Raw genomic sequence first — 70,667 nt, 5'->3', positions numbered from 1 at the left:
CCTCGTGCCCAGGACACATAGGGGCATGCTCTGTGGCTGCCTACATACACACACCACCCCCCTGACATATGGTCACCCACAGATCATCTCTGCTGGCACAGGCCTGCACGCACACACAGCCCTGTTGGTAGCCCCACGGAGCGCACCCAGCTGCGTGAGGAGGAGGATGGCACGTGTGCGCAAACCCAGGCACCGCCAGCAGCTACTGACCGCACACTGATGCTGGTCACTGTCCCCCCATATGTGCCATGTACCCCCATAGTACCCAGGCTGCTGTGGACATCCCTTCACCCCAGGACAGGGGAAGGATGAAGGCGCTTGGAAAAAGGTTTGCCCTTAAGGTATTTGTTTTGCCGTTAGCAAATTTGTTTTGCCGTTAACAGGGTTAGCAGGCAAGACCCAGCTGTGCAGACCAGGATGCAGGACCCCACAAATCCTGTCCCCCTGGGTTCAACACTGTCTTTCCCTTCAGGGGATTTACACATGCCACCTGGTCTCTGCCCATCCCTGCAGCAGGTATATACACCGGCTGGTCCTGACATTGCTCCTCTGTTTCTTTTACAACTTGAGATGCTGAGCGAGTATGGGCATGCCCTTTCTGCTCCTTCCTCTTCACAGCCAGCCTCCTTAGGCTTCCCTCCATCCCAGCCCTTGCTTGGACACCCTTCCTGCCCCAGTGAGGCTATGGGCCAGGGCAAGAGATCTGCTCTGGCTACCCCTCCCCATGCACAGTGCCAGGCTACAGACAGCTATCCCAAAAATGACTGTGCACCATGTTTGCTGGTGGGGCAGGCTTAGCCTCCCACTCCTTTGCTGTCCCCACTCAGCCTTGCAGGCTGCTAGGTTAAACGAGAGCTGACAGGGTAAGCAGCAGATTGCTCCCAGAGCAATGCCTTGTCTGTATCGATCCCCCCCTACCACCACTGACCTCTGTCCCTGGAAAACTCCCAGAGAATGTCCAGCTCCAGATGAGGCAGGAGTTGATTAACTGAGTCCATCTCTGGAGCATGTGGGAGCTCTGTTGTCTGTCGTTTTAGCTTGGGGAGGTGGGATGCTGGCTGACTGAGAAAAGTCTTGTGCTGTAGAACAGGAATGAGGAAGAGCAGACCTCAGACTGGCCAGACTCAGTCTGGTGACTCATTCTAGGTCACCAGCACTGGGGACATGCTGCCAAGGTGACCGGGACCTCTCTCCAGGCACAAGGCAGGCTCCGAGGATCCTCAAGGACTGGTGCTGGACTGTCCTGGAGGAAGAGGATGGGAGGAAAAACATGAGGGATGAAGAAAGACAGGAGAGAAAGCTGGTTGAGACAGCCCACAGTTTCAGCGTGAAAACTGTGGTATTTGGTGTTTCCTGGTAGCTCCCAGGCAGGGTGAGGATCTCACAGAGCAAGTGCCCAGTTTTGCCAGGCATGGGGAGAACCAACTCCCAGAAGGCTCAGCTGTGGCTGATTTTATTTCATGTACGTGACCCATTTGGGATCTCACTGTGTCCCAAAGGCTGTTTGATGGGCCACATCTATGAAGGGTTCAAGCGTTGCCTCCGATGTGCTGCCATGCTCAGCTGTTGCTGGTAGTTGTGCTGTTGGAGCATACGCCAGCATCGCATTAGGCTGGCAGCAGAGCCTTCGAACAGCAAGTAGGATTTTATCATCTCTTCATCTCCTGCAAATTAGATCCATGAGCATAATTCAGCAGGTTTCAGGCTACGAAGAGCTACACAAGGCAGGGCAAAACAGCCTTTCCTTTGCTTTTTGCTTTTTGGAAATGGCCAGTCCTTCTCCATCTGCCTTACCTTCAGCAAAGCATTTTGGGGTGCAGGTGATGTCGTCAGCATTTCAGATGAGGTTCTCCACATGGTGAGGGAGCTGTGCCATGACAAACCCACTTGGGCAGTTGGAGAGGCCCTGGGAAAGATGCCATCCTTTCCAGCAAGCTTGGAAAGGGGTGGGATGAACACAGCTTATCCCGGGAAAGGAATGTCATGCCCTCGCAGCCGTGCTTGGGAGGTGGCTGCTGGGCTGTGATATAAATAACACAGGGGATGTGATGCCGCCGGACCTCCTACACGTGAGTGGTGGGTCTGCTTGCAGTGAGCAAGCATAGTGTGTGGGAGCTGCTCAATCTGTGCACTGAGTGTACACGGAGGAGTCTGACCTGCTTGGGCCAGGGAAGGTCCCCTGCAAACCTGGAAACAGCAGGAACACTGACTAGAACCCAAGCAGGGCAGTGAGTGGGATGGGATGGAGAGCATGGGGGAAGGCTTTAGACCAAGGTAAGATAAGGTAGGGAAAGAAGGTTCCATCCCTCCTGACACCTTCCCGCTCTCTTCACTGTTCTGCATCTCCCTCCTGCCTCATTGCTTCCCCTGGTTTTCTCTCCCCTGCACACAAGCTCAGCCACAGCGTTTTGCATGTCCAGCTGTGGCCAGCACCTTCCCCACTGTCCTGCCATGGCTTGGTGCAGTTAGAGCCAAGCACTGCTGGCACACCGCCAGCACACCGCTGTTTGCTTCCTTCAAGGCTTTCCTGCTGGCTTCAATTTCTGTTGCAGCAAGGCAGTACACGTGTGGGGGCAAGTGGAAGTGGTTTGTCAGTGGAACACATGGGGTGCACAGTCAGGGTGATGTGTTTAGTGTGTGGGCAAGGCAAGATGGCCCTTATTATCCATTCCCTAATGACAGGCATCCTCCATTTGCAAACTTCCACAGTGCTTGGGTAGAAAGCACTGAGCTTTGGGGGTTTCCCCAGCTTTGCAACTGGTTTATGTTTGAGTCTGCCTGAGTGAAGGATGTGATGTTGGGCTGTGATCCTGCCATGCAGGCAACAAATTGGGAGTGGGCAGAGCAGCCTGCTTCAGTGGTTTCAGATCCATGTATTCACAGGGAAACTGAGGCCTGATTCACCCCAGCTGACTTGAGAGATGTTGCCCAAAGGCCACACAAAGTGCTGGGAGAGCTTCACCTGCTGGACCTGCTGGACCTGCAATGAAGGACTATTCCAAATCTGTAGGGTCTTTGGAAAAGACATTTAAGACATTCACTCCCTGCTACCTTTCTGAGTCTGGAAAGCAGTCTGTGCAGTCCTTTCCCGAGATCTGGAATTATTTCATAGAGCAAGAGAGGAAGCAAAATTCAGCTAAGGACAGCACTGGGAGACACAGCTGCAAAAGATCCATGAATTTCCCTTGCTGACTGCAAAGACACTCAAAGCTTCTCTCCGATGGGTGCGGAGATGCTGCTCTAGATCTTGCCATGCAGCTGCCCTCAGACACCTTCTCCTGTGTGGTGGGAGACCCAGGAGCAGTTTCTGCAGCAGCAGCCATCCCTCCGTCCTTTCCAAGCGGCAGCAGCCAGGAGAGGGTGGCTGGCACCATGCCGCCAGAACACCACCCTGCCCATGATGGCCTTGTGTGACAGCCACCATCAACTTTGCCTAACTACAGTCCCCTCCAGCTGACAGCTATCTTTGGGCCATCTCCAAGGGTTCATCTCAGCTGTAGAGTTACAATCGTTGATGCTCAGGTTCAGTCTACATGTGCAGCTACCTGCTGGCAGGCAGCTGAGCTTCCCAGGTAGGGTAGCTGGTGGGAAAGGTGTCTGCTTGGGGTTGTGTTTGCATGGGTTGGTTGTCTGCCCACAGTCCGGCATAAGCATGTCATAAATCCTATCAGTGTGGCAACACCAAAGAAGAAAATATCCCTGGTCCATATTTGCATGGTGCCATGTGTAACAGTGCAGTGGTTTATGGTGGGATCCTTGGTGTTATTGCAATGCCAACTAATCAACAGTGGGTGCTCATGGTCCTCCAGACCCTTCCCACACTGCCTGGAGAGACAAGCACAGCATCATGGGGCTCCAGAGCACCCTGGCTCCCTGCAGCACTGGAGCTGGGACAAGGCTGCTGCAGAGGGAGAACTGAGGAAGGGTTTGGTCTCCACCTTGACATCGCAAACCTCCATTTCAAAGCCTTTCGAAAAACTTCTCTCTCTGGAGTAAAATCTGGTAACTTTGCAATGTAGGGTTTTTTCACAAGTGAAAGTGGGACTCAGCTGGGTTCCACAACAGAGGCTGGCTGTCCATAATGAGATCAGGGTGGAAAAATGGGCTCAGGGAGCTAAGGTATCTGATACATCACATCTGTTGATTTGAAGGAGCCCAGGACAGCAAGTTTTAGAAAGCTGCCGTTTCTGAGAACATGGATGCTGAAATATCTGTTGATTGGCACCCTGCTCAGCATTGATGGACAAGTGGGGAGGGGAAGGTGAGCTCAGGGAGGGAGGGCAGGCGCACTTCCCTCTCCGCTGGAACAGAGCGTGGCTCCCATTTGCACTAATCCCATTAGGTCTGTTTGCACTAAGCCCCCACGAGCTCTCCCTTGTGAGAGAGTGTCTGCTTTTGTGTGGGCCAGGCTCAGCTCCACGACAGCCAAGAGCAGATGGGGAAGAAGAGCACAGTCCAACCAACTGTTCCTCCTTGTGTGATTAAGACATGATGCCAGGCCATCCTGGCGTGGGAGCTCGGAGGTTCATGCCAGGCTAAAGGGTGCTTGCAGTACCGCAGGGGGGCTGGGGCTGGGATCAGCTCAAGAAAGGAATGGGAACAGCAATGTGGGGTGAAAGCTGCAGGGGGCTGATCATCTGGCTGTGGAAGAAGCTGATAGACTTTCCCTGTCTTGGATGATGCCAATTCTCTGCTAGCAAAGGGGGAAAAGCTCCTGCTCTTAGATTAGCTGCTGTTAGCAGCACCCCAGCCTTCTCTCCATCAATCTGCCTATGGGAATAAACTGAGATACATATTCTGCTGGGGCTTTAGTTCGAGAGCCCCCCGGAGAGGGGGCTGGGCTTGCTCTAAATCTCCTAATCCCCTTCATCATACTGCCAGACAACCAGAGACACCGAAGCAAACCGCCTGGGGCTGGGCCCCCCTGCCTCCCCTGAGCTGTTTGCAAATCCCAGTCATCCTGTGGGTGATTACAGGGGCTTCTCCTGTAGCACAATATCCAATCTCCCCCAGAGGCCACCGCAGCATATGCAGGTCTGGGCTCCATGGCCACGCCAGCAGAGGCAACGCCGCTCATCCTATTAAGAGCTGTACGCAGGAGGGATGAGCAAGGCAGAGACAACATCCCCGCATCATAGAGCCAGCTGGGGAAGGAGGGCTCTGCAGTTTTCCCGTACCGTGGTCCTGCTCCTCCTGCTCCTCACAGAGAAGGTAGGCTCTGCTCCTCACAGACTCTCACTGGGGGGTTCAGTTGTTGAAGCCCATCACTGCTTGATCCATACCCAGCCCTGCTCTGGCTCCATTGCTGTCCACAGCTGCCTGTGGGTATCATGGCATAAAACATATTCCCTCCCAGAAGAGATGGTGCCAACTCTTAAACCGCTTTCAGCTTTTTTGAACCTCTACCCAAGCACCGGGCTGGCACAGCAGTGGCTCAGCGCCATGCTGCCATGCCAGGAGTACATCTGTGTGCACCACCACAGCATAGGTAGGCAGCAGAGGCTGTGCCAGGTAGGCAGCAGAGGATGTGCCATCCTGTTGCTCACCCAAGCAAGAAAACCACTCAGGCTAGGAACGATTCTTGTGGAGCCCCAGGCTGTGCAAAGCTCCAAGGACCAGTGGACTCAGCAGGAGCACATCACTCAACTCCATTTTGTCGCTCATTTTGGCCCAGCCCACTGGGACCATCCTGGACAGGAGGACACTCCTTCCACATCCACCTGCGGGGCTCACTGGTCACTGAAATCTATCCCAAGGGCAGTACTGGCTGGGGAGCCTTGTGCCCAAATCCCAAGACATGCCAGGCAGCCGCAGCATCCATGAGACCCCTTCCCACCCCAGTAATCAATGTGTGCTGCCATGGAAACCAAACGGTTTCCAGACCAGCACATAGCTGTCTGGATGTGATGCTCAGGGCTGTGCCAGAGGACTGGGAAGGCTTGCTGCACTGGGGTGGGCTGAGGAGAGGGCAGCGGGTGCCGGTGGGGGGGAGCACAGTGGAGTAGGGGAGGAGAGGCAAAGAGGGAACAGACAAGGTGAGGGAGTGGGTGGAATGGGGCATGCTGGGGGGGCAGAGGAGGATAGAGCAGAGGAGGGGAAGGAGGCACAAAAAGGGGGCACAGGGGGCCTGCACAGCCTGGATTGACTCGGGAGGAGGAGGGAGCATGAGGAGCAACTGTAGGGCATGGCACAAAGCCAGCCATATTCAGGAGGGACATAGAGGTCCTGAGACTGTGTCTTGACTTAGGAAGATGCTCTTCGGTGGTCCTTGGGACAGGCAGGTTCTGACAGCTCTGTGTGGGTGCTACCTGCCCCCCTCTGCCAGCTGTGGGAACCTGGCACCATCCTCAACATCTGGATCCTCTTTCCTTGGGATAGGGCATCAGCAGGCAGCAAGGCCACTTGGTTCCCCATGATCCCTGGGGATACAACCCTTTTGCCCAGCTGGCATGTACCTACACAGAGGGGAAACTGAGAGCCCCCTCACCCCTCATCCATGAGGATGTGATCCCTTGGGAGTGGGGAGCATCAGTTCCCCTTTGCATGGCCCAGAGGAGAGCCCAGGGAGAAGGGGGTGGTAGAAAAGGAGTCTCTACAAAACCCCACTGAGGGAACAGTGGTCTACATCTTCACCTGGAAATTTTTCCTTCCCAGGGGCACTTGCTAGTGGCTTCCAAGCAGGGGCTGAGTCTTGCCTTTGCCCAGTGCTAAGATGACTGCAAACCCAGTGCCTGCAGCTCAGCAAAGGGAGAGGCGCAGTGCTGTGTGTCAGCCCAGCACAGTCAAGACACATAGCACTCGTATGTGAGCCAACTAATGAGGGAAGCATCTCTGCTCTGAGCTAAGGAACTACCCTGCACAGCTATTGATCTTGCCTAGCACAGTCCTGCGCAAAGGCAAGCAGGAAAACACAACCACAGCTGAGCAAGCTCCCTGCATCTGTAGTAGGAAGCAGCCATAAATATGCCCTGGTTTGAAGTGGCCCAGCTGTTTTTGAAGGGTCTAAACTACCTAAAAAACCCAACAACAACTATGCTTGGCAAAAGAGATGGTGAAATGGTGGGAAATGTCATCAGGTCTCAAAGGAGCAGCGATGGAGGTGGGGGTAAGCCTGGAGCTCGCTGGTGGGATTTTCCCCGTTTCCCACTTTAGCTGGTGGCAGGCCCAAGTGCAGGCAGCCTTGAAGCTGAAGATGTCTTTTCACTGAACCATTTTGGTTTTAAATAAAGGAGACTGGTCTGTGGCAAACTGCTTTGTGGTGTTATCTGACTTGTACCTGCTGAAACATCCTTAAGCTGGAAAGCAGGAGCGGGGAGGACAAAAGCCAGGGCTCCTTGCACCTGGAGGAGGGCGACAGGGGCAGGTATCTCCCCACAGCCAAGACTCTTCACTGCCTCCATGTGCTTTCTTCCCTGAGGACGCTTCAGGCTGTCCCCAAGGATGTGACATGTGGGAAGAATCCGTCAGGCACAGGCACCCCGGTTTTCACACTTTTATTGTAAAGCTTTAGGAAGGGCTAATTACAATGGAGTTGGTCATCTGACAGCTCAGCAAACAAACAGAACAGGAGAGAACAGAAAGGGGATCACGACGGTGTCATGCTCACTGCTCTGAACAGAAAGAATTACAAGGGAATCAATTGTGCTCACAGCGCCCGAGGAAAACCAAGCCCAAGGCCCAAAGCCTTCCCCGCACAGGGAAATGCATCACACATTGAGAGCAATACAATCTTAGCAAGAGGCGTTGCCTTAGACATAGGTCACCATCTGAAAAATAGTTGGGTACTTTACTCTGCCATAGGATTTCTCCTTTAGAAAAGCTACACCTGCATGTACATAAAACTGTACAAAAAACAAGGCATCACAAGCAAGGAAATGAAATCTCGTATAAATAGAACCAACACTGAAGAGCTACAAAGGGGTCGCTTAGATCCTTCCCACGCAGCCCGCCTGCTCCCTGGCTCCCACCTTTGGTTTTACCCCTGGCTTGTCCTAGTGCAGTGTGAGATACAGTGAACCCCTCCGCAGAGGCGATGAACCCCCCTCCTTTTCCCTGTGCTTGTCTAGACTGGAGCCTGGGGGGAGCTTCCCCCCACACCCCCTACATGCACAGAGGCTTTATCCTTCTGGCTTATAATTGTGCAAATGAGCTTCTTTCCAACAGCACCTCTTCTTCACCCTCCCCCAGGACTGATCCCCAGTGACACTGTCAACTTCACCCCAGGACCGATGTCCAGCTCCTTCTCCTCCCAAGGGACCCATCCCCACTGCACCCCACATAGCCTCCCACCCCTTGGCACCCCACCAAGGACCCACTCCCACTGCCCCCTTTATTCTTCCCCACAGACCCACCCTTACCCCCCGCACACTCCCCCTAGACACCCATCCCCTCTCCGTCCCCCAGATACCCATGCCCTCTCCCCACTGTGCTCCCCTCCAAAGACCCACCATCCCTCTGTGCCCCACCCAAAACTCATCCCCCTACCCTCCCTCCCCATGGCAGACATGCCCAGCACCTATGCCTCCCAACCCCCAGGGACCCCCTCCGCACTCACCCCGCACTGCCTTGCACCATAGTCACACTGAGAACATCACCAGCTGCTCCAGGAGACAAGACAGCAACTCCAGCCACAGGGCTTTGAGCTTCAGGGTCCCTCTGGTGACCCTGAGCAGAAGGTAGGGAGCCCACCCGCAGGCAGGAGGCTGGGGTAAGCTGGTCTTGGACAAGCACCCCTCAGACGTGGCTACGTCACTCTCCTGGGGGGTCCCCATGCGGGGCACTGGACACTGCCGCTGCCTGAGCCCAGGGGAGGCATGAGCAGTCGAGTTGGCAGTGGAGTCAAAGATCCTGGCCAGCACGGCCAAATTGCACATTCTGCCCAGTTTGGCCCTGAAACTACAGAGCTACAATAAAAACAAGTTCAGGAGCGTGACTTGCTCAGGCAGCCAGACCAGAGGAACGTGGGCCCCGCCGGGCGGCCACTGTGGGCGAGGGTAGAGCAGGGATGCCCAGACAGGCAGGCAGGCGGACATCCACCGGGAGCATCACGCCTGCCTCAAGGGACTCCCAGCTGGTCGGCAGGGATCAGCAGCAGGAGACCAGGAGGAGGGTCCTGCCTCCTCCGGATGGCACCCCAAGGTGCCGGGGCTGCGGACCATGCAGTGTGGTGCGGTGCCACCCAGGGAAGGCAAGGAACAGGGCTGGGGCATGAGGGAGCAAGAGGGAGCAAGTGTGAGCAGGCGGCTTCTGCCGCCCTTCCCTTGTTACCTGGGCTCGGCTTGCACCGCATCCCCTCAGGTCAGCCGGGGCCGCACCAGGGAGCCGGCCACCTCTTGCCACTGCTGCTGAAGCAAAGGGAGAGGAGCTGCTCAGAGAGAGGGATGCTGGAGGGCGGGAGGAGGCTGGGCGGGGGGGGGCCCTGGTGCGCTGCACCCCAACAGGCACTACAGCTATGGCAGGGCAGTCTCTGACCCGCAGCGGCTGGGGTGCCCTGTCCCTGTGGTGTCCCCTATCCCTGTGGTGTCCCCCTGCTGATTAAGCCCGGCAGAGCCATCCACGAGCCCTGCAGTGATGGACCATGTGAACCAAAGATGAGCCACGGAGGGGAACCATCCTGCAGCTACTACTGGCCCCGCTCCCTAAGGAAGATCCCAGAGATGAAGACAATTGATGCGCGCACAAGAACGGGAAGAACAGTGGTGCAGCACAGTCCCTCCCCGTGTCCTGGCAGGGGAGGACAGGGAAGGGCTACCCAGGAATGAGGCGTGAGTGCCCCAGACCCCTCCTGCCAGGGGTGCACATGGACCCCCCAAAACAGGACTGTGCCCCAGCTGCCGAGGGAGCAGGGATGCTCAGGAAAGCGCCCAGGAATCCCCCTCTGGGGAGCCCCTTGAGGGGTGAGGGAGTCCTCTCCCCACCGCATGCACAGCGTAGCCCCACTTGGGTACCCTGCAAGGAAGCCAAGGATGCCAGGGCAGTGGGGACCTGCTGGGGAGACCGGTTGACCTTTGACAATGGAAGAGAAAGCTGGATCCCGTGAGAGTGGCCCTGTGGCCTAAGGGCAGCGGGAGTCCAGCGGGCAGGGGCTCGGTGGCCCCCGGTGTGACCCTGAGACAAAGCTCCTCCTCACAAAGGCAATGGTGGCTTAGAGGCGGATGGGACGGAGGTCGAAGGCATGGCACAGCCGGCCTCATGGGCATCCCCTGCCCTGGAGGAGGCACAAGGAGATGGGCTGAGACACCACAGCCGATGACGACCTCCCTGCCAGCAGAGTTGGACTGAGGGCTTCTCCGGACCCAGCCGGTCCCTTCACTGGGGCCTTCCCCGGACCATGCCAGTCCCTTGACTGGGGGCTTTCCCATCCCTCCTCCACCTGCCGGGCACAGGGCCACCACCAGGGAACCCCCTCCCCCCAAAGCAGACCCCACCTATGGCACCAGGCAGTCCCTAGGGACCCTGCAGCTTGTGGGCACAGTGACAACGTTCAGAAAGAGATCCAGGCTGAAAAATAGCAAAGTCCCTACAGTCCGGCTAGGATGCTGCCTCTCTCTTCCAGCTCCCCAGCTGCTGTTTCAGGGACTGGTCACATCTCTATTTACAATATAGAACATGAGTGTGGGCCGGACGCTGCGCTCCTGCGGGCTCTTCCACGCAGCAAACCATTCAAAGCTGGAACTTGCTCCCTGTGGTTTGTTTCTGTTTTCTTTTTTTTTTGTTTTGTTTGCTTTTCCTTTTTTTTTTTCCTTTTTTTTTTTTGTGTTTTTTGTTTTTGTTTAAACGTCTTTCGTTTCAAGGACAATAAAAAGTTTCGATCAGGCAGGACTTGAATGTCATTCCTAAGATTCGTATTTACAGGAGTCTACAGCAAAGAGACAGGCAGCTCGCTCCCCGTGCGTGGAGACACCCCTTGTCCTATGCCCCAGGAACTCCACCAGCTCTGCGTGGACCTTTGGTACGTAAGCCCTTCTCCCCAGCCATGCCCTCCACACCAGGAGCCTGCCCAGCCCTCCCCAGTAACGCAGCAGTTCGGAGACACGCACCCGCAAGTGCTCAGAAATAGGGGTTCGGATGCTTTCATCCTTCCCACCCACCCCCGGCCCCAGGAAACAATGGGTTAAAAAGACGCTCCTCTCATCCCTGCCTTGCCCTGCTCTGCTGTCCACAGAGCCCACTGCCTGGAGAACTGGCCGCAGGAGTGATAAAGCATTGAAGTTTAAAATGTTCCTCTGGACACTGGCCTCAGAAGCGCATCTGCTCCCTGTCCCTCACACCCAGCCTCACAAGTAAATCTCCCTCTTGGTGGTCTGGGACGAGGGGGTGGTGGCTGGCTGGAAGTCCGAGGTCTGGGTGAGAGGAATTTCCTCCATGGGAGAGTCCTTGCAGGGCTCATGGCTACTATTGGAGAAGGCACTGTACGTGGGGAGCAGGCGGAGGTTGGCCATTTTGGTGCTGCGCTCTTCTGAGAGTCTGGGGCTGCCATTCCCGACTTGCTCTTGACTCCCTCTGTCTTGGTAAGGCACAAAAGTGGAGAGTTTGAGGGCGTTCTTGGGCCTGCGGCTAGGGGAGGACTGGCCGGGCATCCAGCAGGTATCGGAGTGGCCGAACTCTGTGCACTCCCGGGTACAGGTCCCAGTCATGGCTACATCGGGCAGAGGCCGGAGATCTGCAGGGAACCAAGCAAGAGCATCGTTACACACACACAGATACCACCAGCTGGATGGAGCACAAGGACGAGCAGCAAAGCCTGGACACCTCTGTCCTACCCACACCCTCCCACAGTGGGAGGGCACAGCCAGACCCACAGCCACCCAGGGAGCGAAGGCAGATCTGGGAGGGGTACGCAAGGCTCCTGGCAACTGATGCCTCCTGTCCCAGGTCCCCCTGGACAAGCATCCTCCCTGAGGCAGGAGCATGCAGGGAAATGGAAGTCAGAACACAGGGCAGAGCTTGCTGAGCCCACCCCCCCTGGAGACAAGCATTGCACAGGAGGGGCTCCATAGCCTGGATTTGCACAGCAGAAAACAGGCTGTCGCTAGACGCATCAGCCCACAGCTATGGGCACCACCTGGACCCTGCTAGGCTCCATGAACTCCCTTTGTCCAATGCTTCTGGGCACCACTGACAGCTTCACCATGCAGAGATGGGGAAATGCCCTAAATACAGTCAGGTTCCTCACTGCCCTGAGGTACAACCATATTTCCGGAGCACCATCCTTGGGCAGTCCTGCCCTGCTCACCATCAGGCATGCCAGGCCACCTGCAAGCCTCCCCAAGCACCCCATCAGCAGGAACCCCAAAACCAGCCAGAAGTCCTCAGACATCAGCTAGTCTCCCACAGAGCCTGAAATCCCCAAGCGCAGCAAAACACACATGGGCAAAGCCACGTCTAGCCCCAGAGAGGCTGGACGTACCTGATGCTCACGAGTCCCTGCCCCAGGAGCGCCCAAGCCTCTCTGTGCACCAAACACCTGCCCCTGAGAGAACCAGGAATCTGAGGGCATCGATAGCTCCCTGCTCCTGGGGGAAACTGACCACCAGCTACACCAGTTCATGGTCTGGTGTCCTCACACACCAACCACCCTCTACCCTGGACACTACAAGGCCTTCTTGAACCTTGGCCATGTGTCCTTTACACAGGGAGTACCTGTCACAAGTCTTCAAGGGCCAAAATTTGGCATTTCCATGCAGAGGTGAGTGTCCCCCCAAAAGCCATCCCAGACACAAGCCACTCCTTGCCATCTACCCCAGCTTGGGGCACACCACAGCCCCTCCCCCCCCCCCCCCCCCCCCCCGCCTGGGATGTATCACTGCCCACTACCACAAGCACCTGCTGGCAGATCAAGCCTGGTGCTGATGCTGAGATGAAAGGAGGGACTGCTCATGACCTTGAGACTGTTCTGACTTGCAGACATCCCTTCTGGTTCACAGAAGTCCCCTCCATCACACAGAAGCTCATTCCACTGCACTGCTGACAAACTGCAGGCTAAAGGAGGGAGATACTGAGGACCTCTGGGCATCTGAGACTTACAGGGCTTTCACCAGCTCAGGGCTTGCCCCTTCCCACCAGATACACACTGGTGCACGTAATCCCTTCCTCCCAAAGGACAGACCCATTGGCAGTCCCTCAGCCCTGGGAAGAAGCAAAGCAGAGCCATTCACACCATGCTGGGGGCTCTGACCTCATCAGCACGACCCTCCTGCCACCACTTTGGGGCTCTCAGACACAGGCATCCCTGAGTCACCCTAGCACAGCTTTCACACACAGGTAAACCCAGGATGGGAGGAAGGTCTCTGCAGGAGAAGGCTCCATACAATGCCGGGAATGGCTAAAGAGACGGGCATGGAAGAAGGGGCAAAGTTAGCAGCAAACCAGTGTGTAAGCATATCTTGCCCTAAAACAGCCCCAGGGACTGTATCCCAAATTCTCAGCTCCTCCAGGTGCTGAGGCACCCTGGGTGTTCCCCGGGGTTCCTGCAGAGGCTCTGGCACCCACACTGCTCCCCATGCTGGGAGCTGCCTTCTGTGTCCCGTCCCCTGGCGCATATGTATGCTGTGATATCCTGGCAGAAGCCATAAGGACATACCTCAGCGCAGACCCCCTTCACAGCCTGCTCCGCTCAGGGGACTCTAATGAGGAGCAGAAAAAGGACGAGAGGGTCACATCATTGCACAGCCCCCAGCCTCCACACCCACCCTTAGGATCCTCCTGGACCCTTCAGCCTCTGCCAGCCCTCCCCATCGCATTGCACTGAGCCCCACAGCATCCCTCTGATACCCGCTCCCTTCAGGAGTCCCTTGGCCTCTCCTAGCTCTGCTCCAGCCTCCTTCAGGCTGCTTGGCCACCACTGCTGATCTCTCACTAGTTTCTCCAGCCTTAACAAAGCCTCACTGGAGCCTACTGGTCCTCACAGGACTCACAAGGGAACTAGAGGCAAAGCCTGAAGCCACCTGGCTTGTGGCACCCTGAGCCCCTCTGTGCAGAGGGGCTGGGGCTGTGCATCACAAGACAACGCGCGCACACACACACGGATACAGCCCGGCTGGATGCATCCTGACGTGCTCATGCACCACAAACGGGCACGCTCCAAGGAACCATGCGCAGGGGACAGCCATGCTCACGCTGCAGGGTGCAAAAGCAGGAGCCCAAGCATCACAGGGGACAAGATGCCCACATAGGCCAGTGTGAGAGCATAGCCTGCAGTGTGTGTCCTTGGGGTCATTCTCAGGGCTGGCCACAGACCAACTGTCCTATTTCCTGAGCACGTGGAAAGTCGCCTTGTTTCTTTCTCCTAGCTACAGATAGAAAGCAAGATACAAAACCAGAGGCAAGACAGTTCAGTTTCCATCTCTGCTCTGTGCAAGTCAAAGTAGAGACTGGAGCCTGTGTCCCAGATGATCCGCCAGGTCTTCCTCCGAGGACAACAGGATGCCCCGGTGGCCACCGGCTCAGTCAGTTTGAGATCGTGTTTCGCTTCATCTGTTCAAGAGCCTGTATTGCTGTCTGTCTCTCATCCACTTTCCTACTGGACAAACGGGACAGCTCATCATCGTTTCCACTTCCAGAAACGCCTTGGTGCTGTGCACTTCCAGGGTGGGGAGTGGATGAGTGCCATCACTTCTTGCTCTGGCAAAAGTGATGCTGAGTCTATGGAGAGTACTGGCAGGACTGAAATAAAAGCTACCTCTCCAGTAAAAAAAGCTATGGTGATTTCCTTGTGCCAATGGCAGCTTAGAAATCGCAGGATCAAGCAGGAACTCTGTGTTCAGGGTCTTTTATTCTGTTTTTCCCATTGTCTGTTTCTGGCACTAAAGTCTTTTTCCAGTGTTGTCCCTTCACTTGCAGTGAGATGCTGGCATCGGAGCTCTGCTGCTAAAGAGCGTATTATGTGCCATGAGCACAACCCACTCCGCTTTAAGAGCCCAGGAACGGGGCAGGGTGTAATTTGTGAATAGCTGTGATTTAGAGCAAACACAACCCTATGGCCTAATTCTCAGCACATGCCGGTGGTTCAGAGACTTCGATGTGCCACCACAGACAAGCAGAAATCTTTCTTTGGGGGTAAACACTGGTGGAAATTTTCCCCACAAAGTGCTGATCCTGAATGCCCTGCAGTGTGGGGAGGAGGCAGACTCCAAGCCTCACCTCAGGGTCACGGTGTCCACTTCACCTTACAAAGTATACTCAGGATTTTGGATCCCTCCTCCACCCCAGGAATGCAGTTTTGTGACTCTGAACCCCTGGAATCTGACAAAGTTCCCAGGTGATGAAGAGGATGGCCATGCCCTCTCCAGCACCTCATGCCTCCACAGCATCCTAGCTGTGCAAAGGAAAAGCGATGTCTGTGCAGCTGCCATGTTTTCCTGAGCTTTGCCCTCTCACTGCGTTCCTTTGGAGGGCTGGCCCATCCTCTTACCAGCATTCCCATGCCAGAAGGCTGTACTTCTCAGCCAGGAGGGTTGCTGTGGCTGTTTGGGCATTCACAGTCCTCACAGTCTTCTAGCTCTCTCCTTCCTACAGCTTTCCATTTCTCTGGCATCCTCTTGTTAGCTGCCTCCAGGCTGCTCTGCCTCAGCACATTGCATGGGAATGAATCCGGGGTAGTAAAAGTCACATCCCTTTGAATATTTCAGATCAAAAGGGGGCACAGCTGGGGCTTTACACCGAGATGCATTCAGAGGTGCATCCTGGGCCCTTGTTCTGGCTGGAGGAAGGGAGCTCTCTCGAGCCGTGGCTCTGTTCTCATGCTGGTGTGGCTGTTCTCATCTCCTGACATCCAGGGCACCTCTGCTCTTTGTGAAGGAGACTGTGCCAGGCCGTCTCCTCCGGGAAGAGGCACATATTGGTGCTGCTGCTAATTATTTCTCTCTATAGATCCCCATGCAGGGCAGAAACACATCCTGTTGCAGCCACTTACAAGGGCTCCTCTAATAGTATTATTGCTCTGAGTGGGGGATTTCAACAGTGCACTTGAGTACTGTTAGACAGGAGACAAAAGCAGGCAGCCTCATTCAGCAGACACTTCCATCTCCTGCAGGAGATGTGCAGAGGTTCGCTGCAAGCCAGGTAGCTTCAAGCAGAGGCTGAGAGCCAGCCTTAACCACTGGGTTTTTTTGCCACCATCTGCAACATCCACAGTTTGGTTTGGTTCTCTCCTGTCTTCCATTTGCATTAGGTATCAACACTGTATGTGTGGTGCCGGGTGAGCAGGGATGATGCAGCACAGGAGGCCAGATCTTGTGGGAGAGGGGATGTACTGGAGCAGCTCTGGGAGGAGAGACAGTGGGACTGTGGGGACGTGACACAGCAGAGCATGGCAGAGGATGCAGAGAAGCCTGGAAGGGAGGAAGGGGGAAGCACAGCATGCTAGGAGGGACTGGAGAGGTTCAGTGGTACAAAGAAATGGGGCATAAGATGGTGTGGGGAGAGCAGCTTGGAGGAAAAGCAGGATGCTTTCCCAAAGCATTAGATCAGAATGACTCATCTTTACCCGGTGAAAAAGAGAACATTGGGCACTAATTTCAATCAGCTACCCCCATTCAGAGCCCAAAAGCACTGTACCTCTTCTAGCCTCAGTCAGGGGGTACAAGGGTGGAACATGCCCCACACTGCAAACTGAGGGCTGGGGTACAAGGTATTTCTTTTAAAATGTCAGGCAAGGATGCGGTGTTTCCAGTACAGGCAGCTTCATCACCTCTGTTGTCCTGGTGTGGGCACCTGGAAGCACCCCTTCTCCCACACCGAGCCCTCAGGCTCTGCAGACCACCTCTTGGACATCCCTTATGGTGGTGACCTCCCATGACATCATATCCCAGCAGCAGCGTCCTCTCTGCCTGCCCCTACAGCATCTTTGCAATGGAAACAGCCTTCTCAGTGCTGCTCTTTCCAATGGCTGCCTTCCTGGGGCACAACTCCTGAAAGTAGGCACCATTGCCCCACTCCACCACAGCTTACTAGTGCTGTTCTCCTGCACCACCACCCCCTCCAGGTACCACTCCCCGGAGTGCTCACACCTACAGGTACCATTGCCTACAGCACTGTTCTCTACAGGCACCATTCCCCTACCGCGGTACTGCTGACAGGTACCATTCTCCCATGCCACTGTTCTCTATAGGTACCAGTCCCCTACAGCGCAACTACCTACAGGTATCATTTCCCTACAGCGCTGTTCCCTACAGGTACTGGCCCCCATGGCGCAGTTACCGAAGGTACCACTCTCTCACAGTGTTGCTCTTTATAGGTGCCATTCCCCCGCAGTGCCGTTCCCAGGAAGCACCAGTCCCTCGCAGCGCTGCTACCTACAGGTACTGGTCTCCCATGGTGCCATGTCCTCCAGGTGCCATGTTCTATGCTGCTGCTCCCTCCAGGTATTGCCTTCCCCCGCACCCCCCTCCCCCCCATTGTCTTCCCCCCAGGCACTGCTGCTCTAATGGTGCCATTTCCTCCAGGTACCATGCTTTACAGCACTGTTCCCTCCAGATACCACTCCCCTGCGGTGCTGCTTCCTCCAGGCACTGTTGTTTCATGGTCTGTTCCTTCTTCACTACCCCCTAACAGTACAGCTGTTTGGATAGCATGCCCCAGCATCCTGTTATACCAGCAGCCCCATGGCTATGCAATGCTATGCTGTACTATTCTTCTTTGCATCCTTTGCATCACCTTTGCATCCTGTCACTACTTGCATGAGCGCCTTGCACTATCCAACCCCCCAATTCACTCCTCTCCATGCCTTCCCTGCCCCACAGCAGCATGCCCGACCCAGTAGCCTGGAGAAGTCCCCCTACACTGGCAGCAAGAAATGCTCAACAGTCCATCCCCATGTGGCCAGCTCAGCATGAGGTTCCTTTGGTGGAGAGGAGCTCAGTGGCTCCTTCCCAACACATCATCCCCTTGCAAGGGCTTTTGGGAGAGGGCAGTTGTGCTGTAGGTAGCTGTGGAGCCATGATCTCCTTTGCAAAGCCCAGACACAAGGTCGCCCTTCAAGGTCCCCAGATGAGGTAGCCACGACCACCACATTATCCCCAGCAGGGAACGCCTACCCTCTGGACACTGGGGACCAGAGTGGCAAGCTTGCCTTCTGCACCTCTTCAGTCCATCTTTCCGGCCCCTTTCTTGAGCAGAGCCCTCTACCTCCAGAGCAGCACAAGCACAACACCAATTTAACTTTCCAGGCCTTGGGGAAGGCTGCTGGACTGTTGCCCATTTCCACAGTGATGCTCCAGCGATCAATGAGTACAGAAATACCAGGAGCTGAAAGCACAAGCAGAGAGCTCCCTGCAGTCCACGTCAGTCCCTATTTTTCCTAGACTGAGCTAACATCATCCCTACAACACCCAGGCAGACGGTTTGCAGGACCATTCCTAGCACTACAACACCCAGACAGACGGCTTTGGGGACCAATTCTAGCACTACAACACCCAGACAGATGGCTTTCCAAACTTAACACTGTCACTACAGCACGCAGACAGATGGCTTCTGGTATCTGAGACCAACCCAACACTGCCCATAAAGGTGGTTACTGCAGTTCAACGCCACACCTACAGCTCTCAGGGCAATAACGAGCAACACCCGCTCTTACAATAAATACTGAGAAAGATCCTCAGACTGATGCCAGCACACAGATGGATTTCTCCTAGGCACCAAAGTCAAGAGCTATAACATGCACAGCCTTCTCCCCCAGACCCTACAGCACTGAGCATCTCTCCCTTCATGCTAAACAATAGTATCTAAACACCAGTACAGACAGCTTGCTCCAAAGTTAATGGCCTGTCAGCCCCCAGATGCACACACGGATCAAACCATGGCCTCTGGAGTATATTACAACAGCACACACTAACTGCAGCACCAAAGCAAATGACTTCCCAGATCCTGCTAAGGGTATCACAGCAGAACCAGCACGTAATTAATGTGGACTGATGCACCCACCAGCCTCAGCCTCACCAGGACAGGTAGTGCTAAACCACTTTGTCGGCAGCGAGGGTCTGAGCCCAGGCTCCCAGAGGACATGTTCTTTCCTTGCTTGACATAGCTGGAGCTTGAGGGACCACTTCCCCACTGCCGTTCCTCCTGCAAAGTGCAGGCGGCTGTGCGACAGTGGCAGGCTGGCTGGGACAGTGGCAGGCTGGCTGGGAAGCGGCAGGCATTCCACCACCACATCACCAGAGTGACAGAAGGCAATCCATACTCCATGCCAGCGGCAGGAGCACCCAGACGGATGGCTCTGAACACTGACCGTGATCCTGCAGGGACCAGGCAGAGGTCACAGGGTTTAGCAACAGACAACAGCACCCACGGGACTCCCAAAACCACCATCTGCCCCCCAGCTTCTCAGCAATATCTGCAATACCCAGTGAAACAAATTCAATCCCTCTATAACAGACTTTGTGCTTGTGGTGCCACTTACATGACCTCCTACCCTGGCACAGTTACATTAAATTACTGAATAATTATGTTAAGAACTATCCTAATAGGATTACAGGGTTCAAAGGTTATGAAATGCCAAAATTAGGATTGCCCATGCAGTCTTAATTTGCTTCATGAAAGTCTGCTTCGTGATGCAGACCAGAATGACGGTCTGCTGTAAAACCTTTTCCTTGGGGTCCCTTTGTGCCTCTGGGGAAGAGGACAGAACCCCCTGGGAGATACATCAGGCTTTTGGGGAAGATGAAGCTTTGCCAGTGAGACTCTGCCCCACAGGCTACAGAAATTGGGAAGGTACAATGAAAGGGTCAAGAGATCACTGAAAATTACTTCTCTAAAGCTTAGGGCTGGAGGACAACAGGATTGCTTTACTACTGAGAAAAACTTAGCAATTTCCTTTCCTACCTCCTTTTGGAAGTGAAATACCTGGACACATTCCACTGCCACTTTTCAAAATATTTGGTAAGTGGCACGTCCAGTGTGAAAAACTGTGTGCTTGTGTTCAAGTTCACCAGAACTTCAAGCAACTGAAAACAAAGTCAGGTAATGAGCATTACTGGGCAATTCTCTTCACCCACGTTGTATAAAATACAGTAACAAGTCTAGCTCCAAAATGAAATCCCAGTTCCTATAATATCCAAACACTATCCTCTGGCCAACCAAGAACTTAAACAAATAACCACCAGAAAGTCACGCAATAACCAAACCAAACCATGCAATAACCCAATCACCTTCCCAGCCTCATTACTTGCTGCTGCAATATCAAGCCCCGGTGAGTAACAACTCGGCGGTACCTTCAGTAGCACACAAGAAACAGTGGGCAGCAGAGCTACTGCCCTACTACCTCCCCTGGCCAAGGAGGAGGGGCAGGGAGCACAGGGCTTTTCTGGCTTTGGAGTCCTCCTTTGCAAGGGCTAATGATGATTATGTAAATAGGCAGAGGAACACCACCTGCTATCCCCGGGGCTGTCAGCTCATGCATGCCTTGTATGCGCATTCCTGCTACCCAAATACCTACACAATTGCTCCTTCCACATTCCCACCTTGCCTTTGCTGATGCCCTCCTCCCTGCCCCCCCCCACCCCCCCCCACCCCACCCCCCACCCCCCCGTGCACAGGACTCCTCCCAGGCCCTCCCAGTGGGGGTCCCAGCCTGGCTCTCCCTGGGGACACATGCAGAGCCTCCTGCCATGTTCCGGCTACCGGTGTGCTGCCAGTAGATGGGAGGGGGTGACCAGAAGGCGCCAAGCCACCAAGGACCAGCAGTGCCACCCATGGCAGTGAGAGCTCCAGCTACCTCCCAACCTGGATACAGGGTGCCCACAGCCGAGGTGCCCTTGCCCGGCCCTCAGGTGCAATGCACCCTGCAGCCTGGGTCTGCTGCGTCTGGGTGAACAACAGCAGCAGAGCTAAGGTTGGGGCCCTTGTGGCACCAGGTCCTGAGGAGCTCCTGGTCTGTATTATTATGGGTTGCTGACATACAGTGGTCCTCTTACCCTATCTCCCTCCTCCCCTCACCAAGCATCACTGAGACAAATCATGGGTTCTGGAGGGGACTGGAGACCTGTCCCACGGACCCTGCACGAGGACTGTGCCCTGCACTCCTGCCACTGTTCCAGAGGCTGAGGACACTTGTCTACTTGCACTGAAAGCCTTGGGTCAGCAGTGGGGGCAAGTGCCCCAGGCCACCCCACAGCTGCCAGGCGATGTGTTAAAGAAGCAAGGCTTCTTACAGAAGGAACCAAAGCGGCTAATCCTTGAGCTTTACCTTGGCCTGAGCCTGTGGAAGGCAGGGCTCTAATCCTCTGACTCAGCCTCTCTGCCCAGGCCCAGGGAGTTGGGGGGAGCACACGGAGGGGTCCCCTCCAGCCCATGTCCCACACACACTTCTAGGCGAATTGCAGCGCCCCCCGCCCCCCCCCCCCCCCCCCCCCCGGGGCTGGCCTCAGCACTCTCCATCTGCTGCAGCCCACCACTCCAGTCAGCCTTCCTGCAAGGGTTAATCTTCCTCTCTAGAGCTTCCCAAAGCTAATTAGAAAGAGCCCGGGCAAGTGTGGTAGTGTGGTGGCAGACACCGCTGCACTTATCTCCCCACTTCTGGGGCTCTGCCCTTATCATTTAATTAAAGCTGCAGCCGTGCTTCCCACCCTGGCAGCAACTAATCAGGGAGGGCACTGGAGCTTGAGGCAGCCTTTGCCAGTTTGCCAGGGAAGAAGCAGGAGAAGGGCAGGGAACATGCCCCAGGAAGGACAGTAAAAGGGAGAAGAAGATAAAGAAAGAGCCCCTTTGTGCTGTCAGCCCGTGGATGGGAGGGCAGTGAGGGATGGAGCCCCAGCCCTAGTCTGCCAGCTGCAGTGCTGTGGGAGGGGGAGATGCAGGGTCCTCTCGTCTCTGGATGGACAACTGCCATGTCAGCCTGGGAGCAAGCCAAGAAAGTGACCTTCACCACAGGCTGGCTGGGAGACACTACAGGCTAGCTCCATCTCCCAGGAGGAACAGAACCCTGGATCCCCCACCCCGCCCCAAAGCAGCTCTCCCAGCAAGGCACGCTCAGAGGCACCTTGACACCAGAGCCCATGCATGCTACATGCCCCAGTGGCACAGAAAACCAGGCTCAGTCCTCCCACAGGCAAGGAACAACCTATGCCATGCAGTACCCAGCACACCAAAGAAAACTGGGGACCCCCAGAGTACTGGGGAAGGGGCATGTCCAGGAGGGATGACATCAAGCAACAGCAACTGCATCAAGCTCCTGCATCAGGTCTCTGCAGGAGGGCGAGGATGCATAAGCCCTAAGAAATGCTGCTGTTTGAAGGCCACACAACAGTGTGTGGGCACAGGTACACAGGGGTGCATGCTGTCATACGTTCAAAGAGAGACTCAGATATTTTGGGGCAAACAACCCCTAGCCAATGCTGACAGCTTCCGTGCCAAATTCCACACCTCTCTTGCAAAGCATAGTTAAGCTAATGGGTCTTGAAAAGAAACTCTTATAACCACTTTGTTTAGCAGGGCTGAGACAGCATGTCTTGTTCTCAAAAAACAGCTGGAGCACCTCTGCTAAAACTTAAGAAAAAAAGAAATCAACCTGAGGGAAACCCAGCATGGAAAATTTAAGCTTTAGTGTTGGAAATCTGCTGAAGTGATAAGCAATCGAAAATAAGTCTGTATAATACAAAATGTCAAGCAACCTGAGGCTGCGCAGTCTATATAACGATCCCCATTGCAGGTTCCAAAAGCTGCTCTGAAAGTGCAGCTCGGCTGGGAGATGTATGCAAGTGTTTGGCATGCTCCAAGCAGGAGGAATAGAGCAATTGTTTTAGCCTTATGCCATTGCTGTACAGACCTTCCACTGCTCCTGAGAAGGGTGGACCTCTCCCACCACCACTCACCTGCTAGTCACTCAAGTCTCCTAGCATCCTAACCACAGGAGCGAGAACTAATGCACGATACTTTAAATTTTTTAAAATTCATTTTCAGCAAGATCAGTTTTCTCACCTCACCCACAGGCTTGTGTTGGACAGGAGCGAATGGGCAGCCACAGGCGCAGCCTAGGAGTGCGTTGCAAGGTGCACCAGTTCATGTGCACAGGGACTTGGGGATACTGGTCTGGTTTTATGAGCACTCCCTGTGTTTGCTCCTTGGTGGCTGCCTTTCATTGTGTGCTTCTATTAAAGCTCTTGTGTCAAGGAGAAAAGAACTGGCATACGCATGTCTGCCTTTGAACAAAACCATTGTTAAGCTCCATCAACAATTTAATAATCTTTCACCAGCAGGACAATGAATCGGGGGAAATTACTCTTGCAGGGGGGGGCCGGTAGCCACACAGCAAAGCATTGTTCAAGGCCTTTGAAGCCACATAGGTGTTTAACTGACAAAAGAAATCACAACTTTATGAAAAGGGCTTGCCTCAACAAGGGGATCTGGAAACAAAGAAAACCAAGACCACTCAGAGAGAAGCAGAGCAGGGGAGACGGAAGAGCCTTTGGAAGAGAGTCAAGGCAGACCCCAAGGAAACTGGGAGAGGAAATGGCAGCATGGATGTGCATGCATACGCTTTGTTTTCTTTCCACAGATTTTTCCTGGGCTGTTTAAGAGTAACGTGAGCACATTCCATTGTCATTTCAAATTTTTTTCAGTCTGTTCTGACTGCAGAAACTTGCTGGTTGCCTGAACCATAGCATAGACACTGAGGAAGAAAAGGCCAGATCCTTGCCAGAATTTGTGGTGGATATTTGAAGAATCGGGGGGCCTGCACTAAACTCAGGGCTGATACACTTGGGCTGCCCTGAGGAGGAAAGGTTTGTCTGCTGATGGAGACAGACCACCACACACTGACCCGGCTGCCACACCCAGCCACGGAGAACCAAAGGCAGATGAAATCCAGCACACAGCAGTTTTGTGAGCATTAGACCAGGGGTACAGTCACGAAAATTTGGAGGAATGATCTGACACCAAATGAGGGTGCCTTGACTGCTGATTGCTTAAGATCAAGAGTAGCCCACGCAGGAGAACCTGAACTTCTGAACTACCCAGCCCATTTCTCTGCAGTGAAGAGACGTGCCATAAACACAGCTCCGAATGCATGTTATTGATGCCTCAAACTCCTACAGACTCAGAGGTTGAAAATCCACACTGGAAGCTAGATGGGGAGAGATTTTGTGGCTGGCACATGGCAGAAACAGCATACGCACTGGTCAAACCCTCCTGTGGTGCAGCCAAAACACACACGAAGAAATCAACCCAGGTGGCTAACATTTCTGAATTGAACCACTTGCCATCTTGCTGGCACACGATTCCCCACTGAGGCACTGAAAGGATTCGCAGTGTTGATAGCCACGGCTGGAGAGAAGTCACCTCCTCGTGTAAAAATAGGACATATCAACACCAATGCAGCTTGCTAAAGGTGCAGCTCTGAGCAAACAGGAGGATATCAGCATGCTGATGCAAATGAGGAGGTTTAGGAACGAGGCAAACTGGTTGTGGTTTGTTTGGGAAAACCCAGGGGAAAAAACCCAACCATATCCTGATGAACACTAATCTGCCCCATGTTTGTTATTAGGATGGCAGAAAGACAATCTTGTGGAAGAATAAGAGAAAGAAGGATAATCACTTCCGAGAGGGAATATCAACCTCCAGCTACCCCTGGGTGCTGCGGTTTACAGACTGCTGGAGGTTAGATGCAATAAAGTTTGCACCACTCGAGGGAAACCGGCCAGAGGCAGTCCTAAAGGCACAGAATGAATAAAACACACTTTTAAAAAGGAGTGAGGTTTAAACCTGCTGCCTAATGTCCTAGCAGGACAATGGGGATACATCATCACCTTGCATTAGAAGCAGATTGGCAAAGGGGATTTGCCAGCTCTGTCACCCCCAAAGCACAGCACAAGGGAACAGCAGGATGATCATGAGAAGATTTTGATTTCACGGTCCAACAGAGCTGTATGAAAAACTTCCAGATTCAGTCCAAGGGCATAATTTTTACAGATTGTTTTTCAAAAGGAAGAAGATGGTACTAGCAGGTCTGCTTCTTATGCATAGTCCATAGCAATAGAAAAAATGCGTGTGGCATTGAGCAAAGCAGCAGTGTACCTGTTTGAGAGAGCAGCCCAGAACTGTACAGGTAGAGAGCTCAAAAGAATCTGTGATTTGAGAGGTCTAGGATCAGCAATTGACCCTTTGAAGGAAGCCATTAATCATCATTAAGGAGGTTTATGTCCTAAGGGAACAAGAGGCGAAACAACAGGAGTCCTGTGTCTTATGGTGTGGGTTATCAAAGAGAGAAAACAGGGCTTGGAGAATGAAAAACAAAATGCATGTGGGCAGCAGGGTTTACCTGCGGCGGGGAGCTGCCTGAACATGGGAAATGTTTGGGATTTGGCTGCTGAGGGAAACTGATAGGGTGAACAATAACACCAAAGCAGCATTGTTTTCAGGAAAGACAAGATATTTGCCTTCTCTCACTGATTTATCTGCATCTCTGTGGGTGCCCCTTCCTGTGTGGCTAATAAGCAGCAAGATGCTAGACACAGAATACACAATTTATTTTGCTTTTACTCATTTGCTTTCCAGATATAATAAGTCTTGCTTTTGTCAAGATCCCTGTTGTCTGAGTAATTTCATCTAAAGATCCTTAAGGAACAGAGATCTCTATAGCCCTCAAAGTTTAATATCTTGATTTTAGCTGGCATATTTTCAAGCAATAACTTACACAGCCGAAGAAGAAGAAGAAGAAAAAGATTACTTCTGTCTAATTGGCATTATACTAATTACCAGCAAAATACATCAGGCAAATATCACATCTACTCGCTCTCTGTCATTTTACATTCCCTACTCCATCTTCTCTTTCCTCAGCAGCTATAAAACAACACAACACGCTGTTCTGACACATCCCTGAACAAAGATCATATCCTAACCCTCTCCTCCTCCCTCTTGCTGCCTCTTTGTTTTTTCACTTCCGAGTAAGATTGTTTAAACCAGACACAGACATATAACCGATCAGAACTGCTGGTTTTATGAACTCGTGCCCATGTACGCCAGCATCGTGCTCTTCACTGCCGGACCCCTTCCCCAGCCCCAGCCAGTGTTTCTTGTACAGAGGTTTTATGGCTGCCCATGTAAGAACATTTTACCTTTTATTCCCAAATAAGCATATGAACACAGGTAGACTAAAACAGTGGCACACATCCTCTCACACATGGGCCATCTGAGCTGATTTATTCCCAACTCTTGCCGGTTTACCCTAAATGATTTTTAAAGTTAAATCAGTTAAACCTGATAATGCCAGTCTTAGGCTGGAGTAAGGGTCCTGAGTGTAAATCTAAGCATCTCCAAAATCTGCCACAAGCACTGTCCTCATCGTCCAGCTCGTTTTGAGGTTAGCCTGCTTTCACCTGGTTCAGAGCAGTCCTCTGCCAGACAAGAGCCCTGGTGCAGTTTTGGTGGGGGTGAGTACTGTGGAGGAACCCTTCCCAATGGACAGGATGGATGAAGCAACACTGACTGAAACAGTTTAGCCTAGCAGACATGAGCTGTGCTGGGGCAGTTGGCCTCAAAGCCCAAGAACAAGATCTGGCTCTTATTTTCTAGTGATACAGCAGTGGAAGAAGCACCCATGCAGGACTCAGTATTCATCAGACCCTGGGTGGTCCTGTCCTTCCATCAGTGAGGTGCAGCCCTCCTTTCCCACGAGGAAATCATCCCACAGGGATGAAGCCCGTTGCAGGGATTATCTGGGAAGCCTTGTGCCCGGTGCAAAGGCACAGGCCCCTTCTCCTGTGGTCTGCAGCACCAACAAACATGGACAACTTCTCACTGCATGCCTCTGAGATCTGTCTAGATGTGCCTGTTGGGAAAACAGAGCCCTCCAGCCATGAAGTACTTATACTTCCCCCATTTCTGCTTGTTGAAATCTTCTTGTCCTGTTCAGACCTGATAGAGGGCTGAGGTGTTGGAAAAGGGAGCCCAGGTCCACCCACACTACCCAGGGAAGAGGGAGCTAACCACCACGTGGCTTCTCTACACCGCTGTTGTGTCAGCCCTGGCCCTGAGCAGACTGCATGGTTGCATCAGTTCACATGAAATGAGGCCTGGTTCCTGCTGGGGAACCTCAGCTTTCTGAAAGGCAAGGCAAACGCCGGGGCTGATACGGTTAGATAACCTCTGAGTCAAAGCAGCCTATCCTTGGTATCTCTCGCCAGATGCCATGACTAATGTTAGATTTATGGAGTGTCCTCTCTGCAAGTAAAGCAAAGAGCTAGCGTTACAACCACTTAATGGAGGTGACTTCAAATCAGGATGGATGAGAGCTTCTGGGAAGGAGACAGGAAGAGAGATTCATTAATAGTGAGAGCAGAAAGGATAAAATACTGGGGAAGAGCGAACATCTGAGACTGACATTTGACCTGTCTCAATAGCAAAGCCCGCATTGATTTCACTGGGGATAGGAATGAATCCCTTATCCTCTATCTCATGCCTGTGAGAGGGATTTTCCACCTGAGGGATCTACACCTGACCGATCCTTCAAACTCAGGCACATGCTATTTTTATGAGAAAGAAAATGCAGTGTGAAGTCCTCAAGAAGCTCAAATAGGAAACTTCATAAGCTTCTCTAGCATTAAGTTTAAATCCAACACTAAAGCAGTACCTTTACATGTGAAGATGTACTGCCAAGCAGGAAGTTTTATAGAGACATTCAGGAGCATTCAGAGGCAGATAAAGGGGAAATAACTGAGTTAGATCACACACGAGCTGGAAATGGCATGTCAAATTACTTCAAAAGAAGCTTTCTAAGGAAACAGGTCTTTGAAAACAACAAATTGTCTGGCACTGCTGAGGGATCTTAGTTGTCTACTGCTTTTACACTTGGTCGCTTTTTCTGGTTTAGATGTATTCTAAACCTGAATGCCGACCTCATCTGGCTGCTCACTGCCTTTCTGCAAAATCCCTGCTTTCAACAAGTTCAGCTCTTTGTGGAGCCACAGAGCAGCCAGGTTAGGAAAATTGCTCTGACTGAAGAGTAATATGGCCAAAAAAAGTGATCCAGCAAAACTTCAGCCTGATCAGCTCCCCAGTCCAGTTCATCATGCAGCCAGACAAACAGCTGCGTTGGCACAACAGAGCCTGTGGCACAGGACAAGGATGAGCCAACCAAGACAGAGAGGAGGGGAGTTGCTCATTTTGGCATTCTTGCTAGCAAAATACATGGGGTGCTGGCTGTGGTTAACAGGTTCATCAACAGAAATGCTCATCACTCAGCTGCTGGCTCTCCCCCATGGATGTCACATGGAGCACCTGCAACTGCTCCAGAGCACCTGTCCCAAAGGCAGGACACCAGCTTTCAAGCCCTGTTCAAATGCATATTTTGAATTGTTACAGAAAACACAAAAGAAGAATCCAAAGGAACTTCATCCAGCCCCTCATTCTGAGGAAATGCTCTCTCTGGAGAGCAACATGGTACAAAGAAGGGACCCACCCTCTTGTTCCTGTCGCAGATCTGATCCTGAAAGCTTCTTCCTGTAACACAGTATAGCAAACTTGAGTTGAACGCATGAATAGTTTGAGGATGACAAAAACTATTCTTTGGAAAATAGACTTTATACCAAAGAAGGGGTGTTTAGATTTGGTCCAGATAAGAATACCGTGCATGACCATTTACATGGGCATTTGCAACCATCACAGGCAAAAGCAAAAAAAACCTAAGTCCTGTGAAGACTGAGTGGCAGTAACCTGCACCTCACTTTGCAGCCACCCTATGAAGGTGAAGAGTTCCCTGTTTTAATGTCACTAGGGCTGCAGGAATGCATGTCCTGCCAGGTGAGAGCTATGGTATTGAGGTGAAATGGTGGTGGAAAGTGTTCCTACCCTGGACTGGAGGAGGTATCTGACATTGTTTGGTCTCCCTGGTCTGGGACACTGGGAAATCCTCCTTTCCCTGGGGCAGTAGAAGTCGCCTTCCCTGCATAAGCTCATTTATAGTTCTTAGATAAAAATTCTACTGTCCCATCTGTTTGCAGTTGGATCCTATAAAAGTCTCAAAGTTTGCTGTGGAGCTGACAAAGCCTAGTGAACAGGGAAGAGTGGTTCCAAAAAGCAAGGTGAGTTTTGGGCTAGCTTTCAGCACACTCTCCAAGCCTGGGGTCTCTGCAGTACTGCCCAGTAAATCAGCAAATTTAGAGCAGGGTCACTCCTGGAGATGTGCACTCACGATAGTGCAGGATGAGGATCAAGTTGGGTAGGGCTTTCAAAGGAAGAAAGAATAAAGATCAAGAAAAATGACAGGATTTTCTCCACCCAGTAGGTTCAGAGCAGGAAGAATGTGAAGGACGTAAAAGAAGGGAGATGACACTCGCTAATTTCCATCATCTTGCTACAGAGAGCAAGAGGGAATGGAAGACATCACAGCTCAGACCAGGATCACAAGGAATAGCAGAAAACTCCAAAATCCAATCTCAAATGCAGGAGGCACACATACAACCATAGGGACCTATATATTCTACAAGAGAAGGCACCTTCCTGCTGAAATATGAAGCCTTTTGTCTCTCGAGCATTGACTCAGAATGACTGCCCTGCCTAGATTTTTCATAATCACATAATGCAACCACAGTTCAGGGACAGAAAGAGTGAAAAAAGTAATCAGAATCCAACAGGGAAATCTGGTTCCTTCAAATAACTCCTCTAGAGATGTCCAGGATCTGCCACAGATCTTTGGAGAACTTGAGGACAGTCTTACATGTGCAAGACCACATAATCCTATGAGACAAGAAAGACACTGTCAAATAAGTTATTAAAGCTATTTTGGACAACATCTGAAGCAAGTAGCATCCTTCTTAGAAGGTCTTGAGAGGATTAAAGACATCTCTGTAGCTAGTAGTAATGTACTTGTTACTCAGTCTGGAAAAGAAAAAACAGCTGTACCCTGTTTACCCTGGGATCTTTGGTACAATTAAGGAAGGTGACCTGGTTGATGTGGCATGTCACAACTGCTCTGACCTGAATGGCTCTTTCGTAAGAGACAGTTTACCCAGACACGGGTGCTGGAAAATACGGAAAAGAAGAAATAGTGTGAGAACAAGTTTGAAATTACTGCTCAGGCAGAAATGGCATGTTGAAACCAAGATGGTGTAATCCATGAGCATTTGCAATCTGCTGGATGTTGTCTCTCACGATACAAATCTTTTCCCACATCTCTCTTCAGTAGTGATTAGGAAAATCAGAAGCTGTCTTTGGAGATGAACCAACATTAAGTGAAGAAAGTAGAGAAGCTTACAATTTATTATGAATAAATGCATGCCTGTAGAGCTGAAGACCACTGAGAAACCCAGATGTGATCTGTAGAACTAGATGAGATGCAGAAGATGGTCAGGGAGAGTATGCGTATGCTAAACAAGAGCAGGACTTGGAAACTACTAGTAATGACAAAACATCTGCAACAAGTAATTCCAGCCCTGATGTCAACAGTCATGTTAAAAAGAGAAAGGGTGGCAGATCAGCTAAAAAAAAACGCACAAGATCTCAGCTAGAGAGGAGTCCAGGCACCAGTCAGACCCAAGCCAATGGTCCTCAGCTGGTCAGATGTGTGACTTGCTTGTCCTCAGTCAGCAAAAAAAGGGGAGACTGTGCACAGCACCAGCCAGAGACCATATCTCTTTACTTCACAGGCAGCAGCATTTATCCTGTCCTATGCTATACCCTCCGTTTTCTCCTACAAGGTGTGAGATCTTTAAGCAACAGAAGAGGTCTGTGTACCAGACAACCTATCTGGGCTCACCGTGGTGTTTGAGCAGGAACGGCACAGAGCTAGTTCGAAACCCACATCCCAGACTGGAGCCCAGTAAAAAGCATTCCTCAGCGCTCTGCAACAAAGCAAAAATGCTGCAGGGTATGTTTGAAAAAAAAAAATCTGCAGACTGAACATGTGCCTGGAACACTTTCTGCAAGACAAAAGGGACATTTAAAGATAATGAAAAAAAAAACCCCAACAAAAAAAAACCAAAAAAGAAGAATAGGTTTTAAGATCTAGAGACTTCACTCTGCCAGAGAAAAGACACAAAGTAATTTTTTTTGTCCCATCTGCTGGCTGGAAGGAACTGAACAATAGCACTGAGAACCTTAAAAGGAAGCTAATGGTTGGACTGATACTAAACAGAAGACAGGAGCTAGTAGCTTCCCAGTGCTGCAAATCCATCTCATCACCACGAGTATGAGAAGGGACCGCTGGCTTGGGAGTCCCCTTCTGAGCCACTTGCCTTCTCAAGGTGCTGTGCTATTGCAGGGTGCACACACAGCCCAGTGCTAGCCGGAAGCACCTCTGTTTGCATACGACGGACACACATGCTTGTCATGAGACTATAAAGACAAATCCTAGCAGTCACGTTATCTCTGTGCCTGGTGCTGCTATGGATGCCACTGAGTGCTTCTGCAGAGCTGTGGGCTATCATCTGGACACATCCACACTGCTAAAAGCTTGTTGGCAAATGGGTGATCACGCAGAGAAAAAAATTATATGAAGGAACAGAAGAATTCCAACTATAATCAGGAGTGTAGCAAAGGGGAGCAGGAGGAAAAAATCTCCCCAGGCTGCCTTCACAAGGGTTGCCAAAAAATAGCACATACATCCAAGATGTGCCAGATGTTGCTGCTGCCCAGGAATGGGGCTGCAGGTCTGTGGTGGTGTCATGAGCACATGGCAATGGCTGGGAGGAGCGTGAGGAAGGGTGGGAGGAAAGGAAGAGAGACCCAGCTGCCAAAATGTCTTGCCTTGGCTCTGCTCACAGTAAGGGACTTGACTCAGTTTTTGAGTGTATCAAAAAGAACTTTAGTTGTTGACTTGCTTGCATGTGATCTACAAGCATGCATCAAGCGAGGTGTATTCTAATATCATAAGCTTCAATGGAAAGAAACGGGAGCTAGAGAAGGTCAAGCAGAATTTAAGCATAGGCTTGTGAAACCAGGGGCAGGGAGGATCTACCATTGGCAAGGCTCATCAGAGGCTTCACGTACTTGCCACCATTTGCAATCTGCTGTCAGAATGGGCTCTTTCCAAAGAAGTGCTTCCGTACAGCCATGGTGAGATGAAGAAATCACAGGGTGAAATTTTATGGCCTGTGTCATGCGGGGGGTTAGACAAGCTGCTCCTTCTGGCTTCACAATGCATCAGCCTAGCAGTCTCTCTTGAAACAAAGAAAAATCTGGACCAAAAGGGTTTTATTAAGTCCAGCAGTCAAACCCTGGAAGTGGTATCTCAATTCAGTTGTTCAAGCTGTGCTGAGGTGTACAGAGAAAGTAGGAGTCCGTAAGAAAAAGGCTGGTCTTGTCAGAAAAGCCTATGGCCGTGAACCAGGCAAGAGGGTTTTATATCTAGCGTTGCCACAAAGTCCCAAAACCATGCTGCTCGCATCTCGTATGTCACAGCTGCCCGGAGGCAGATGATGCAGCCTTGGCTTCGCCGTCCAGGAGCAGCTGGAGACCTGCCTCATGACTCAGGAGTACTGAGATGCTATGGTGGCTCTCACCTTCCAAGAAGAGCAGACCGAGAAGCTGCCAGCTCTTCCGGGGGTCACCCAAAGCTAGCAGACATCTCAGAAATGCAGATTATAATTTTCTATTTCATTCCCTACCTATGGTGGAATTTCTTCCCTGGAAGGAGAGCTATGAGGATAAACTCATTAACATCTGTGAAGTACAGATACTACTGCATCAAGTGCATTGCAAAAGCTCATGAGATGATTGTTAATTACATATTCAGTGTGGGGTTGTAACGGCATGCATTAAAAATGGCATGGGGTCCTCATTTCAAATAACAGGGATAAAACAGATTAAACATTTGCCCCTGTCCTCTGGGCTGAAGAACATAATTCCGAAATATTTCATCCAATATATCATCATCTCAGGTACCTTTGTACCACACAGGGACAGAGTGAAATGCCTTCATGTAGCATTTCCTAAATTGCACATATTTGGTCCTGTAATCTTACTAAATTCTCTCCATCGTCAACTGAGAGAGACTGGCACTTTCACGATCCAAGCTCTGCATGCATTATGGCAGGGCAGATCCTCTGAAGAGCAGAATCACTCCCAGGTTCCTTCCAACTAAAGCAAATCTGTGATACAGGGGGAGCAGATGTCTTTAGCAAAAGCAACGGGTGGCCTAGTGGGAGACTGAGCTTAGTTCCCAGCTCAGTGTACCCCACAAAAGTAGATAACAGCATGGCAAAATGTTGGGGAGGAAACAGTGGGCAGCTAGGTAAAATACCAGGGATGACAAATGCCTGGGATGACTGAGGAGCTGGCACATCAGTGCCAAGATACTGGAGAAGTCTTCATCAGAAACATCGTAATTCCTCCTGAAAAGGACCTGGCTCAGCCCCTGCAATACAGCATTTTACTGCAGTCTGCACAGTAAAAAGTGTCCAAAAAAGGAGGACACTGATATGTGTGTTAATCAAGTGAAGAACCATCTACAAAGAAAAGGCATGGATCTGTCTTCCAGTTGAAAAGCTATAAATAGCCTTCCATAGTTGCTTATCAGATTGGTTCGGCTGCAGGGATAATCTCCTGGAGAAAGCAATGGAAGCCCTGTTATGTTGGATATTTATAACTAGATGAAAGCCTAGAAAATGCACAGTCGTGTCAGTCTTGCGCTCATGCCGTGAGATAGGGTGTGTGGGATCCAATTCGTCTCTTCGGTTTAATATAAGGTCAAGAATGGCTTAGTCTTCCCAGCTTCACAAAAAACCAAAATCTGATCTCTTTGAGGGGATCGTGCTGCTTGAGCAGCTGCAGAAGCCAAGACAAGGGCATGGTGAGACAGTCCCCAAAAAGGTCATGATGGTCCCACATCACTGGAGACTCTTTGCAGGAAGCAAGACGTGACCCTTCTCTGGACAAACAAGACAGAGAGGTCTTGTTTGCACCACGGAGCGATCTGATGTGCCACATCTCAGGCAGGCAGACCGTGGGAAACACAACTCTGATGAACTGACCTAACACGATCAGTACCTCCTAATCTCCAAATCACCCGGCCTGGTGCCAGTGTCCCCTAATAGTCTGCTTAACAGATCATGACCCTGACCCCAGCCCCTCAAGTTCATTGAACTGCCTTTGCCAGATTATCTGCAGAGCACCAGGACCAACTAGGGTTAATGCCAGTAGATTCCCCAGAGCCTTGGCCTGCCATGGCCTCTGCACTGCACCTGGTTTATACAGGCCAGGATGACTGCTGGAAGCATTGGAGCCTGACTGCCCAACGACCACCACGTGAAGGGAGTCAGGCCAGGCTGGGGGATAGCGAGCAGAAGAGGGTTATGGTTATCCCCTGCAAACCTCTGTAGAGCTTCGGAAGCTCATGGATGGGTGTGTGGTGAGTTCTGTCCTTCTGGGTTGTGAACATACACAGGGTCTCTTGTGCAAAGGTAGGGAGCTGCCTGATCTATAGGGCAGGTTGGGTTTTGGTGATGCCGTGCCTGGGTGCTCTGTCCCTGTGGGAGCTACTGCTCCAGGCAGTGTCCCCTAGCCTTCCTCAGGTCTGCTCATCCCCACCAGGCAGACAATGAAGATTCCAAGGACTACAGGCAGCCCCCTCTGTCTTCCATCTCCTGCTGCAGATGCTCCAGGTCCTCCTCCTTCTACTTTTAGCCCTGCTCCTCCCTCATCATCTCTGGGTTGCTTGTCACCTTCAGGGGATCAAACTTTCTTATTCCAGGTGTATCATCATCATTGCCCTGCCATATCCTTTAGCACAGCCATGTGGCATCTCCTCACCCACGTGTCCTTCCAGCCTTCCTTGCAGGCACTTGGGAAGTCCAGTACTGTCCATCCTGTGCCAGAACTCCAGGAACCTCTCCATACTACTTTTCCCAGTTGACTGACTAGTACTTTCGGGAAGAAAATGATGTGCACAACAGGAGGATGCCTCATATTGCAAGAGCAACAAATGGATTTGGGAACCCTGCCAGACCTGGCACCACCATGCCTTGCTTCAATGGTTGTAGCATTGTGAACTCCAGTGTCACTCCAGGAACTAACCTGGGAAGAAGGAAGAGATGCTCCACCAGACCTTCAAGACCACAAATCTCCCTGGGACCCATTCGCTCCTTAATAGGGGGACCCAGCAGCTAGACCAGCTCCCTAGACCAGCTGAACACACTCTCAGTCATTTTCACACCACACACAGACCTGCCTCCAAGTCAAGGATGCTCCCAGAAGCAGGAGGAGACTTCAGGAGAACCCTTTGCACCTCTTTTTTTTCCCTCCCAGAGTTTTCTTTGAATTTGCCAGCTCCATGCAACCTCCCCTCAGTACACGAGCACAGAAGGCAGCAGGTACAGGAAAGTAGATGTTATGTGCACAGCCAGAGCCAAGTCCAAGGAAGCAACTTAAGCTGGCCAGAAAAGATAGCTTGGGGAGTGGGCTCATTGAGGGTAGTCAGGCAGGCAGCACAGAGGCAGCACAAGGAGCAGAACTGGGGTTGAAGCTGCGCCAGGGCGGGGGAAAACCAGCTCTCCCACAGTGAGATCACAGACACCTCCGGTGAGGTTCTCAGGTAAAGGTGGACCCGAGCAGGAGGTGACCTGAAGGGCCCAATGAAGGCAAGACACGTCACTCTCGGGTTTGCCACCACCACACTCTCTGACCCTCGACTCCATCTCTCTCCTTGCCCCAGTCTGTGCCACTAAACCTGCTCTCCGGCTCTGCTCCCCGGGCAACTCCCACGGCTCCAACACCCACCACAGCACCAAGAGCTGCATCACGCTCCACCTGCCTCTGCACCCCTGTCCTGCCACAGGGGCAGGTACCCATGGGACCACCTGACTGCGGCATGCAAGCTCTTCATCGGCTGGGCTGCAATGCCCTCCCCATGACCCCTGCACTGCCATCTTGGACCATCCTGCTGGGCCCCCTGGCTACATCATGCCAAACCTACCTGCCCCCTGCCAAACCCATCTGCCTCCTTGACTCTTCCCACTCCCACATCTCCTAGCCTCTCCCAGACCTCCCCTCCCTCACTCCCATCTGCCCTCCCCACCATGTCCTTGCAGCTCTCTTGCTTTGAGCCTCCCCTCTTCTCCAGCCCCCCAGCCCCACCAGACTTAAGCATGACAAGCCTGTCCCAACCAAACTCCTCGCCCCATCTCACCTGCACCAGGGGAGGTGCAGCATTGGGGATGAAGAGCCTCAGGCACAGGGTCCCTGGGGAGGGGGCAGGCACACATGCCGCAAGCACATACCGTTCTCAGGGTGCTCCATCTCCCCGATGCTGCCATCGGGCGTGGTGCGTTCATAGTGATCCTCAGGCAGGGCTAGTGGCCCGATGCGGGGCCCTGATGATGATTTGCTGCTTGGAGTCTCTGATTCCTCCAGCCCGCTGTCGTAGTAGCTGTGCTGGGAGGGATCCTGCAGGTCCTGAGCCTGGCTGGCTGCAGAGAACGTCACTCGGCGATGAGGTAACTGGGAGAGAAGAGAAAAGCTGTTGTATCACCCACCCAGCAGATGAAGGCAAAGGCAGAGGGTCATCAAACCTGATCCCTAAACAGAGGCAGAGGGCTCCCTGCCCAGTGCTCCCAACACGAGCAGGGTCCATCATCAGCCCCCTGCAGCCAGACCAACAGACGTGGTGCTGGGCTCTACCCCAACCATAGCACCCTATCAGGCATCACCTCACACAGGGAGCACACCTTGCACAGTCCCTGCGCTCCCTGATCCAGCAGCTCCCTCCATAGCTCGTGCTCCAGCCTCCCCTTCCACCCAGAGACAGCCCTGGGCAGGTGGCCCTCTCCCATGACAGGCAGGCTCCAGAAAGGCCACCCATTAGCACAGCATCCTGAATCACCGGCTCACAGCCCACCCTTCATCTGGGGTCTTCACTTTGCACTCAGACACTGCATGCACCCTTGCTGCTCTCAGAGACCTACCTCGCCAAGCCCACCCAATAACCTCTCTAATGGGATCACTGCCCAGCACAGAGCTAAGATGACATCATCCTTCACCTTCCAGCCTCTCACCTGACACCATCTCTCATCCTAAGAGGTTCTGCATCAAGGGTCACCATTGCTCCTTTTGTCTGCTTGTTAAACATTTCAGAGACCCTACCTCACACTTTCTCTCCCCAGCTTTGCCTCGTGCTTGGGAGGAGCTCCCTGCAAACAGCCATTAAGCTACATCATTATCCTCCTCCAAATCCTTCCATAAAATCCTTCTTTGTTGTGATTACCAAGGAGTGGAAAGGGTAGCACAAGTTCACAGGGCAAGAGCAGGCTGATGCGTGCAGAGAATGAAACGCACACACCAAAAGAAGCAAAAGACACAAAATCACCCATAAATGTAGTAAGGAGCCTAAGAAAGGAACTATTCGATGGGGATCTGAAGGTGATCAGTAGAGAGAGGAACCAACGCACCATTTAAGCTTTTTTGCTGATGTCTTTACTAAAACTGAGTGGCAATCAGGCATCCCACACAGCTAGCACCGATGAGGAAGGGGAAGGAATTGAGCCTAACTGAGGGTAAGAACACACAGGGAGCATTTAGATGAGCTAGCTGCTTTTAGGTTGGTTGGACCTGATTAAATTCACCCCAGGTGCTTAGAGACCTGATTTAAGTAACTTCAGAGCTGTTAGGGTTTTTTTTTTTCTTCTTCTTCTTCTTCTTTTTTAATATGTTTTTAAAGAATTTGTAGAGAATCAGGCAGCTTCCAGAAGACTGGAAGTAAGCTAAAATAGCGCCTGTCTCTAAAGATGAGAAAAAAGAAGAGCTAGAGAATTATAAAACAGTTAGCTTAATTTCAGTTCCTGGAAAAATACTGAAACAGATAAAAGATCTCTTTGTAAGTACCTATAAGATAACAAGAAAATGAGTAACAGTCACTGTAGGTTTCTCACAAACAAACATGTCAAGCCATTGAACTTCTTCCTTTGAAAAGGCATCAGGCCTTGTGGATGGAGGAGGAGCAGTAAATGTTATATCTTGACTTTAGGAAGATTTTTGACACTATTCTAGATTATTTTCTCATAAGTAAAACAGGAAAACAGTGTAGGTGGAGCACAGTACTTCTCTGCTCAGGTAATACAGTGCAATCCACTGCAGGGCATTTGGAAAGTTGTATTCAGAAAGTAATTACCGAAGACAGGCCTTTCAGCCAGGACAATGTATCAAATGAAATTCTTTGGTTGTGTCCTGAGTCCATCACTAGCCTGTATTTTCATTAACTGCTTGGATGACAGATGTGGAATATATCTGTCACATTTGCACACTTGCGAAAAATAATCACCGCGCAAGCAGCAGGCTGGCTGAAGGATTGGGGGTTACAGCAGATCACGGGTTGACTATCCATCAGCCGTGTCAATCTCTCACCGAAAAATGCGTCTATATTGGGATGCGTAAACAGGCATTTTGTCTTTAAGTCACTCTGGGATCTGTCTGTGGCTGGGCTCAGCCAGGAATTCGTCAGGAATTCGGAAGCAGAGCTGTGTCCAGTCTGGCCACTGCTTTCAAGAACGTGTGCACCAGTTCAGCAGAGGGGAACAGAAACAGCTGTCAGAAGCCATGACAAAACATAAAAAGACTGAAGAAACTGGTCTGGGGAAGAAAAGGCTAAGGGTGGCAAAGGCAAGCCCCTAAAAGCCTTCTGCAAAGAGAAAGCTGCTGCTTTTGACCATGGACAGGCAAGAGGGATGGCCTTCAGCTGCAGCAGGCAAGACAGAGGTTAGCCGCTATGGAAAAAAACAGTGCTAGATTTAGGCAAGTGCGATAGAATGCCAAAGCGGAAGGTGCAATGTGTGTCATGAAGGGATAGGCAGGCACCTCTCAGGTCTTCGTGTGTCTGGAGGAGCTGAGGTGAGGGCAGCCCTGCCTCAGCACAGCTGTGTGCAGATGACTCTCCAGAGTCACTCCCAGCCCACTCTGCAGGCTGTGTCGCTGTGTAAATCTGCAGCAGCCTCCACCGCACAGGTGTCTGCCCACCAGGCCAGGTAATGTGTCCCACAGCTTGCTCCTGCACCCTGCCTGCCTGCCTGAAACCGCTTTCCTCCACCACTGCAGCTTATCCCTAGCTAGAAGCTTCTGCTTTCTCTCTGCATTTGTAAAAACCCCGAAACAACTAGGGCTCCTTGGGGTGCCTGTAATAATACAAACAGCCTCAGAAACCCAGTCTGTGACAGCTACTATCCCTCCCCTGAGTGGTCTCCTTCCAAACAGCATCGGTTTTACCTAAAAAACACCTCCTTTAAATGTCAGATCCTGCCTGGCAGCCCTTGAAAGGGCTCTCCTCACTGCAGGGCAAAGGCAACCCACATTTAACCCCACTCCCCTCCAACCCAGCACGGCACTGGCAGGGGTTAGTGCCCCCCTTGCACCCCGTGCAGTGCTAGTAGCTTGTGCCTGGCTGAAGCTCTCCACCCAAAGAGCCTTGTTCTGGAGTCAGGGAAAGACACTGAAACAATTTGTCTGGCACTGACTTACAGAAATTGGGGTTTGTTTGACCTTTCTCTGCTAGGTTAAAGAGCCTTTCAGCACGCAGTGTTTTCTACACAAGAAGTTGCTTGTACATCAAGGCACACCTCAATCTTTTTTAAGAAGTTAAACAAACTGGGTTCCTTAAGTCTCAGCCTACAAGCCACCAAGTCAGTTTTGTGGTCCTCATCTTTACTTGCCCGTTTTCCCCCATTCCTCAGCAGAGGCAATGCCTGCAGAACTGCTAGTGCCATCTCACCAGGGCTTTCTGCAGAGCCTTGCTTCTCCTCCTGCCTCTCAGTTTTTTTCGTCTGAGGACTGTATTAGCCCTTTGGTGGAAGCACCGCAAGTGCTCACACTGAGCTACTCATGCAGTGTGACCCTTAAATCCATTTTAAAGTCAGTGCTTTCCAGGATATAAACCAGCATTCCCTATTTCTCAATGTACAGCCTTGCATTTGGCTCTGTTAAAATGCACTTTGTTTAAATGGGCCCAGTTTACCAAGCAATCTGGATTGCTCTGCATGACTGCTCTATCCTCATCATGATCTCCCACTCCACCAATCTCCGTGTCAGCTGCAAATTTTATCAGCGGTGATTTTATATTTACTTCCAGATCGTTGATTACAACATTGAATGGCAGCGGGCACAGCACTGCTGCTGAAGAGCTCCTCCGGGAGAACCTCATTCCACGAGGACTCCCAACCAGCGACTGCTTTTCTTTGCTAAGCTCTTGATAAACCAGATCTTCATCTATCTAACAGTGCTTTACTTATAATGAGTAGTGTTAAATAATAATAATAACAACAACAACACCACCACATTATTAACTCAGCATCTTTATCAAACTCCAAGTTGATCAGCTGCATGCTGTAACCTCACACCAACATACAACCAGTTCTGCTGCTTCAGACCCACAGCTATGCCTGGAGCAGATCCTGTTCCCCACAGTGGCAAGGAGCAGATGCATAAGGAAAGGTTTAAGAGCTGGACCTGTCATGTAATGACACTGCCCAGTATCCCTTCCCATCAAAACACATTGACTGACGTCAATGCTATTTCCATCATTGAGTTTCCTGCCTCAGCTATTAATCCAGTTGTTCCCCGGGGCTGGCGAGGACAGCCTGCTCTGCACCCAGCATCCCCATCACTATTCCAGCTGCTCTCCCACTCCTCCTAGCCCATCCTGGGGTCCCCAGCTCCATTAACACCCCTGGATCAGAGAGCTCCTACTCCAGGCCTTTGAAGACTCTTTGGCACAAATTATTTTATTTGATTATTTCAAATATGACTATTTCAAGGAGATGGTATTTTGAATGTCTTTGCTGGTTACCAATGCATTGGCAGGTACTGCATTCTATGTTGTTATGTCTCAGTCCAAATTAGTAGACCTATTTATTGAATACTTTTGCATTTTTCTACATAATTAACAATTTTGCAATTTCCATTTGGAAATTACAGTTACTGGATTCCACCTCTTGCTAGCACATTTTTTAAAGTGCTCCTTATTGTGTTTGGCTTGTCAAAATTGATTTTCCCCCAATGTCTTTGGCTTTCCTTGTCAATGTTCTGCACTCCATAACTACTCATTTCTACTAATTGCTATACACTGCCTCCCTTTCCCCCCCCACTATTTACTGTTTTTCTATTTCTAACTGCTGTCTCCACCTTGCCACTGCACTAGAATGGGATCTGGGGCAACGCTGTCTATTTTCTTAGCTGAGGAACTGTGGCTCTGAAAAATCTCCTTCCAAGGGCTCCCCAGTACTTGCTCTGATACTCCTGATGGGGAGACCCGTGTGTGCCAGCGGGCATACCAGAGGGGCATGCTGAGCCCCCGTCCCCCGCTTTCCGCAGCGAGCACTGGCCCCGGCGGCTTCCCCAGCACACCGCGGTGTACGCTCTGATGAAAACATTCATCCCCTGCTAAGTCCTGCGGGTTTCTGTGGTACTGCAGCTCAGGTTTTTTTCCTGAGCAAGGAATCGTTTGTAGCTCATACGTTTAATGACCCCCATCCTCTGTGAAGTGCTCTCACACCTTTTTGAGTCCACACCTGCTTCTGGCCTCCATGGCATCCTGCAGCAATGAACTCTACATGGAAAAAGCACTTCCCTTTGGTTTTACATCTGCTGCCTGGTAATTTTTCCTTGAACTTCTCCTACCTGCAGGGTTATGAGAAAACATGAGTAATTGCTTCTCGCTCTACCCCTTTCCAATTTCACAGATCCGCACTGCATCCTGCTCCACTGTGTCCTCTGCGAGCTGCAGCGTGCGAGTACGTGCAGCCTGTCCTCCTGCAGACACTGGGCAGGTCAGACCAGCTTTGCTGCCCTTCTTTCCACCCGGGCCAGCTCTGCCACTGCCTTTCTGCAATGGGGAAGTCAGGGTCACACCCACGGTTCCAGTTTTGGGGTTCATCTGACAGTAGCAGGGACTTGTTTTAATGAGAAATTCTCTCAGGCTTTCCCCAGCAGCCTTCCCCAGCCTGCCTGGTCCTGGCAGCACACCCCAAACCCCCCCAATACCAGCCCCTGCCAAGGGGCTTCTCTATCCTGATGTCCTTTACCATGAGGGTCCTCACCCACAGATGCTGGAGGGGGACTAAGGAGACCCCCTCCCTTCTCAGTCCCACTCTGCTCCCTCCTGCCTGTTCCCTTCATCACAAACCTCTCATTTGGACCCTGCTCCAAGCTGATTCTCCTGGCTAAACCTGGGGAAAACAAACCCAGCCAAAGTGAGAGCAGTGCTACGAGGGAAGAGGGCTGCAGGGTGCTACACCAGCTCCCCGCAAATGTGCAGCATCACCCCCTGCACAGAAGGCATGGACCAAGCGGCAGGAGATGCGGTCCCATCTGACAGACCAGAAATTGCACTGTTCACAAAGGAAACCTTAAAATCCACCCCAGGCACCCTTTTCCTGCCAACAGGAATGGTGCAGTGCAACAGCCCCCACAGAGGTGAGCCACCCTGCTCCCCCTCCCTTCCCCAAGCGCCGAGTAATGCTGGAGTGGTGGAAATATCAAAATTGTTAACTACCTCGCTGCTGATCCAAAAGCAGGATCCGCGGCTAATGGGCTCATCTGGCAGCCTCCAATTGCTCCTGCGCCTCCCCACATGCCAGAAGCCTCAACGGCCTTTCAGCCAGCTGCCAAAGGAGCTTGCTTCCCCAACAGCCACCACAATGCAGCAACTCACAGGGCTGAAAGTGAAAGGCAATGTCAGACCCAATGCCCAGAATATAAAAATAAGTGACAAGGGAGCCATTGTAGCACATGAGTCAGTCAACTTCAGATTAATTCATGAACCCCTCTCTTTTACAAACCAACCTGGAGCTATGCAACATCCCTGGTTACTGAAAAAATGAAAAGATAAGACCAGGGACCATGCTCCAAACTACACAGATCCAGCTTTTCATGTATGGAGGCTTTGCTGCATGTGGGAATTATTTTATTTGCTAGTGTCATGTCTGCAGATGAGTACAGCTCCAGCGCAATGCAACACAAGCTTCGGAGCAGGAGGCTGAGGGGAATATTATGCCCATGGAAACCAGGGCAAGCCTCAAGGAAAGCTGGACCTGAATTGCCAAGAACCATCCAGGGCAACGCTCTAGCTCTAGGAAACAGGACACAAGCTCAGCTCATGGCTGTAAGCAGTCGACCATTTTATGGCTTGTCTGAGCAACAGCACGTGCTTATGCCGGTGTTCTGGGGTGAGGATGGAATCAGAGCAGATAGCTCTTCCCATCCTTTCCCATGCAGCACACCATCCAGCCTCTGCACTGATTTTTGGAGATGAAAGCCTGCAAAGGCATCTCCCACTCCTCCTGCACCCACCCCGATGCCCAGGGCTGTCATACCTGCACATGATGTGAAGAGCTCACAACATGATGTGGCACCAGGTAGAGCAGCACAGTGAGGGAGAGTGTTTGCATACAAGCAGCAAAGGCAAATGCTGCCCTGGCTTGGTGTCAGCCTCCTAGAACCCATGGTAACCCTCCACTCCTCACGGACTGCACTTCTGCCCCCTGTGCCCCTCTGGTAACCTTCATGGTCTGGGGGTTCTGTCTGCCCCAGAGGTCCCTTTCTGCCCTGCCACAGCATCTCCAGGTCCAGATTTTCAGAGTCTCAAGGGCTAACTGTCACTTTGTAAAGTGGGCCAAAGCATGCCAGGGCTGCAGTTCCCAGCAGTACTGGGTTGCCCCCTTTTAGCACAACACAAAGGAATTGAGGAAAGAGCTGGTGCAGTGCAAGGGAACAGGTCCCAGGGGCTCTGCTTGCTTTGGACAAAGGAGGGATGGAGCAATCAGACAGCACAACTGCCTGCGTGCAGCTCCAGCTGTCCCAGAAACAAAGGATGGAGATAGACGGACCGGACCCAGCTCAAGCAAAGGTGTGGTCTATTCACAGGGCTAAGTCCCCTCCTGCATTCAAAAATCATTCAGGCCTTGCCAAAGTTTTGTCATGGAAGGTGGTGTCTCCGAACAAGCACTGGCTATTCTGAACAGGACTACTAGCAGACTGAAAGGGCCGCTTTTCTGATCTACCAGTCTGACGATTTGCTGGGGTCACCTCCATCACAGATGCTGTGGTTGCACAAGGCACATTAGCAATGGGGCTGACAGTTCTGGTCCACCTGATGTTCATGAGATCTCATTTGACGGCTGTGCTCTACCCACAAATCCTTGTGTCCATCCCCGTTGTCTGAAGTCAGGGCTGTTCCCAACAACCCTTCAGCTCCTTCGCTGTTGGCAAATGAAGCTGCAGAAGGAATCCACAACTGGAGGAAAGACTCACAGGAATTCATGTGAATTACACCTCCCAAAACCAGGTATTACTTTGGGATTATCTGAAAAGCAACTGCTCACCCTTCTAAGTGGCTGTTCGCATGGCTTCCATTGCTGACAATTAGCAGGTGCTGACCTTGCAGTCAGAAAAGAGGTGCCACAAGTCCTGCTGAAATAATGATAGCAGAACAGCCATCCTAAAATGGACATCAGATCCCAAGGCACCATTTAATGAATAAATCTGGGTAAAATGTGGGCTGACTCCACACAGGTGCCCTGAAGCCTCCTGAAATTTGCATGCTGCTTAAAGAAGCCGCCAAAGCCCCGTGCCAACCTGCCTGGTCAGATCGAATTTATCTAAGTCATAGCAAGATCTAACGCAATTAGAAACCCATTTAGACAGCCTCAGGACAGAGATTGCCTAACCTCTCAGCCTATCAGAGCTCTGAGCCCATCAAGGATGTGCAATTTGGCTTTTCTTTGGTTGAAACGAAGACTGGAAAGGAAAATATGGAAATAAATCATCTGAGGAGTCATAAAATCTAAAGGGGTCATAATCTTTACGGAATAATGTCTAAATTGGACTGACCATGGTGTCCTGAAATGTCTATCACCTTCAAGCTGATAATAGAGCCATTTTGTAGATAGTTGGTGCACAGCGGAAATTGCTCGGGACACAGAAGGAGGTCTCATAATCACGTTAAAACCATCTGAAAATCCCAGGGAGGAAAAGGTTCCAGGACTGGGAGCAACACTTGAATAAAGCCCTCGAGGAATCCAACAGCTGTAGAGTGGGAAAATAATGCTGGGAAAATAATGAGCTAATCTGGCTCCCAGTTGCACCCAGCAGAGCTGACAGATAGTACTGAAAGCTCTGGGGAAAGCAGGTGGTCCCAAGCCATAGACTCGGGACTCTAAAAAAAGAGACATAACCACAAATGCTTCAAGGGAAGACTTGCATGAAAAAAACGTCAATTTGTTAAAATCAGATAATTTTTCAAGTGAGTTTCTTGTTTCAAAGTTGGGGCAGGAGGGATATCTTTGCTGACATGTAAAAATGAAAAAAATGCTCTTGCAAAGGGAACTTTCCCTTCAGAATTCAAGCCAAGTATTAATTACAAAGCTAAATTCAAAAAGGTCAGTCAGAATCACAGCTTTAGAAATTACTAGGAAATATATATATATTTATACCTCTATATCCGTTGATTGACTTGAGCCAAATTAGGGGAAAAAATTATCTTTTTTTGCAGGTTGTTTTTTTTAAATTGAAAATTTTCCTCTGTTTTCTAACCACCTCCATTTCCATAGGCAAAGGGTAGAAGCTTTTCCTGCTTGGTCACAGAATTGGTCAAGTGTCTATTCCAGGAGTCTGTGCACCAACACGCTCTAGCCATTGGCAGAGCCTTCACTTTAGTGGTCTGCAACCAACCCGCACCTAATGATGAATGATGGGACTGGGTAAGACAAGCCTTCATTTGGAGAGATCAAACAGGTAAGGCAAGTAATATTGTAAGCAATATTGTTAAGGCCACCCATCTTGCCTGCACGGGTCTAGCTTTACTACTCTTACTGGCACAAGCCCCCCAGTACGAAGGAGCTGAGGACAGCTTGCTTTTACCTTGCCCTCAAATTCTGGGTGAGCTGTCAAGTCCTTGGGCCAGACTTTGCAGATCGTGGCTCAAAAAAATTACCTGAGCGTTAGAGGTTTCTGAGCTCTCTTCTCTAGGCATCACATCCCGAGAGTCCCTAGTAAGCTATGATCTACTTTAAATCCTTAGAAAAAACAGCCCAAACTCCTTCAGGCACTCCCAGAGTCTTGAATCACAACACCCCAAAAGGTCTTGCCCAGCCTGAATGATAACGAAGGGCTCTTCAAACATCTGAAATACTGATTTTGCTTTCTGCTGGGCTTGAGTGCTTTTGATGAAGAAGCAGAAAGATTAACAGATTAGTGTAAGAGGAACATCAGACTACATCAGCAAGACATTTAGAGCACGAACTCAGTCCTGAGCTCAGACAAGAAGTTCCCCCCCCAGCAGGGATGAATAACTGTCAGTCTCCCTGGCAGCAGCTTTGCAGCTGCTCAGGAGCATCAGGGAGTTTGGAGCATGTGAGAACCCAGCCATGTGGGAGCTAAATAGCTCCAGGCTTTCAGGTTTTTCAGGCCTTTAGAGATGTCTCAGAGGAGCTGAATCAGGGCACTCTGCTCCGACAGCTTCGCTGCAGAGCAGGATCAGTTCCAAGGGAGAGGAGGTGATGCGCTGCCCTCCCAACATGATGGCTCTAAAGACAGCTTTGATGAAACCTGCCAAGATCAGCAGCTGCCCAGCCATGCCATCTTTAGATAGTGGATCAGGAGGCAGGTATTTTGCAAGTGAAGAGGTGCTCTGAAGGATGTTTACCTCCCAGGGCAGGGTCGTCTTTAGGATCTTTGGGCAGGATCCACAAGGCATTGCTGTGAATGCCAAAATGGATGTAAACGATGAGATAACATATGGGCTTTCTCCTGCCCTCCTAGCAGGCCACTGCCACAAACCTACTCTCCCACCCACTCTTTCCTGTGAGCATCTGAAGAACTGAGGCAGTAAACAGATTACAGCACAGGAAGACATTGCTGCAAAACAGTCAAGAGATATTTTTAAGGGATCTTGAGGAATTGTTTTCTTTCTGTTCCTTTGTGTGACCTCTTCCTCTTGTGCTCTCAACCCTTGGGAAAGCCACTAGGAAAAGAAGCCTATACTACTGGTGGGAAGTGAAAAGAAGGTCCTCAAGGCTGCAGACTAAGACCTCCATAAAAGTCCAGAAAGTCAGAGAGAAGACAAGATCAACAGGGGACCTAATGGGGCGGAGGCTGAGCGGGTCTGAGTCGCAAGAGACCCTGGCTCCCAGAGGTGAAACCAAGACCAAGCTTCATACAGATTGGACCGATGGATGTTAAAGCCAGTGTCAGAGGTGAGAAGAGCGTGACCAAGGTGCCAGAGGTGGCACATGCCCCTGCAGACAGGCTCCTCCTCACCCCCTTTCAATCCTTCTCTGCCTCAGGCGAGCAGACTATGCTTCTTGGGGCACTGAAGGAGCAGGGGACTGTGGGAAGAGCCCCTTTTGGAGTAATCTATATTGACCATCTTGGTTTCTCCCAAGAGCAGAGCTTGGGTTGTGTAACTGCAGCTTGGATGGAAGGGCTTGCAGGTCAGTACATAGGAGCAGAGCTCTTCCACAGAGATGGGTTGTGCCTGGGGTTTCATGGGCAGGTGCTCTCATGCAACAGGTATGTGTGGGGATGGAGGGTGGAGGGGGGGAAAAGTGCTTTGGGCTTGGCACAGGGCTCAGCTCCAGGGGCAGCATTCAAATGAACATGCTGGTAAGAGATTTGGCAGGGTACTGCAGGGGCTGAATGTCCATCATCCCACAAACCATGAAGGGGAGCTCCTCCTCTTTGCCACCCACCCCAGCACAGCCCCACATGAGTCAGTCTGTGCACAGCTGCCAGGCTCTTGCTCATGATTCACTCCAGTGGTCCTGGGTGGACACCAGCTGTGGAGACACAGGCGCTCAGCATCCACCTCTTTGCTGCTGCCCCACGCCCTCCTAGGGCTGCCCTCCCCACCTTGAGCTGACACAGTTCCCAGGGGCAGAGCTGCTCTGTGCCCCTTCCCTCCAACACATCCTTTAGCTCTCGCTCTCCCCTGCCACCACCCCACCCCATCCTGCCCTACATCATCCACCCTCTCATTACCCCAGCTTCCTCTCCATCCCGTCCCAGAACATCCCAGCTCTGTCCTCACCTGGGTGCACCCCACCCTCCACCCCCTTCAGCTGCATCCCACCCTCCGCCCTTCACCCCACCACAGCCTCCTGGCTGCTCCCTGGCGGAGGGACCACAAGGTGCCCAGGGACACACCCTGTGGCATCATCAGGTTTTGCCTCAGGATTTGGGTGACTGATTAAGCAGGCTGCAGGGCTGGGCCCTGCTCCAGGCTGGTCTGTGCTCACAGGGAACAGCACTGCAGCTGAGAGCCCGGCCGAGCGGGCAGAGCAGTGCTGGGAATATCAATCAGTGCGGCTTGGACCAGGCGGCTGCCCACACAGCCAACGCTTTCATCGCACAGAGGATCCACAGCTCGGCTGTCAGAGCCAGCCGGGGACTTGGCCCTGCGCTGCAGAGGGCTCAGCATCCCTGTGTACCGGGGCCAGCAGACAGCCGGTCAGGAGAGACCAATGGGGAGGGAAAAGTGACAGGGAGCAGGGGGGGCGGGTGTCACTGCCCCAGCAGAGCAGGGGGAGACATCAGAAGACAGGGACAGAGAGGGAGCAGACACAACTGAGAAAGAAACGAGGGGGGTGAGGTGGGAAGAAGTCCCACACATGCAGGCTAGGGAAGCCTGTGTTCACCGCAGACCAACACTGGCTGCAAGGGCATCAAGCAGGGGAGAGAGCCTGGGGGTCTGAGAAGTGAGAGGAAGAGGAGGGCAAGGAGGAATGAGCAGCATCTGGCTCACAGGGTGGAAAGAGGAGAACTAGCCAGAGCTGCCAGACACCCAGGCAGCCCAGCCTGATGTGAGGAGCCCCGGGCGGGTAGCACAGGCTGGATGAGCCTTCAAGGGTGCAAAGTACAAGGTCCCAAGTGCTGGTGCAGCCGGGGACTGTCAGGCAGGGGAGAACCAATGCTCTCCTTGATGGGATAGGGACATTAAGCACCACTGCCTCTTTGCAGACACACTAACAGGAGTGGTCACTTGCCCAAGGCTGGATGTTAGGTACACTCCAGTGTCACCTCCCACCGCATACAGGCTGTGTACACCCCGCTGCCACCACTCCACACAGTACAGCTTGTGCATAACCCTGTGCCACTTCTCCCTGTGGTACCAGCTGTGTACCCCTCATGCCCACTCCGCCTGCAGCACAGGCTGTGCTGCCACCTCCCCTGGGGACAGAAGTTGCACCTCCCTGTGCCACCTTCTCCCACAGGAGACACAGGCTGCACTCCCTGCATCACCTACCCTCAGCGCACAACCTGTACACATGCCTCTGCCACGCCCCACCACCGAGACCATGCACCCCTCTGTGCCACCCCTCTGTGGAGCAAGGGCCGTGAGAGCCCTGCTGTCAACTCCCACACAGGGCACGCAGGCTGAGCACACCCCACTGTCACCTCCCTCCACAGCACAGCCTGCACACACCCACACTGTCTCTGGCTGTACACACCAGACTGTACCATGGGGTTGTTCATCCCTCATGGCTGAAACTCTTCATTTTGAGGTCCCAAATGCCCCATGGTGCTCCCCCAAGCTTAGGCACCCCTCCCTGCCATAAACCAAAGTCCCCCAGCACAGACCTGCCAGGAGCCACTGCACATTCCTGCCTTGTTCACAGGGCTCTCAGCATCCTCACCGACAGCCCAGAAGCCAGCACAGTGTACAACCCACTCCTCGCCCCCTCTTGTGCTCCCCCACCTCCACAAGCACGCCACTGATGGTCACAAGCCGCTGTGGATTCACAGTTTTGCAGAACCCAGTCATCCTTCCCTGCACAGCTAGGGCTCAGGCCCCCACACTACAGCCTCTGGGACCTCACCGACACTCTCCTTCATTTGGTCTCCGCACACCAGAGCCAAATCTGAACGAAATCCAATTGATCCTGGGAGCAGGAGCTGATTTGCAGTGCCTGGGAACTGCTCCCAGCACAATGCCTTTCTGAAACTGGGGAAAAACAGGGCAGGTCCCCCATGAACTCTCAGCTCCATCTGCAGCTCATTGCTGGATCCATTTATCAGCTCACTCCACATGAACGACCTTGAGAAAATCCACTGACCCAGGACAGTAGGGGACTTTCCCAGACATCTGCCAACACCTAAACCTGCAATTTATGAAGACTCTAAGCTAAATTCTAAAACAAGACAATTTCATTTCTGTCCATTACAGTTACAATATTCCTCTTATCCCCACCCTGCAGAGAGTAATTAATACTGCACCGTGCTCCTGAGCCTGCAGGCAGGTGCAGGCACCTCTGCTGAGCTCGCAGTAACATGCTGAAGTTAACACCACTCCAGCCAGCTTCTCAGATGGTAGGGGGCTCTGTGAGGACCTGGGGCGGTCTTCAGCTTTGCAGCCAGGAAAGGATGGAGCATAGCCCCCTCTGGTATCGAAAGGGCCCAAAGCATGGAGCCTGGGAGACGGGCAGAAGAAAGAGACACTCCCCACACCAGCATCTGGGAGGCTGTGTTCTCGCCCCGGGGTTCATCAAAGAGCTGCCGAGGACAAGGAAAGAAGGGAAACTTCTTTCAGAAAGTTCCCAAAGGGAAGCAGATAGCAGCGCTGAGCCAAGCCCCCAGACTGCCCTGCCCAGCCCTGCAGGGACTACTTATTTAGGTGGTTGCTGGTGTCTCCTTTCCTCCTCTGCAGCCATCGCATCTCCCCGCAGGTCCCAGCCCTGCCTGCCTAGGAGGCCCAGACACTTCCTGGATGGTTCAAGATAAAACCTTACGCTGTTAGCAAAACAAACTAGGAGGCTGTGAGAGCCAAGGCTGGCACAGGGCTGAAACCACCGAAGCCAGAACCACTGGTTTCCCCAGATAATCTAATCTCTCCCAGCGCCAGAGCTCCTCTCCTCCAGCAGCCTGGTGAGGCCAGCTGGAGCCCCTGGGGAATAGGTGAAGCTGGTGTGACGGCAGGGATGTCTGCCCCAGTTTTCCCCCAAAGAAAAATCATGAGAAAGATTTTCTCTTTCTCTCAGGGGGGGCCCTGAGATGTGATGTTTGGCTGGAGGGAGGGGGTACAGGATGGCCCCATCCAGGGCCTGGGGAAGGGATGCTACACTGCTCCAGCCTGCCAGGACCCATCCTCTCTCCAGCCTGCTGGAGACATGAGCCTGAGCAAGCCCCATGGCAGCAGCATCACCCCCCACCTGCCTGGCAGGAGAGGCTGAGCCATCTTTGCTGGGAGTATGGCTGCCTGGTTCCATTGCCTTCCCCCAGCCCCACTGCCACAAGCAAGCCTCCCTGGGAGGACCTCTCCTTTGCTGCAAGGGTGCCCATCACATCCTGGGTTGGGGGGAGCACCTTGCTTCGGGTGTTTCTACCCAGCGCTGCTGACACATAAGGCTCCATCTGCAACCGCATGCATCCTCATTTCAGCACTGCGGCGGGTGAGAGGCATCTTCCAGCCCTTGCTGACAGGATTTGGGTCATGCTAGCCAGGCACCGCGCAGCCAGGATATCTGTTCCTCCATGTGCTGGCTTGGGACATGGGTGGGTCTCAAAAGGATGTGGGGGTGAACCAGGAGAAGATATGCAGGGGGATGTTGGGGTGGAAGAAAGCTGGGCTGGCTGGTCTATGGCTCAGACTGCCTCCACGTCCACACATGTACATGTATGTGCATAGGTACATGCATGTTTTGAACCATGTCCTGGAGGAAGCTGTCTCCTCAGAGGGCCAGGCAGTGGCTGGAGATGGAAGATGTCAATCTGGGGAAAGTGGTCAGTACCATGAGACCTCTGGACTGGCCACGCTGGGGCACAGTGGAGGGCTTGTGGAGATGGCTGGCCCGTGTGAGCATCGCTTCTGGCTGCTGCAGGACCTGGGTGCTCCAATGGCCAAGGACGTCGAAAATATGCCTGGGAATTGCTGGGAGCAAGAGCATCTTCAGGGGCATCAGGGAAAATAAGGCACAACTGGTCAAAAATAGAAAACTTTATTGAAGTCAAATCCAACAGGGCAGCTGAGCCCAGCCCCACGGCAGGAGCCCAGCCTGCCGCTCACCGGGATACAAAGAAGGGAGCAGGGGTCTCCACAGGGCGCAGAGGGTACAGCACGGTGCGGAAGTTGGTGGTCCTTACCCATGGGGCCCCAGGAAGAAGGCAAAGCCACAGGCACTTGTCCCCCCTCTCCCTCCCTAGCTAGTTAAGGATAGACCCGACAGGCGCCAAAGCAGAAACGTGGTGCAAGCTAACTGGCCAGACAGCCGAAGGAAAGAGGGTCCTGCAAGCTCTGGGCTCATCCCACAACCTCCTGGGACACCTCCAAGCTCCAGTGCACACTAGCGAGCAGCCCTTCCCAGTCCACAGCCAAGACCTGCCTCTGCCTTGCCCTGCGCACAGCAGAAACCCCCAGCTAGACCATGAGCAGTGACCTGACCACAGCACGCAGCAGAGACCCCAGTGCCCCGCTCCTCCAGCCCGAGCATGAGAACCCAGCCCCAGCCCCGGCTCACAGCCGGTCCCGTGCCACCTGGGGGAAGCGCCCCGGCCACTGGGATCCGCTCTCCCTCTCCACAGTGGCTGCAGCATGGCTCCCGCAGCTCTGGGCCTGATGCTCACGCTAAGGGAAGCCCAGTTTCCACCGTGCTGGCTATGGCAGAGGGCCCAAGCCTGGGGGAAGCCAGAGTCTGAGCCTGGGAAAAGGCAGAGCTTTGCTCCTCCACCCAGCTCCACCTGCATGGGCAGCCACAGTGCGTGCAAAACTCCTTTTCAGGCGGCTTTGCACAGGGATGGTGAGCACCAGGAGAGCTGGGCTGGCAACAGCAAGGCTAGGACCTTTGCTGGAAACTAGCTGCCCAGAGCTGCACCAGGAGCTGCACCAGTCTCTCCTCCCCACAAAGTAGAGGGATGGATGGGAGGGTGGGCATTGCCCTCCTCCTCAGTGCTCTTAAAGCCAGTCCCCAAAAGGGACCCAGGTGGGTGGGATTCCCTCCCCGGAGCTCCACATGCAGAGGCACACGCATGCAGCGCCCTTCGTATCACCATCACCCAGGCAGCGCCACCAGGACCCAGCCCCGGGCGCTCTGGCAAGGGCTCCAACAGTTTTTGGTCTCCCCCCAACCCCCGTCCCATCCCCTCCCCACCCCACAACCAGGCTCCGTGGCTCGGCTCCGGGGCAGTCCTCTGCCAGCCCCCAGGTCACACATGCAGGGCTGGGGGCCAGTCCACGCTCACTCCCACACCTCTGTCCAGATGGCTCCCCGGTGCAGGGGGGGGGCCGCTGCCGGCCTCAGGATGAGCTCTCCTACCTGCTTATTGGTGTATTTCTGGGGATTGGTGCGGTAGCTGTAGTCCGAGTACTGCTCGGAGCCCGTTGAGTTGTTGTCCCCGGTGCCAACAAAGGTGTTAGTGGCTGGCAGGTCCTGCACCACTTGGTGCTTCTTGGAGGCAGAGGGCGACTGAGGCTGCAGCTGGATGGAGGGCAGCGGTGAGTTGGAGCGGTAGTGGCGACCCAGGTCTGGGCTGCCCGGCGGGTAGTTGAGGGGCAGGTGGATTCGGGGGCTGTCGCTGACAGAGTCATTCATGAGGTTGAACTTGAGTGATTTCTGCAGCCCCGTCTCCTCCTCATCCTCCGTGGGCTTGGGCGGCTTCGGAGACTTGCTCTTCTTCACCTTGCTCTTGCTCTTACCGCTCTTGCTGGCCTGCTTGGGTGCATACAGGTCCTTGGTCTCCTTCTTGCCTGCCTGGTAGCCGCTCTTGGCCTCCCGCTGCCGGCAGTAGCGCACCAGGACGACCAGCACGATGACCAGGGTGACGGCCACAATGCCAGCGATGACTCCAAAGAGGATGTTGCTTCGCTGCTTGCTGCGCTCATATTCGGGGTCTCCGGCAATGTCTATGTCGAGTGGTGTGTCCAGGCTGTGCCCCACCAGTGTGTCCAGCAGTGTGCGGTTGGCCAGTGTCTCGTTGACATAGAAGTGCACCAGTGCTGTGCCGTGACGTGAAGGCTTGCCCTTGTCATTGACACGCACTACCAAGCGGTGCAGGCCATGGTGCTTGCGCAGGATCTCCTTCTCCAGGGTGATGTCTCCACTGTGCGGGGAGATCTGGAAGAGCTCGAAGGGGTTGCCTCCTGTGATGCTGTAGGTCAGCTCTGCATTGACACCAGAGTCAATGTCCTCCGCCTTGACCTTGCTCACCTGCTGGCCAGGGCTGGTGTGGGGCAGGATGTGTTTGTAGGTAGCATTGGAGGGTGAAGTGATGAAGGGAGCATTATCATTCTCATCCAAGACGTTGATGGTCACCCCCACATAGGCAGACCTGGGAGGATCCCCACCATCTACTGCCTTGAGTCGGAAAGTGTATGTGCTCTGCTGCTCCCGGTCAAAAGAGATGCTGGAGAGGATGGTGCCAGTGCCATTTTGGATGACAAAATCCCCATTGTCTTGTTCCACTGACAGCTGAATGCGGGCGTTTTCTCCTTTGTCAGCATCGATCACCGTCACCATGCCCACAGGGCTGAGGGGCGGCATGTTCTCCATCACTGAGAAGTTGTAGCCACTCAGCATGAACTTGGGGTCATTGTCATTCCTGTCCATGACGTTGATGGCCACAGATGCTGTGCCCTTGAGGCTGGGGCTGCCCTTGTCTGCCGCCACCACCAAAAACTCATAGCGCTCCCGCTGCTCTCGGTCCAGCACGGCCTTCACCCGGATCTCCCCAGAGTCAGGGTCAATGGTGAAGGAGCCCTTGGAGGAGGGGTCCGTCACCAGGGAGTAAACTAGCTTGGCATTGGAGCCACTGTCAGCGTCGCTGGCACTCACCTCCATCACCAGGTCATCAGGCTCATTGTTCTCAGGGAATGCCACCTCGGTGAAGCTCTGGCTGAAGACAGGAGCATTGTCATTCACGTCCACCACCTGCACCTTCAAAGAGTTGGTGCTGGAGAGGGGCGGGTTCCCCGAGTCCACTGCTACAATCTCAATAGTGTAGTCCTTCACTGACTCGTAGTCCAGTGGCGTGGTGGTCTGTAGGAAGTATTTCTTCTTGCTGTCACTCCCTGTTTCACTAGCCTGCCGCAGCTGGAATGGGACGTCACCAGCCACCACACACGTCACCACAGCATTTTCACCTTCATCTCGGTCGGACACCTGCACCAGAGCCACTGCTGTCTCTACTGGCACATCCTCCGAGATGTTTGCCATGCCATCCTGGTGGGTGACAAGCCCAATGCCCCGAATCTCTATGGAGGGTGCATTGTCATTCATGTCCTTGATGGTGACCACCACCTGGGTACGGGCGCTCTTGGGGTTGGCCCCCTTGTCTTTGGCCATGACAGAGAACTTGAGGATGTTGACGTCCTCACGGTCAATGGGCCCCTGCACAGTGATGAGCCCCGTGGCGCGGTCCAGGCGCAGCAGCCGACGCACCATGTCTGAGGCTTGGTGGAAGGAGTACTCAATTTCAGCGTTGGCACCCTGGTCTGAGTCGTTGGCTTTCACCTGTGGGATGGAGGGAGAAACGGTGAGCAGGAGGGCAAGGCAGCGAGAGCCCCTCCACAAACTGCCACGCTGCCCATCATAGACTCCTCTGGGTACAGCTTGGGGGGAAAAACCAGGATTTCCTCTTCTGGGGCCAAGACTATGGGGCAAAGAGCCTGAGACCAGCAGAGCAGCTGGGAGCGGCCCTCTGGCACAGAGGCTTTTCTTTGCTCTTCCAGCAAAACTGGCTGGGCCGGTTGGCCCCACTCCTGTCCCGGCCAGCTCCGGCATGCAGGGAATCCTCCAGGAACACTTGCCGCTGCGACCCAGGCAGCAGCAGGGAGGGAAGCCTCTGGCTGTTCCTGCTCCACAAAACCCTCCCCAAGGAGAAGTTGCAGCAGCTGCCTGGCTGAGGTGAGGATGAGGAAGTGGGAGCTGAGGATTTGTGGAGCTGCAGCAGCTCCATCCCGGCATTCAGGGATGCATCCAAGAGGGGACCAGGGCTGCCTAAGCTCTGCACAGCACCAGCCATCCCTGCCCACCCATCAGGAGTTCTTCATTCACATAAACCTGCCTCTACGCCTATTATTTGCTTTCTAAAGAAGATGAGGTTTGTCTAACATTTGCCTCCCTAATCGGCTCTCCGAGCAGCCTCTTCTCTGCACCATTTGCTGCTCCGCCGTTATCTTGCTCAGCAGATTTGGATGGAGAACGAAAGTTGTTAAATGTAAATTCCACCTTTTACCTCCACTCACAAAAAAGGCGGAAGTCATTTTCCCCCTGAAAGATAAAAGCTGAGCAATGGCAGCATCGGCGTCTCAGCCCATTCTCCTCCCGGCCATGCAGCTCCCTTATCTGCTTCCAACTTCCATTCTTTTAACAGTGAAAAATGAATTCTTAAAAATTTCACATCAGAATTAGCAAGCAGATGAGAGCTGGCTGCGCACCGCTTATTAAGATGGCAGCTGCAGATAAACAGATGTCGGCTACTATCATCTCAATGCCCCCTCCAAGCCAAATCCACCAAGATCCATCCCCTTGGGCTCTGCGGGCCAGTTTGCACTGCTGCCCAAGATGGGGCAGAGCCCCTGGCCCCTGCAGACACCAAGGCACCCCCAGAGTCATGGGCAGCCCCCCTAGACAGGCAGCAGGGATGCTGCCTGCCCCCCATCTCCTGTGCAAGCCTGAGTTTCCATGGAGCGGCCAAGGGAATGCAACTTATGAAAGGGTCTATGTCTTGTCTGCGGGCAGCATTGAGACTGGCCTGGCATGAAGCCAGACTCCCCGTGGACCTCGGGTCCCCGCCCTCTCCATAACCCAGAGCCTTGCTCCCATGTACCCGCCAGCCCTGCTGCCACCCCACAGTCATGTCCTGCAGCCCCTGATCTGGCTGCACCTTCCCACCTATCCTTTCCAACATTGTTTTAGCAGATGTGATGTCCCTGGGACCTGCCTGCCTGCTGGCCCCAGGTGACACTGTGGGGTCCTATGCCTTGCAACCCTTCTGGGCTCACTCCTCCCTTGAGGAACTGTGGCAAGTGGCCGTATAAATGCTCCCCCGTTGTCCCTGTTGCAGCCAGGTAAGAGAGATGGGGAGGAGAAGAAAGCCCACACACTCACCTGAAGGACAGAGTGCCCCACAGGGCTGTTTTCAGAGAGCTCCGCTTCATACAGAGCCTTCTCGAACTTAGGTGCATTGTCGTTCATGTCCAGGATGGTGATGCGAAGCAGGGCGCTGCTTGCCCGTGGCGGGTTGCCTCCATCCTGCACCTTGATGGTCAGATCATAGGAGTCCCACTGCTCCCGGTCCAGGTTCCCCATGACAATCAGTTGCGGCTGCTTCTCATCCTGATCCTCCGCCACCTGCAGTCCAAAGAGCTCCTGTGCCTCCGGACCAGCCGTCAGCTCATAGGAGGCAACACCGTTGGGGCCTGAGTCCCGGTCCATGGCTAAGGGGATGGGGAAGAGTGCCCCAATGTTGGTGTTTTCAGGGATGGAGAGGGTGAGAACAGGTGAGGCAAAGTTGGGGGTGTTGTCATTGATATCAAGCACCTCTATCTGACCCTCAAGCAGGCGCGGGCTGCTGTTCAAGATCAGGTCAGTGATGGACACTTCAAACTCCAGGAAGCAGGGCTCTCCAGGCAGGAGGTGCTGGCACTCACGCAAGCTCTCCCGGTCAATGGAGGTCTCTGTGGTGTAGATGTCCCCAGTTTTGCCGTCCACACGTAGGTACGGGGCCCCCACCTCCAGCTTGTAGAGGTGCCCCACATCTGGGAAGCCATAGTCGGAGGCCAGGCTCCCTATGAGGGTGTTGGGAGGTTGCTCCTCCTGCACTTTGTAGACCACACGTGTCCCAGAGACCAGGGCAGGGAGCTGCAAGAGGAGCCACAGGCCCATGCAGGATGCCAGCTGTTTCATCCTGCGCTGCAGGGGAGCTGCAAGGAGACACAGACACTGGAGGTTAGGCAGCCCCAGGCCCCCAGGACCACTCTGCTCCAGCCCACTTCCCTGGTGCATCCTTTTTGGTCCATCCCCTGTGCCATGCAGGGCTGCACATGGTCCAAAACAGCCCCCCAAAAGGATGGGGCTTCAGGGGCTCACCTGGCAGAACTGGCCCCAGCCGTGGTTTCCTGGCAGCCTCCGCAAGCAAGTGCCCAGGAGGACCAGTCCCAGCTTGCAAAGTGCCTGCAACGCTCTGCTTGAGTGAGCAACCCAGTCATTGAAACCTCGGCCCTGGCTTCCTCTCACTTGCAGGAAGCCACTCCTGCCACTGTCCACCCTCTTTGTCACCATGCAAACTGTAATTAGACCCAAGGAAGCACACTAACAGGGTGGACTGCACGCAGCCTGCTGTCAGCGACCCAATGGGAGCCAGCCAGGCTCAGAGACAGCTTCTCACCACAGAAACACAGGAGCATTGTGTGTCACGCACTGCAGGGGCACTGCCTGCCACGCACGGCAGGGACACAGAGGCACTGCATGCATCTGCCAGCACTGCAGAAACAGGAGCACCAAAAGGGGGGCAGGGGCTCTGCCTGCTCTGCAGGGATACAGGGCTGCCACCCACCCAGCCCTGCAGGAACACAAGGCAGCACAGGGATGCCACCCATCCAGGACTGCAGGGACATGGGGCACTGCCAGGATACAGAGCTACCTCCCATCCATCACTGCAGGGATTCAGAGCACTGCCTGTGCTGCCGGAGTAACACCCATCCAATCACTGCAGGGACACAGGGCACTGCCATTGCAGGGACAGAGCAGCACTGCCCTCCCTGCACTGCCGACACAGCAGCACTGCCAGCCTCCCACTGCGAGATACGAAGGCACCACCCATCCAGCACTGCAGGGATGCTGAAGCCCCGTGCACCATCCAGCCTGCACTGCATGCGGGGCACTGCCATCCCCCTGTGCCCCTCTCAGACAGAGGGGTACTGCCCAGCTCCGTGTTAGGGGGACACTGACTCACCGCCCACCTTGCACTGCACTGCAGGCAGACCCCGCAGGGCAGACCCCGTGCCTCCCCGCAGAGCAGCGGCACTGCACAGCCCCAGCAACACTGCAATGGTAGGCACAGCATCTCCCCTCTGCTGCAGTCACTAGGCAACCCCACACCCTGCACCAGCAAATACTGTTCCCTTCACTCACTGCAGACACACTGTTCCACCATTCCCTACCACTCCAAACTGGGACACTGCACACACACACTGGGTGCCCACCCTGCCTGCAGGGACAGCCCCGCGCTGCCCACCCAGCACCAGTGTCCACCCCACCCGCTGCAGAGGCAGTGACAGAAGTACTGCCCCCCTGCATTGCAGAGACACACACTGCACACGCTGTAGCGCAGGCACCCAGCCACTGGAAACCTCCTCCCAGTACGCACACACTGCAGAGGCAGTGCCAGGCGCACTGCCAGCCCCATAGAGACTGTCCGCTTCTGCGTCAAGCCACATGCCCTGTCACCAAGCCTCTGCCTGTTGCTCTTCTCAGCCACCAGCTTTCCTATCCCCAGCTTTCTCTGAGAACACACCCTCCTCCAGGGTCAAGGTGCACCCTTGCAGCTACTGCTGAGCCATGAACATGAAGGGGTGCAGCCCAGCTCACCGGCACCCAGGAAGCCCAGTGGCTGGGTACCCTAAAATCAACACCCACAAGGATCTGCCATGGCCTCACAGCCACAACCCTCTCTCACCACTCCCATCGCTCCCTCTCTCCATACTCTGCACCCAGCCTGTGGGACGGAAGGGCACTCCTCCACCATCTCCCCTCCACGGTGCCACATAGCAAATGCCTAATTCCTCATTACCCCGACGTTTTACAGATCCTCAACAAGTGGAGCATCCTGCACTGTCTACCCTGGCACTTCCTGCAAGCCAGCAGCTCCCAGTCCCTCCACTCTGCTTGCCCATGGGCAAGTGCCCCATCAGTGGCAGGGAAGAAAGGAGCTCTCCTGCCGCAGGTGAAAATACACCTCTGTTTCAGGAGATGAAACTATGGTCCTGAAGCCTAGCCTGACCCTTGTTCCATAAGCATCCTTCATGCTGAGGGCATGCATAACTGTCCAGAGTGGTGCTGCATGCAGATACCTCCGAGATGCACATCCCCAGGAGGAAGGGAAGAGGCAAACAAGACTTGTTCCCTCCCTGCATGGTGCTGACGATGGAAGTGAGAAGTTGAGCAGAAACACAGCACGTCTCTGCATCAATACAGGCAGAACCCAGCAACGCATGTATGTGCACATGCGTGTGTCTGCACTGAGTGCGTGCATACCCGTGTGCACACTACGAACATATGGCTATATGTACAACAGAGCACGACTGCTTATCTGTAGGAGAAAGCATACCTGTGCATGCATGCACGCTAGCACGGTGTGCAGGTGTGCCACACGCATGCACGCACAGCGAGGAGCACATCTGTGCCTGCACCAGGAGAGCCTGTGCACCAGACACAAGTTTGCATTCCTGCACCAAGCGCACGTGTGTGTGCACCGGGTGACGCGTGTGCCTGTGCAGGGGGAGCATGTGCGCATGCCCCTGTCACTGCCGGGTGTGCATCTGTGTGATGTCACCCTGTGCAGGGGTACTTGCACCTTGTGCATGTGCATACCCCGGCTGGGTGACACACGTGTTTGCCTGCTGCATGCGTGTGCACTCACACCAGATCCCCCACGCATGTCCACCAGCCTTCACAGGGTGTCCAAACCCACACTGACCATCATCATCCCGTTGCTCTGTGCTCCCTTTGGAAATGGCTGTGCGGTGAGGACAAGCGGAAGAGGAAGGAGCCCCGGCCACTGGGAAGGGGCTCCCAGAGGATGACCCAGCCGGGAGAGGCACCCGCACTCACTGGCAAACTGTTTGCACAAGGCTGTTTGCACTAGGCTGGGCCATGACTGCCGATGACGTAGTGCCATCCTGACTAAGCCTTGTTGTGAGGTGGAAGATCACAGGTAATGGTGAAAGTCTCAACGCGGTGCGATGCCTCACATGGCCCTGACTGAGCCAGGAGGGAGGGCCCCAGAGCCGGAAACGTCAGGAGCCCTGTGCCAGCTGGAGGAGGAAGGGAGTCACCCAAGGGTGCCCAGAAACAGTGCTTTCTGCTCCAGAAAAGGGGTTGGAGCCTGAACCCAAGTCCCTTTCCAGCAGGTGAAGGAAACTCCCAAAGCAGGGAGGCTGGAAGAAGAGATGGGCTGGGAACCTGAGTGGGACCACCACCCCACAAGGGACTGCTGATGGGGCCTTGGGTTCACCAGGGTAAGGGATCCTGCTTGGCACCAGTGAATGACACAGCGCAGACATGAGAGCCCAGAGCTGGGTGTGAGGAGGAGGAAGAGGAGGAAGCCTCTACCACCAGGGAAAAGCACGTCTGTGCAGGAGACAGGCTTCCCAGGGGCCAGTCCAAGGCATCGGACTATTTTCCCATGGGATCTAAGGACCATCCCACACTTTCTTCTCCGGTGCCAGGCACCTTTTTCCGACCTGCTGGCAGAGCACAGAGCACTTAAAAATAAAAACCCCTCCCAAAACAACTATTCCTCCGCACACACAATTCTCCCTACGGGGAGAGTGTGAGGGAGACTGAACCACATGAGAGAGGCGTTAGTCACGCTGCTTAATGCATGACTGGGAAGCTCTCGGAGGACAGTGGCATGCAAAATCCTACCGAATTCAGCCATCCCCCCCCCCCCAAAAAAACAAAACCAAAAAAACCCAAAAAAAAACCCCAACCAACAACCCAAGCTCTAATGAGAGAGGTTACAAAGCACCAAGAATTTCAGCATCTGCTTGAACAAGCCTGTGCTCCCTGTGATTCCCACAGCCCCTTGGCCCGGTTCCACAGAAGGCAGCACCACTCCGGGAACGGGCACCAAAGTCCACCCTCTTTATTGCTCCCAACGGCTGATTGCGTGGCTCGGAGCCACACTTACAAGTCTATCCAAACCCTGCACTAAGCACACAAGTACTAATCCGCTCCCCCCCCCCCGTCCCCCCCCCCCCCCCCTCTGCCCAAGCTGTACTCTGATGCTCGAAGCTGGAGCAACATCCAAGCAAGCAGCAAATGCTAATCATGGCTCCACTCTGTGTGAGGGGCTGAGATCAAGGACCATATTGTCCAAAAAGCGGCCCCTGATGTTCAGTCTTGCATAGAAGGCACGGATGGGCTGAATCCCGGGCATTTTGTGGCAAGTCCCACAGTCTCCTTCGGCTCTGGCTGCCACTGCGGCTGCTCTGCATTTATGCAGGCAGGGCCCAAGCACCCCGAGCCGAAGCACCCCATGATGAGGAACCCCACTTGCCTGTGAACAGCTTTACCCCCAAATCATCTCTTAGAGCTGCACGGTGATGAAAAGAGGGTGAAGCCCAGGGCCCTCCCTCCTTTTCCACATCATTACCAATTGGCAGCCAGCGAGGCAGAGACCTGTCAGAGCCTCCCAAGGGTGGCAGCCCCCATCCTCCCACCCCAGGGGTCCCCCATAGCCCCTGCGGGATTCTGTGGGCTCCTGTCCCCTCCTGCCACCGTCCCACCCACCGTCCAGACCTGGAGGAGGGGTGTTGGGGGAAAGGCAAAAATAATCGCGGGCCTGAAGCACCCGGGCAGGGCCGCAGGGAGCCGGCTGGGACTGCGGCCCTGAGGGGGCTCGGGGAGGGGTGGGGGGCTAGGGGACCCCCTGCCGCTCAGGATGCGGGGGAGCGCCCTGCTTCCCGCCGGTACCTTCCCCGGGAAGGGGAATGGAGGCTTCGCTGCCGGCCCCTGGCGGGGCTGCCCGGGCTGAGGCTCCCGCAGCCGGCGAAGCCCCGGCAAAGCGCTCCGCTCCCCGGCGAGCGCCGGGGGATGAACGCGGACCCTCCCGCCAGCCCCGCGCACACACACACGCACACACATATATACACACACACGCAGACACCCGTGGAAAACACGCGGGAGCCGCTCTCCCAGCCCCAGCTTCCCACTCAGCCTCGCATACAGGCAGGGAAACAGATTTTCGAAGGCGCAGGCATGCACATCCCGCTGACACACTCGCACACACACACACCCCGCTCCCATAACACACACCAGCACACACCTCCCTCCCCGCACGCCAGCGCAGCCCGCTCCTCGACACGCACACCGCCCCCGCAGCCCCCCAGCCCGGCGGCACAGGCACAGGCAGGGACCCCCGCGACGGCCAGGGGCGCGCACACCTGCCGGCCTCCGCACCCCGCGCCCCTCGCACAGGCACAGCCCCGCTCCCAGCACCCAGCGCCCGCCCCGGTTCCCAGCTCACCCGCAACTTCTCTCGCTCCCACGCATCGCGCACCCCGAGCACCCGCCCCGAGCGCACACACCCAGGGGTGGAAAGGACACACACACCCAGAGCCACCCCCGACGGGAAGCGGAGGGGGCGGAAAAACACGAGCTCCCCCCGACACAGCCGCGCACCCACAGTCACCCCACGCCGCCCACCCTGCCCGGGCCGGAGCTGGCTCCGCTCCCGCGCCGCACAACAAGTGGCAGCGCCGGGCGAGACCGGTAACCGGGAGCCGCCCGGCCGCTGCTGCCCGCGAGCCCCGCGCCCCCGGTGCCGCCGCCCGCGCATCCCGGCGCGGAGGGCAGCAGGATGCTCGCCAGCGCCGCTCCCGCCGCCGCCCGGCCCCGAGCTCCCGCACAGCGGCGGGTTCCCGCCCGGGGCACCCCGCACCGCCCCGCACCGCTCCGCACAGCTCCGCAGCTCTCCGCGGCTGCGGGCTCCCGGCCCTGCCGCAGCTCTTACTTGGATGCGGACAGCGCTGCGCTCCGTGCCGGCCCTTTGCGCGCTGATCCAGCGGCGTCTGCATCGCCTCCTCCCCACCGGGACCGGGCTCCCCCCAACCCCCCGGCTCCTCTCGATCGTTATTCACGGATGAAAACCCAATTAAAAAAAAAAAAAAAAGAAAAAGAAAAAGGGGGGGGGGCAAAAAAAAATTGTCCCGTGGGAACCGCCCCCCTCCCCCGGGCCGGGGCTGCGGTTCCTCCGGCGGAGCGGCGGCGGCAGGGCTGGCGGCAGCCCCGGTGGGCAGCTCCGTCCGTGCCCGCCTCCGTCCCTCGGTGTGTGTGAGGATGTGCAAGGGAAGCGCAGCGCAGGCACGGCCCCTTCCCCCCCGCCCCCCCCGCTGCCTCCGCCTCTCGCCGCCACCACGGGGAGGTGGAGCTCCGGCTCCTTATCAGATCCCCAGCCCAGCCGGGCCGGGCCGAGCGGGCACCGGCTGCCGGGCAGAGCCGCCTGCCCCTCGCACCGCCCGGCTCCGGGCTGCAGGCACCGCGCCAAGCCCCGTGGCGGTAGCGAGGGGGGGATCCTCGGAGCCACCCAGGACCCCTTCACCCCCGGGGGCCCCTCCACTCCTGGCCCGCACACGTGTGGGATGAGTCTCTTCTTTCACTCCCCTCTTGATGTTTTTAATTTATTCATTCATTGATTTTTCCACCTGGTGCTTTGCACTTCCACAGCCCCGCCGCGCGGGGAAGGGGGCCCGGAGAGCAGCGCACCCGCTCTGCTAAGGAGAGGGCCCCTTCGTGGGAGCGAGCCCACCGGGGGGCTGCGCCCACCCCTCCTCAGATCCCCCCAGCCGAGCAGGGCTCCTGGCAGGCAGCCAGCAAGCAATGGCTCCTGCAGCCCTGTCGGGGTGAGGTAGTGGGGCCTGGAAAAGCAATTGTCCCCTCCCGTCACACCGTGGTGAATCCTGCTTGTGTTGCAGGATGCTGGGAACAGCGAGCACCTGCCAGCTCCCCAGAGCACCTGCAAGCTCCCGGCTGCCCTCACAATGCCTTCGCAAGCTGTGCTACCTCAGCCGGGTCCTCACTGCCCAGATGGCCCCCGTGGGACCTCAGGTGGGCAAGTGCAAGACCCGGGGGACCAGGGGACATCGTGCTCCAGGGGGACCCCTTCCCTCCAGGCCTCCACTGGCCTCTGTGCTCCTGCGAGGAGAGCCGGTGCTCCCTGCCCACGGCCTGGCTCTGCAGCCTGGCCCTGCCTAAGGCCTCAGCGCTCTCGGATGGAAATGCTTGGGTGGCTCCTGGCACCCTGCGGGGGCTGGGCACCCCACAGGGCTGCAGCCCCCCCCCCTCACCAATCTGCCCCCGCCTTCTCGGACGGTTGCAGCGCAGGTTTGTCGCCAGGGTGCTGGACGGTCCCCCCCGCTCCCCCGCAGCGGGAGGACAGGAGCGCTGCCTCCCGCGGAGCTTCGCCAACCTGTTGCGCAGCTCCCTCGGCTGCACACATGCTCAGCTCGGCTGCGATCGCTGCACCATCTAGAGGCTGCGCCGGCTTCTCGGAGCAGCCCTGGCTCCGGCTCAGCCCGGAGCAACCCTGCTTTTCCCGGCAAGAAGGGAGCTCAGCCCCTGGCAGGGCTTCTTGCTGCCGGGTGGAAGAGGGGCTGGAGAGTCATCCCCTCTGGGTGAAAAATCCAGGTCTCTGAGACTTTCCTGTGGCAGGGCCATCTCTGTTCCTGCAGAGACGTCCGCTTCTCCATGTCGGCGTCTTCTTCTGCGTGTTGTTTTTTCAGGGTGTCAATTCTTGTGAAGCCAATTTAGCAGGAGATGAGAAGTGAGAACCCGGGGAAGGTCAAAGCCCACCACAGAAGGGCAGAGAAAGGAGCTGCGGGGTTTGTCAGGGTTTACCCTGCTGATACAGTGTGAGCTGGGGAGCTGGACAGAGAGAAGGAATTAAACTCTCTGGAAACAACGTGAGATTTAATCTGTCAGTCACTGGCAGCCCTCTTTGAAGGGCTGTAGCAAAGGGAAGAACCGAGGAAGTGACACTGTGGATCCAAGGCTGTCTGTGGAGCAGTAAAGGCAACCGTAAGAGATCGCTGGTGACCAGAGCTTTCCATTTGGCAAGAGACACAGCTAGTTGAGAGGCTGCGCTGGGAGCACCCAGGGAAGCTGAGCATGCACGAAGGTTACTAGATGCTGCCTATGTGTGTGGGACCAGTGACTGCCATCTGCAGCCTTTGCTCAGGCATGTTTCTGAGAGGCAGGTCCAGGCTCTAAGGTTATGGAGGGAAAAAGTGCCCCAGTCTCAGGAGCTGCCTCTCTGCAACCCATAGGAGCTGCCTGGCAAAGCCCTTTGCAGTGCCAACACTTGCTGGCCACGGGACATGGTGGAAGGCCAAAGACGTGGCATCCCAGGGCTGATTTGTCTGTCTCCACCTTCGTCCTGTGCCTGCTGCCTTTGAAAGAAACTGGGCTCCTCCCAGAGTGCCTGTTGCCGTCTGGCAGCAAGGAAAGCCTGATGCTGGCATTGCCTATCCTCCCTTTGCTTGGGTCTTACAGTATAAGTCACCAGTCCTTACCTTGTCTTGGCCATTTCCCAGAAAGCAGGGCTAGTCTAAGCAATGGGAAACCATCAAACCACAGCCTTGGTCACAGAGTTTTTTTGTGAGACCCTCCAGACCCTTCCCACACACCTGCCCCAGTGCTAACAGTGCCACCAACCCTGGAGATGCTGCTGGAGGCGCTGGCTTGCCCTGTGCAGTGGGTACCCCGTGCTGGGATGCTCCAGCATCACGCAGAGACAGCTGCTTCGTGGTGCCGGTGGGGCCTTGTCAGAAGAACAAAGCCTGCGAGGGACGAGCATCCAGCTAAATCTCTGGGAAAGCGAGAAGAAAGGGAAACACGGAGAGCAAATGAACCTTACAAGAGAATAAATACCCCCTCCCCAACACACACACGCAGCAACCTGGCTGCCGTCTGCTGCAAGGAGTTCAAAGGCTCTTCTGTTCTCTCTCTCATCAGCTCTGGGCTCCACAGGAGAAGCAGCAGCGCGGATTTGGGCAGCAAATGCTAATAACACAGATGTTCTGACAATTCGCTTGTTTCTACAATTAAAAACAAAAAGATCCTCAAAACCCAAATGCAAGGAAATGAGCACTTTAAAGAACTTCTCCTCCGCATGCCTACCACGTAATGAAGGGCTGCAGATTTGCGGGGGAAGGGGCTGGGCGGCTTCAGCCCGATCCAGAGCGTAAGCGGGATGCTGTGGGAGAGGTGCGTCTCTTGGACCATGCCGTGCTGGCGGGCATAGCCAGGAGATGTGCTGGCCATGGGATGCAGGTGGCCAACCCCTGTGCCGGGATCGATGGAGGGCCTGAACGGCTCGGATGGTCACTGCCTGTCTTGCCTGTGGGACGCTTGCTGCCAAATTATTGGGAGATTGTTTTTATTACTGTTTTAACTCTTTTTTTAACCTTGTTTTTCTCTTGGCTGCACTTTCACTCACTCATTAATTTTGGTATTTTTCTCACGGTATATAACCCCTGTCATGGCTGCCATGGCAACAGGAGGGAATGTGCTCAGCGCTAAAATATCCTCTCAAAAATAACAAAAATAAGACAACAGAGGCAGCTTCTGTGGGCTGCTGCAAATGCAGATCTGGCCCAGCTTTGTGGTGACGGAGGATGAAAGATCCTGCAAGCCGGGGAAGCCCCTGAGCTCTGGTCCTCCCACGGTGCTCAGCCCGCCTCGCATCTCAGGGCCACAAGGGCCCCACCACTGCCACGCTGGAAGCTCCTACTGGGCTGGACCCTTGGGGCTGAACATCACAGAACTCTTTGTCCAACCTTGAAAGCTCACCCTTTTCCTCAGGGACCACCGTCCCCAAAACATCACTGCAAATGAGGAAGAAACATGGATAATAAGCTAGGAGAAGGGGGTGAGGTTATTACTCAGTGGGGTTTGCTGGTGTCCAGTGGGTGTTCGGTCCACACGTGGATCCCTGGCTGGAGGAACAAATGGTAATGTGAGGCCCCCAGAATCAGGAGCTACAGCCAGCGTGGTGGCATGGATGGTGGGGCTTATCACACAAACCTGTTGTCTTTTTCTGACAGGATTACTGGTTTGGTTGAGAAAGGCAATTGTGTTGATATAGTACACTCGGATCTCTCCGAGGCATTTGACTTACTTCCACCTGACATTTTGATTAAAACTTGCATTATAAGGAATTAACAGGGCACATATTAGATGGATTAAAAATGCTTCCCTGGCAGATCTCAGAGGTAGTTGCTAATGGGTAGATATCAGTAAGTAGCACTATTTCTACCTCCCTCCCTCTGGGGACCCGTTCTTTGTCCACTGCTATTAAACATTTTTATCAATGATGTAGATGAAGATACGAAATCTTTGCTGGTAAAGCTTGAAAATGACACCAAGAATGATGAGATAGAAAGGAGCGAGGATGGTTTCATGCTGAATCACCTGGTTAAATGGTCAGGGTGTATTTGAATACAGATAAACACAGGAATATATCTGGAAATGAAGCTTGCATGTTAAGCCTGCAGGCTAGATCTTGGAAAGCAGTGACTCTCGGCATGCCTATACGGGGTGGAGATATGAACACTGCCTTTTAACCAGCAACCAAGGGAGCTCATTTGAAGTCGTCTCAGGAGTATCTGCCTCTTCCAGTGAAGCAGATCTGTTTGTGGAAAAGGAATTAGGGAAGAACAGGTACCCCAAAATGAACTTGGTGCACCCTGCTGTGGGTGTCTGAAAGGGGAGAGTGAGTAAATGGCTCGCTGCTGGCGTGCTGCATCGGGCACCCACACTGGGAGGAAGGCAGGGAAGTACCGGGGGAGCTTGGAGGAGCACTGCAGACCTGACCATGGGCTGGAAAGCCAGGTCTAATGATGTTATGCGTGTTAAAAAGTATGTTGTCAGGTGATCTGAGGACCTGGCCTATGTTCTGCCACGTGGAAAAGATAGTGGGGAACTGTTAAATCCCACAGAAAGGCATACAAGAGTGGGCTGGGAGCTGAAGAGAGGCAGATTCAGTCTTGAATTGAAAGCCAGTGTCCTAGTGGTGAAAGCATTTGAAGGTTGGAAGAGCTTGTCTCAGGGAGCTGATGGGCTCACAGCATTGCTCAAGATTTTGTAAAGAGATAGATCTCTTTTTTAAAAAGAAACCTTTTAATCCTGCTTCTGGGAGTAACTCTGAGGCTGATGTGCGAATGGGCTGGGGTGAGTGACCTCCCCTGGCCTCTCAGGGCCCAATCGTCCAACTCATCCCTTCCCTTCACAGGCCGTTGGGAACAGATTGTCTGCAGTGCCCTGCAATTATTCAAGCAATGATTAATCAATCTCTTGCTTCAGGGTTCAGGCAGACTTCTGCAGAGAACCGGAAGGTTTCTCCAATCTCCACCCATCTGCTGCCGCACCAGAGATTTCTTCAAGTAGAAACAGCAGAGCACCAAAACTGAAACCCTGCTGGAAAATTGAGCTTTGGTGCCCAAAGCCCGAGCTGGTCTTGGGATTCAGACTTGACAGGAGCTTCCCAGAGATTATCAGACTATCAGAAGCCCATGGGGATGCTTTACTTCCCTGGACTGTGAGCCACTCGCAAGGGGCAGCTCCTGCTGTTCCCAGCACCATGCCCATGCCAGGGACTTGGGCTGTGGTGGCCTCCCTCCCATCCCCTGCCTCTGGCACTCCGTTTGTTACCCTACAGACTCAAATTTTTGCTCCTGGGGCTTAGCACGGGGTCCAGCAGAGTTGGCCCAAAGAGAGGACAAGCTGCACAGGAGCAGAAAGAGGGAAGATGTCTGGAAGCACAGCTTTGCAAGCAATTAGCTGAATCTGCCACATCCCTGCTGCTCTTTAAGCTGGCCTCACCTCCTCTGGGGGATCTGCTACTCATACTTCCTCCACAAGGAGAATTACATCCATTTCCTGCTTTTGTTAGGCTCCAATATTCTCCTGCTTGTAAGCTCACCTCCAGACATCCTCCAGCTGCTGTTGGTAGATGGTCCAGCCCTGGAGACAGTCTCTATGAGCAAGCACTGGTGAAAAGAGGTTTCCACATCCTCAGAACAGGAGTCGTCAGCTGTCAAGGCAGCCGTGACCTCTCCCCACAGATCCTGCCTCTTAGCTGGTCTAAGGGAGGAAGGAGGAAGCTTGGGAAGAGGAGACCAGATCAGACCTGCCCTGCCCAGTGTGACTTACATGGGCAACAGGAGACACAGGAGCAGAAAACTCACGTTCTGACTTGCCCACACAGGTTGGGCAGGAGAGGAGCTGCTCTGTGTATGGAGAAAGGGAGAGTTTGGGCTCCCCTCAGCCCCACTCCTGGCAGGACAGGCACATCTCAGGGAGCCCTGGCTAGCTGTGCTGTCAAATGTGCTTCTGCAGGGCTCAGGGTCACATCAGGAGCAGGCATCATGGCAGGGAGGGTGCTGGGTACCAACCATGCCCCAGGCACCACGGTAGGGGCAGGCAGACCACGTGCATGGACACTAGAAGATGGAGAACTCAGGGTCAGCATGGACTTGGCAGGAGATGGTGGGAACAGGCTGAGAGGTGGGGGCCCAAGGCAAGATTAGTGGATGGAGACAGCAGAGGAGAAGAGGTGGAGGACAGGGACCCCAAGGTGCCATGAGCACCAGCAGGGTGGAAACAAGATCACTGTGGGCACGGAACAGGCAGCCCTGACACTAGGACCTCATGGATAGGGAAGACCAGGAGAGCATGGGGCTGGAAATGGAGAAATACTGAGGGCATGTGGCAGTATCTGGTGGGAGGTTGGTGTGCTGCCTGCTGGAGAAGGCACGTGGCTCCCCTTGCACCACCAGGCAGGAGCACAGGCAGAGGCCTGGGGCCAGCAAGGGGCTGGAGTGGGAGGTGATGGCAGTAGTGGACCTGTGTGGCCTTTGCAATCACTGGCATGGAGGTTGGAGAGTTGTTTTCGCTCTGACAGGATGATGCTGTCCCTTTATCTCTGCTTGTTTGCTCTCCAGTATCCCAGAGCCAACACTCTTCCAGGGCAAAATCCAGAGACACTTGAATGAGATTCCAAGGGGAATGCAGTGCTAAACAAGTGACAAACTCTGCTGAAAAGTCTAACTGAGA

General features: G+C 53.8%; 1 protein-coding gene across 2 annotated transcripts; it reads right to left on the bottom strand.

Annotated features, from left to right (window-relative positions):
* Positions 1-10,822: 10,822 nt before the first annotated feature.
* Positions 10,823-63,893, bottom strand: PCDH1 (protocadherin 1). Of its 2 annotated transcripts, XM_055718732.1 has the most exons (6): positions 63,568-63,893; positions 56,940-57,754; positions 53,148-55,340; positions 36,144-36,363; positions 13,583-13,625; positions 11,528-11,662 (listed from the first exon to the last, which is right to left on the bottom strand). In XM_055718732.1, the coding sequence occupies exons 1-5, from the start codon at positions 63,629-63,631 to the stop codon at positions 13,600-13,602; spliced, it is 3,318 nt and encodes a 1,105-aa protein (XP_055574707.1). In that variant the 5' UTR covers positions 63,632-63,893; the 3' UTR covers positions 11,528-11,662; positions 13,583-13,599. The 2 variants fall into 2 exon arrangements, with proteins under 2 accessions (XP_055574706.1, XP_055574707.1); XM_055718731.1 differs by lacking the exon at positions 13,583-13,625 and having other exon boundaries at positions 10,823-11,662.
* Between the last annotated feature and the right edge of the window lie 6,774 nt (positions 63,894-70,667).

Source organism: Falco cherrug, chromosome 8, assembly GCF_023634085.1.
Source record: "Falco cherrug isolate bFalChe1 chromosome 8, bFalChe1.pri, whole genome shotgun sequence".
NCBI classification, from domain to species: domain Eukaryota; kingdom Metazoa; phylum Chordata; class Aves; order Falconiformes; family Falconidae; genus Falco; species Falco cherrug.
This window is presented reverse-complemented; position numbering and strand designations above follow the sequence as displayed.

Excerpts from the sequence above, each read along its gene's own strand:
- PCDH1 (XM_055718731.1), bottom strand. The coding sequence starts at position 63,631 with ATGCAGACGCCGCTGGATCAGCGCGCAAAGGGCCGGCACGGAGCGCAG. Across the intron at positions 36,364-53,147 it reads AGAAATACACCAATAAGCAG|TTACCTCATCGCCGAGTGAC; the intron begins GTAGGAGAGCTC and ends CTTCTCTCCCAG. Across the intron at positions 11,663-36,143 it reads GATGGAGCACCCTGAGAACG|ATCTCCGGCCTCTGCCCGAT; the intron begins GTATGTGCTTGC and ends GGTTCCCTGCAG.